Source organism: Carassius carassius, chromosome 9 (assembly GCF_963082965.1).
Source record: "Carassius carassius chromosome 9, fCarCar2.1, whole genome shotgun sequence".
In the NCBI taxonomy this organism is placed as follows: Eukaryota; Metazoa; Chordata; class Actinopteri; order Cypriniformes; family Cyprinidae; genus Carassius; species Carassius carassius.
In genome coordinates this window covers 8,519,523-8,590,943 of record NC_081763.1, presented here as the reverse complement: position 1 = coordinate 8,590,943, position 71,421 = coordinate 8,519,523, and the positions used below count along the sequence as shown (strand labels likewise).

Here is a 71,421-nt window from a genome sequence, read left to right as displayed (position 1 = left end):
GGCAACTGACAGCAGCATGAAGTTGTTATACATTTCCTCAGGTAACACACCCCTAAGAACAAGAGGACCGGTGTACAGAAGGAACTGCCTGAGTTCGGTTGCCTTCCATCTTAGTCTTTCTGCCAGACTCCTTGGCTTCCTAGCAAATTCAACTGGGACAAATGCCTTCAAACTTACCAGCTTTTCAGAGATCTCCTGCATGTCACGACCCGAACGACGACACCGAAGAGGGCCAGCACTGCCAAACCACAAATCTAAGAGCCTCCTCATTACTCCCAAACAAACCAAATGCATATAATCATGAGGAAACTGACTGACCATACCGATACCAGTTTCAAGTAGAGGGGAAACTGCTATGTGATGTTCCTCATCTGTGCCCCTCGCAAATGACTCATCAGTCCTATCAGGAGCACTTACCTCTGGGAATGTCATGCGGTGACTAGCATAAACACCTGGCTGTAAACACTTATCACATCCTGCATAACCTGAATGGCCTTTCACCTGTTTGATAAAGGCTCTAGCAGGAGCATCACAAATGACTGAACTTACCTTCAGAAACAAGGTTTTTGAGCCTATGACAAATCCCTCTCTGAGCATTGTCAATTCTTGAACAAGGGCACCAAGATACTCCTGCAATGAAGTGGGTTTAGTCTCACCACAGAACAAAGCAATTAACAGTGGCCTGCTGGAGACATAATCTTTGTGACGCAACATGCCTAACACTGGCCAGAACTGAGTCGACGAGCTCTTAAACAGCGGCAATCCATCAAAATTAAGCTGCAACATGAAAACATTTCTATCTGGAAATTTGGACAACAAATACTCAAATGTTTTGCGAAACATGTTCAAAATACCAAAATAGAAAAACACCCCACCAGCCAACCTTTCCAGAGTGTACCTGGTTGCCGTTTTTAAAAGGGTTCTCCCATCCTTTGGAAGAAAGGGGTGATGCACTCTAAGGATGCACAGAAGAGCAGACAATGCCACTAATGATACACCATACTCAACAGCCCAGTCAGACAGAGCAGTGGACAAATCTAAAGGAGGAGAAATCTCATCATCCCCCTCATCATCTTCAGAGACCTCATCCTCACTCACCTCAGTGTCCACAACTTCGCCAAAGTCACTACTTACCATCTCACTGGCTCTACGACACCTGTGCAAAGACTTCTTTGTACCTCTAAAATTCTGTCATTTGTCCTTTTTATGGCTCGCTTGCGCATGTTACTCCACTGGGACCGCTCCATTGTGAACTGTGGAAAACCAAACACAGACATTTGTTAATGCTACTGATTTAGAGAAAAAGGAGAAGAAAGCTCTACATGCCTCTCTTAAACAGTGTATGTCCCAAGTAGTCTAGGCTGTACTGTAGGGTAAATCTTAGTCACATAATAAACAACTCCACTGCTCATTTGATTTATCTGTATTGAAATTTGAAATCAAATCTTTCAAATTTCAATAAACATACGCTTATCAAGGCATACAATGTTACACTCGCCAAATAAAACAGCTCCATTCAATAATACTTATAAAAGGTAATGAAAAATATTTCCTGTTGAAGCCTGCAGCTTATTGATAATTTTATTGCATGTAAAAATCTGTCAGGCTCAATTGTGGAATAAGATAGAAACCGTGCAATGAATACGGGAAAGACATTTTTTTTGTTGGATAGGCTAAAAACAAAAACGTCCGGACTTTGACGCAATTGGATAGCACCATGACTGTCATCGGTTTAGCGATCTTATACCACCTATATCAGATACGCCGATGTGATCGGCTCCTGGCATTACAAGTGGCAAAAGAAATGTGCATCATTATTCACTGCCAGAGTGTCTCACAGAGACAATTAAAAGTGCTCTTGTGAGAACTCTGGAGTTTCCAGGGTACAAGAAGGCTGTTGTACATCGATTTTTAAACAACGCAAACTCATAGCTGCCAACTTTTAAGTTTTGCTTGAAGTGAGATATTGTTGTTGGGATATAAAAAAAAAAATCTTGCATCACAATAAGTGTATTGTGATTGTCAAAACATTTTAGTATCTAAACTGAATTTTATTAGGTTTAGTGACAACATCTGGTAAGCTACGTTTTTTATTATTGCTTGAAGCAAATTTAAGCATTTCAGTTAAATTCTTGTGATTTGATTTAATATTGACTAATTTGGATAAATATTAGGTACTCAAGATAGGCATACATTTTTCTCAATAAAAAAACTCACTTAATACTGTAAACATACTGATAGCCTTATCAGCTGGTATCAAAACTAATTCAAATTAGATATAATGCGTTTTTATTATAATAACATTATCTAATGATACAAGTAAAAATATAATAAATGTGTAATATAATAGGCTACACATATTTAGCTAAATACTCTATAGCTCTTTTTTTTTAGCCAACTAACGTACTATGGCCTATATTATGGTCATTAAATTGCTTTCCTGAGGTAGAATAAATGTTATGTGACAATTGTTCTCCAGCTGTTTTATTGACCCTTTCCATAAAATTTACAGAATCTGAGATTTTTTTAATATATATATCATAAGTAAGCTGCTTGGTCTAGTCTGTCGGTCTCCATGTCCTCTTCGCTTCATGATTTTTCTGTGAGTGAGAAAATGGATGTGTAGTGTGAGAGCGTGTGAAAAGTGTTAATAGCGTGTGTCTCACGGTGAATGCGTGAGAGCTCAAGCGTAGACTTCGCCTGATCTCATGCAGGAAAGGTTTTTTTTTAAAGCCCAACACTAATGCTGTGTTCACAGGGGGGCTTCTGCCAGCTGAGTTCACTCAGCATTTTCAACCGCCACTTTATTCGGATAATTTTCTAAATATTACTGTTATCGTGTCATGAAATGTAGTTTTAAAAGTATTTCAGGCGAGAATGTAGTTGTTTTAAACTCAAATATGCGATTTATTTAGAAAGACAGTGTCTATTTAAAAACATGTGTTTCGCCGATTTCGGAGATGAGCTCCATGCCATCAGCGGGAGCTCAGAGCTCAAGTATCCGCCGAGAGTGGCTCTGATGTCTCTTTAGTGGTTCAAGTTAAAATATAATTTGTTTGGGGTAAAACGAAACGTTTCTTATCTTTGGCCTTTATTCAATTAATCTATGTTATATTATATATATATATATATATATATATATATATATATATATATATATATGTGTTATATTAATATGTTATATGTCTTTTTTATTCCTGTCTCTATAGAAAAATGAACTTTTGTAATATAGCTCTGGTTGACTGCTCACTGATAACATCAGTCGTTCCTCCTTGTTGAATGAGTGGAGAAGGGTATTCAGAACTAGACGCGCGAATGAGGCGAATTCGCGTCTTCCGCGCTAAACGCCTCATTCGCGCCGCGAGACCTCCAGACACGCGTAAACGCGCCTTTGCTTTGACTTAACATTTAAATCATTCGCGCCAGACGCTCTATTCGCGTTTGGTGTGAACACAGCATAAGTGGAAAACATGTAAAACTCAAATTTAGAATAAGGCTGGCGCATCCCTCATGTACACTAGTTGGCAGAATGAAGCGGGAAAATGTCTGCCTCCTGCATTCTTTCGGTGACCAACAGACAGAACGACGGCGCCATCTTGACCACGCCATGCGGTGTGATAGACACGAAGTAGTGGCTTTTATACGGATTTTTTCAAACAACCATTGAAAAATCGAAAAATTTGCTATTATAATACAAATAAACTGCCTATCCATACGCCATATGCAATTTTCTCATCAAATTCCTGTCATCTAAAACTGCCATGACAATCTGCCTGGTGCTCACGAGGGCACGTTAACGTTAGGGCGCGAAAAAAAATCTACTTAGCAGATAAAAGACGTTTACATAGCCAATGCAAAAAAAAGCAAAATAGAACAAGAGTTAAAAACATACAGAACACAACTTACCTTACTTTTACTTGGCTCTTGATAGTCACCGGTGAAATCTCTGTCAGAAAATGTACAGGAACATTTGGTTTGGTCAATAGAAACGGGCTCGGTTAGCTCTGACGCTTAGGTCTGGTAACATCACAAATATTCAAAAACCGGGACAGTTATGCTTCTCATATAATAACATATCATACTTAACCTATACAACAGGAAATATAATTAGGTAACTGGCTATTAATGGAATTACTGAAAAATAAATCATAGTTCAGCTTAAGCAACACACTTTACCTCAACGCAGTTCTGTGTCTGAGGATGAGAACTGTCCGACTCCGTTTAAAATGGCGCGACAGCAAGGTCAAAGGGTAAATCATAAATGTGTTAATAAGTTTGTTTTTTCATACTTAAATATCATGTATAAGTTTTTGTTTTATTATATCAAGTTAATTACGGTCATACATTTTACTTTACATACATTTTAAATATGATTTCAGTAAAATTGATTTATTATTAAATTAATAACCGTGTAATTTCATAAAGTTATGACAAACACAACCTTGTATATTAGAGGTTATATATATATATATATATATATATATATATATATATATATAAATAATGATAAAACTGGAGAGGAAATACTTGTTTAAGTCATTTCACAATCACTCCCACAACAGCAACTGAAAAATACGTTGAATCTGGCACGTTTCATATTTGCCAGAAGAGAGCCATAAAATAATGCCCCTCCCTCCACCACCTCAAGCTGCGCCACCACCGATTCCGGGACTCTTCAGGGTTGCCATCCATTTGCCAACAACGTACACAAACCAAACAAATGCCAGAAGAATCCAGAAAAGGCCCGGAAGATTTTGCTATCTGGGCGGGAGAACCGGGACAATTCCCGGTGGCCTGGCAGCCGATTTTGCCCCACTATTTAATATCATTATTGTATAATTGCCTGCCGAATGTACTAAAGCGATCATTTGCGAATCCGCCATTTGATAATTAAATCTCTAATAAGTCAGAACTAGTGTTCAGGGTTTCAGGTCAGTTTCACCTGTAAAGATGCTTTTTTGTCTTTGTTTTTTTATTTATTTAATCAAGCAGCAGCACGTTGCTCATCAGTCATCACTCAAAATACTATATAAGGGAGATCATTATTATCAGTTGTAATGTTACAGTAGGAATTTATCTGAAAAAAATTCCGATTTTTTTTATAGGTTTAGGGGGAGCTACGACAGACAACAACACAACCCTTACGAAAATTTACATTTTAATATTTAACTATAAATCCAGAGAAAATGGTTACTATTGTTTAAATGTGGTAACCAAAAATGTAAAATTATTTTACAAATGTATTTATTTAAAAATAAATACAAATCCATTTGCAAAAAAACAAAAACAAAACAAGGTTATTTTACTTTTATATAGGCTAATAAAAGCAAGGTTAATTTTTGTTAGGGAAAAACATGACTCATGTACAGTATTAGGATTTTTCTATAAAGATATTGTAGTATTGTAGAGTATTGTATTGTAAAGTATAGTTTTGTTCAATCTTGAGTATTAAAGTCACGAGAGAGATGGATAACAGGGCAAAATAAAGAGACTGAAGAGAAAAATGGAAGTGAAGGTGCAGTTCAGGAGAGAACTTTTAATTATTTAGCATGTCCCCAAATTAAAGATTTAAACCTTTTTTATGTCAGGTCCATACAAAAAATAGTTTTGTCCATGAATTTGTTTGTATGAGTTTGAATTTTAAAGAAATGTTTTCCCAGTCCGCCCCTCCTGTAAATATATATGTGTGTATACTGTGTATATTTATCATGTATATATAAAGACACACATACAGCACATATTTTGAAAATATTCACATATGCATATAATATGTAAACATATTAAATATATACACGTAATATATTTTTCTTAAATATATACGTGCATGGCTCATGTCCAGTAGAGGGCAGCACACTACAACATATAAAGGAAAGTTCAACGAGTTTTGGTTCATCTATAATAACACTGCTAAACAACCTTTATATTATATATGCCCCATCGTACTTGATACACTTTACAGTTTATATCAAACACAGCTACATGAAAATAAGGAGCACACTGTGTTTATAAGTCATATTTTATGTAACTTCAGGCCTTTGAGGAAAACAGTTAAAAATGACGATTATTCAAGATTATTTAAAATGAGATTTTTAGTTATAATCAGTTCTAAAATATTTTGTTGATGACTATCAAATGTTTTGTTTGTAATCTGTGAGTGTTCAGTCATGTGGAGGACTAGTTCCTGGAGACCTAGCATGCAACCTGCTGTGCATGTAATTGTGCAGTAAATTGTGCAGTGTGTGTGTGTGTGTGTGTTGCTTCAGCACTCATCAGCTCTGGGACAGTGGCTGTGATCTGTTTTGCCACCCAAGCCCTGTGTTTGCTCATTTACTGCTGAGCCGGTGATCTGCCCTGCTGTGTGTGATAAAAGGAGCTGTGTTGATGTGCTTGTAGGTTCTTGAGTTTGAGTATTTTTGAAAGGATTCATACTTATATATATTTGTAGGCCTACTGATAGACTAAGTGCATAAGCAATGCACAAACAGTCATCCAGCCTTTTACCACTAGTAAAAGAGTATAGATGTTGTATAGATATGTGCAATTTTGTGGCATCTAGAAACTCACTGATTCTTATTGTGAGTTCAACATTTAATATGACATTATTAGAAAGTGCACTTTTTCAAAGTGTGTTTAAGTGTGTCATAATCATGAAAGTGTCTCTCGTTAAGTTGATTCAGTGGCCTTTTATTTCATTATTATCTGCAAGTATAGTTTCATGCTTTTAAGACTGAAATACACTACTCTACAAGTGTGCGTTCAGTATAATTACCTCTATTTAACAAGCTGTACAATTTGAGCATTTATTCATTTTGAATAAGTGTGAGCAATAATAATAGAGATGCATGGCAAACACGACAACAAAAACCATTGAGTGGAACTGTCCAAGCAGAAAACGTATCGCCATGTTCCCCTCCAGGTCAAGAGGAAACACTGGAGCGTCTCAAACACCACCGCCTCACCGTCAGCAGAAAGAGAGACATTTAATTAAAACACACAATTGAGTTCGGTGTCCCGACAGCTTGTTACGCTTTAATAATTCACTGTTGGGTGAGGTCCTGGAGTTGTGAAGAGCCCTGTTAGGTAACGAGAAGATCTGGTGGCCCTAGAGTCGAAATCGAACCCAACAGTGACTCCCGCCTGCAATCAAGCAGAAACTGAAGCGGAGATGGGAAACAGAGCTCGACCAGGTTCAAACAAAAGTATTGCACTGATGATTTGCTGTTGATATCATTGTGAAGTGAGGGGATGTCTGCATTTCAGTGTTTAAAGCCAAACCTGGTTTAGTTGTATGATTAATTCCTGTTACCGAGTACCTTTTACACGGCTACTGTACTTGGAAGTATGTCTATATTCTAATATTCTATATAAGATCAGGGACCATTTAGTTTTTTAACGTTATTATTTACAAAATGGCTGGAAAATCATCAGAAATCTACTCTGAAACACTTAAGTAGTACTTAAGTCCATTTTTATATTTCGACAATTACTTGTTTTTTATGGTTAATGTGTACTGAATGTAGTGACAAGCTTTTATGGTAAACTAAAATACGATTTAATGCCATTTCTATTGAAACTTATGTCAAGGTTTTAAATTTAATTGCAATCACACATTTATAATGAAGTTGTAATTTAGAACAAGTACGTTAGTCAGCACTTTGAAATGAGTTTACCTTTAATTTGACATAAAGTGCACTTAAGTGTGTTTTAAGAGATATATTGGTGAAAGTGTTTTTCTGTAAATTAATTTAAATGTCCATTTATTTCATTCTAATTTTATTTGCTAGTAATACATAATATTAAGTTTTGAAGTACACTACAAGTACACATGCAGAGCACTTCAAGAAGTGCACTTCTTTTTCATAAGGGTAGCTGATGTGAGCAAATTCATTTTGATATCTTTGATATTAAATGTTAATATTTTCTGAAATATTATACATTTTTCTAAATATGACTGAATGTTTCATGGTAACACAAACCATCAAATACTAAAAACATCTCAGAATTCATATAAAACATTACTTACTGATGACTTGCCAGTTTTGCATGTTCATGTTTCGTGTTGGCAACATCAGCTCAAGCCAAAGTAGTAAAGTTATTTGTTTACTTATCAAGAAATCTCTTATGATTTCCGTATTTTGAAATAAGACACACAATGTCCTGAATAAGAAGACTGACCCATATCAGAGCTGTAACCCTGGCAGAGATTTCTCATAAAGCATAAGCGTCAGTATGTCACTCTAATCAGACATTAAAAAATAGCAGCTGACCCGCTGGCCAGAAGCCCATGCTGAATAATGCATGCAGAATCCACCCAACCTTTATCTTCCACAACACTTAAAACTTTTATGACACTCATGCTTTTTCAGAACTCAGGTGAGTCCAAATCAAATCAGATCTGAATAATAACACGGCCTGCAGCAGGTAATCCCCTTCATCCAAATCTGTAATTATTGCTTTTCATACTTCATACGCCATCTATAGCCGAAACAAACACCCTGGAGCTGTGAACTAGCTGTATTATCATGGAGGATGAGGTGCCCATTAAAGATTCAGAGACCTTTAATAAGTAAGACGACCCTGACACTTCTTCCTTGCTATGAGTTTTTGGTGACAAAGAAGCGAGGTGCATCAATTATTGACCAGCCGAGAGACAGCAGGCACAAGACGCTGGAACAGTACGTCTATCTACGGCCGTCACCCCACCAGACCAGTTAATTGCCAGGGCGGGATAAAAGAAATTCAGCCAGCATTACTTATTCACATCATTCTTTTGCTCCCTTGATTAGATATGCTCATCAAATCTCGCTGGGAAGCCCTGGTCGAGTTTCAGATGATAATCCCACCCAGGGTACACTACGGACTCGAATCCAGGGCATCCGATCTCACCCCTTTCTTGAGGTTTCTTCATGGCCCCATGCATGACTGAGATGTCAAGTGCTCGGGCCTCATCTATTGATAAAAAGCATTTGATACTGTTTACCGTAGCTTAAGTTAATTACAAGGGATTATCATTAAATGTGCATTGTAGTCGCAGTGAACCGAGGTTACATAGGTGCAGTGGTGAATAATGCACTAGACTGTGCAAGAATGGAGACAAAAAGCTGTTTAAAATGCAGACATAAGAATGAAAATGAGACAATAAGTGACACATTTATAGTTGAGTATATCACAAGAATATCAAGAACTGTAGTGTTTTCTATAAAATAGTGTTTTAAATATAGGATGTTTGAATAAATGTGCTAGGGGTGTCGAAGACAATTATCTGTGAACATTTCTATCAAGATTCCTTGTGTTATGTTGCGGGTCAAATTTGACCCGAATTGATTTTTGAGATGTCAGAGATACTGGTAAACAGGGTTTGTCTCATTTAGGATCATGAAGATGCATGCAAAGTTTGGATGCTTTGATGTGGAATGTGTTTATTACAATTATGACGTTCACAGGTAAATTTGATCCACATATTTCATAGTTAGATGGCAACTACGTAGAACAAAATTTTTTGTCAATTCCAAGTTGTTCCAAGTTTCGATTTCTCCAATGGTAAGTAGTACAGACCCTCGGATCTCCCATCTGTGGTATCCCAAACAATGATTCACTGTCACACAACTCTGACAGAACAGAAATTCAATGACGTCAAGGCTGTAATGTGATTGGTCATCTTAAGGCACATGTGAACCAAACTGGCTGTTACACTTTCTTTAATGATAGTAGAGACACAGACCCTGGTATTTCACCTTATTAGAAGTCAGTGTACTCTCAGAATGACATTGAAAATTGATATTTTTGCAGGGAATCGAATCCACAGAGCTTCAGCAAAGCACACAGAATAAATGCTTTTCCAAACTCCTTCCAAAAAACAAAACTTATAATACTATTTGTCAAGTCTTAAAAAATCATATGTTCTCATGTTTCGTTTTTACGGAGCCACGCACATTCGTTCCCTCAATGTACCATTGCGTTCCCTTGATTTGCTAAATCGTGCGCACAATTTATAAATCGAGTAAACGAAACAGAAAATCGAGGGAACGCAATAGTAATCGTGTGCACGTTTTAGTATACTGAGGGAACGAATTAGTAAATCTTGCACACGATTTAGCCTACTATTTTTTCCTGCATGTCATGTGCAGGGCTCCGTACGTTTTTTTGTAATGTATGATAACTATTAATGTTGAAGTTTACTGCTTCTACCTGATTTTTTTGGTTTTGCTTTTCATAGTGTGACTTTTATTGAATTATACTGAATCCAGTAAGGAACAGTTAGTCAGTTTAAACCCTCACAATTAAAATCATACTCAAAACTTGAATGTAATATGTACATGAAATAGTTGACAACCTCAGAAAATCTCAGAGTTCTCCACTATTTGATGTCATTTTATAGAAGCTATGTGTTTGGAGCGTAAGGTAATCATGCTGTAAAACACAGTAAGTTCATTATGAGTACTTAGAAACAAGCATGTTGGCTAAACATGCTTAGCAGCAACGGATTCAGTAATTTGTGAAAACCATAAAAAATGGCTTTTCCCCCCCTTCTTTTACTCCCTCTACAGCCTGAGACTGTACAGTAAGCCTAATAATACTGTCCTGCCACAGCTGTCCCGCTCACCCGTCCTCGTCACATGATCCCACTCTGCTGCCCAAAGAGTCAGCTTGGACCTGACATCTCCGATATCCTTCCTGTTTACAAGTCACTGTTTCTGACCATTTAGGGGTCATGATCTATTGTATCCCTGAATAGTGGTATCAATGACTTTCCCAGCCCTATATATCCCAGCAGTGCGGCATGCACCTCATTTACAGCCACTGTAAGTGCATTTTCTGTATTTCTTCATTATTTATTTTCATAATCATTTAAGGCATTTCTTTGACAACAGATTATTAATAATAATCAGTCCTAGCTGAATTAAAAAACAATCAGAAAAAATAATCAGAATTTGCTTATTCATGAACCATAACTGATAAACACATACAGTATAAATATAGTGTATTTCATTTAGCACTTTTACGTTAATAATTGTTTTATTTATAATGTACATAAATAAAATGAATGCAATCTAAAACTTGCCTTTATGTATTTATCATGCTATTTCAACAACAACAACAAAAGAAAAAAACATCAAAAATTTGAAATGTGACGCAGGGAATTCTGGGAATGTCAATTTACGGTAAATTATACCTTCTTTTTCACTTCCAAAAATGGTATACTACTGTAAAATTACATGTAATGTCTAATATTGTTTTTCATTGTATATAGTTGGGGAATTTACCATTAACCATTTAACAGGTTGGTACTGTAGCATTTTTACAGTCTTTTACCGTTAAATTCACAGTCATTTTTTACTGAAAAATGGAAAGATGACTGAATTGTCCCTTTAAACACTGGGACAGCTGATGTAAATTTTAATTAAATCTCCTAAGTGATCCCACATTTTAGTGGTATAAGTTGCATGAAATTGAGAGCCACAATGCAAATCATGTTATTAATAATGCTGTCTCTCATCACAACATTTTATATTACATTTTTAATTATTGTCATTAATCAGATTACAGCTCACAGAAACCAATGCTTTTAGAAAAACAGATAATGCCCTCGCAGAAAAAATTACCAGCACAATTTTCCACTTCCTTAATAGAAAAACACAATTCCTTCATAGTAGCACGGCACATTGGGCAGAATGTTTACAGTTGAAAATATCGACAATTTACCAAATTGTTCGTGAAATCAATGGAGAAAATGTAATTCTCTATCTTAAACATCATTTAGTTGAGTTAAGAAAATAAAAACGACCAAACATATAGCAAAATTAAATACGCTATTTTAATGTAAGAAACATCCGTTACTGTTTCTTGTAAAATCCTTGCAATGGTTCACAGTGCATGAACGTGAAGCTGAACTGCACTCATACACAGGCTGTTAATGTCAGGGTGTGGTGTTTAGGGGTCAACTTGCTCGCTCTAATTCTAGGTCCTGTTGTGTAATTCTCAGCTATTAAAGTCCACAGTGAGCTGACTGTTTGGAAAACATGCATTTGTGTAGAAAATGCTTTCACACAGAGAGGCTGAATTACAGTGTACTGTATGTGCAGCCAGAATTCTCCAACGATTGACAGCAACAGGAAGGACGACCATAACGAACTAAACACGGGTTAGAGGTTACGCAGTCATGTAGCAGACACTTTCAAACTAGCAATTTTAAAACACTGTTAAACTTACAGCAATTAAGGGTCAGTGCTTTAGCGGTTTAACCACTACACCAAATACATCATACATCACCCCAAAAACTGTGTGCGTCTGGACTCCATCAGCTTCAAGGTTTTCATATTTTCTGTGAAGCAGCTCAAACTAATTCCACTTTAGCTTTATGCATTGCTATCATACATTAGTAAATGCATGTTTAAAAGAGACAGTGGAAATCTGTAAACTGTTTTGAACTGTGCGTGCTAACTGATGATTGACAGCAGCTATAGTTCTCCTAATAATATTTGTTATTAATCACACATTGCCTTTGCACATTGTTTGTTCGTGTTGAACAATGCACATATGCTCTAGCTAAGATAAACCCCTGATATTAGCAATGTAAAGCTCCAAGCTTCTAGAAAGGGATTCATTTCATGGGTATATCATTTCACTACAATTTCTGACAGCAGTTATTAATTAATTGTTTTAGTTGATTTATTATTAATACATATAAGATATAATTAGTTAAAAAATATTTTTTCTTTTATTAAATATTTTCAACATTTATTTTTTAAACGAAAGTCTTGTTTGTTCTTGATTAATAATTACTCATTTTATTAATATACAATTTTATTAATACATTGTAATCTTGGATCTTGCAGTCAGAAATGTCAGTAGTTTTGCATGTAATTTTGTGTCACATTTATATTTCATGTCATTTCAGGCCTTTTTTATGTATATTTTGTGAGCTGACACGTCTGTCCAAAGTGACTTCCAGTACTTTAAATCATGTTAACCGACACAAACTCATCTTTATTGTGAAGTGCTACTGTAATTTCAGGTCTTCAGCATCTTATGACCGGAATGGAAATAACACAGACACATTTTAATATTTTGAGCCATTTATTTATTCACTTCAATAATAATTTTCAGGTAGTTTTACATTTGGTCAGTGCCCATGTGCGCCCCTCTACATATTCAAAAATCAAATAAAATCTCTGCAGTGTGTACGCTGTGCGTCTGTCGAGTGTGGACTCTATTGACCAGGGAGTCCCCCGGAGCCAAAAAACCTGAACTGAACTGCTGAATTGAAATGAAATCTGAGTACAAGAGAGGGGAGAGATGTGTACCGATCATTCAGGACAAAACCATCGCCTGGAATTCTGCAAGAGACCACAGACACAATTCACGCACGTGAGCTGAAATTCATTCATATTTTGCTCAAATAAAAGACTTACAATCATATAAAGCTGAAAAATCCACTATAAACGTGATATGCATATTTCAGTTGCGACTAACTTTACATAGACGTGAAGTGACAATCCAATCGAAACTGTCTGTGTTATTATTCTGTTTAATTATAAATGTGATATAAAAGCCACAGTTACCATCCACTCCGATCTTGCCATCGCTGTCATCGTCAGCTGCTGATAAGAAAGCCTTTGTCTCTTTGTCGGTCAGTACACGAGCTCCAGCTGAGAACCGCTGCAAGAAAAACCTGGAACCACATCAGAAAGAGCATCATCTCATGTCCCACGCCAGACAGTGAGGGAAAGACAGGATGCATTCAAAGCAGGAGGATAAAGTGTCTTTCCTAATTAAAAGGCCACGGCCGAATGCATAGAAACAGACTGTTGTCAGGCTAGGTAATCCCTGTCTGTTTCTGAACACTTCATTATTCATGTGCTTGGAGAGCCTAGTAAGATAAAAGGTGGATTGATCCTGTCAGTTAAGTTTAGCTGCTCTTCTAAATGCATGTTAAAGTTCCTACTTGAGCTCTTCCTCCTCGATGAATCCGCTGGCATCGTTGTCCAGGATGTTGAAGACATTCTTCACTTCCTGAGGGCTTTTCTTTGTCAGACCACACAGCTGGAAGAACTTTCTGGGGTTGAAGGAATCAGGAGCTGGAAGAAGACCATGGAACAACCAATTAAAAGGAGCTGCTGAAGTCAGATGTTCACTACTGATGTCAAGCACAAACTTAAGAAATAAATGCATTTTCGGCTTCAATTCGTAATCTACTGATGAGGCACAAACATGCTGATAGAGGAGAGACAGTGTCTTTAAACAAACTCTTGATTTGAAACCGCTGGACTACGTAAAGACTAACGACAAGACGTTTCGGTGTTTTTCCAAACACCATCTTCAGGTGTTAAAACACTCTGGCACACATACACGTAAGTCACATGACCTGCAAACATGTAGAAGTCACATGACTAGCAAGTTGTCCACACAGCATGCTTGTCAGAGCTGCTGGTATTCCCTGTTGTCTCCCTCCTCGTCTTGCAGCGGAGCGCCTTGATCTCTCCATACAGCGCCATGGCATAGTTTCTATAACAGCATTATAGGCATCGAACAGATGATGTCTTAACCCCCCTCCTCTTTTCAGTGAGGGACGCCTCCTCTCTCAAAGCACTGTCTGCTGTATCCTTACCTCATGATCATGTTATGATCACGGTCATGTCTCCTACCTTGACAGTCCTTGAGCGCGCTGTCGATGGCGTCGGCGGAAAGGACAGATGAGAGTGACATGGTCCTGAAGAAGAAGAAGAAGAAGAAGATCAGGTTGAAATACTTCATCGATCTTCACAAGCAGCTGTAGTAGCAACCTCATCATATGTTATAAGATATTACAATATGCCATAATATATTTCAGCTTGCTTGGTTAAACAGAAACGGTGTCCCTGAGAATAATTTCCATCTAAATGAATAAATAAAATCGACTGAAGATACACAGAGACAAAAGGTCAACTAAGGCGCTGGTACTGATAGATAGATAGATAGATAGATAGATAGATAGATAGATAGATAGATAGATAGATAGAGGTACATGCAGAATTTGGTGCAATTGTCATTAATATATGCATGCAATTTGAGTATAATTCTCATAAAAGTAAACCTAAGGAAGTATGCAATATGCTGTAAAGCACAAAAAGAGACTGATTCGCTGGCAAAGAGCTGTCACTCACCTCAGTGATGTTCTCCCGGCAGGCGAGTCAACAGAAGTAAGGCTGAGTGGTGACTGCTGGTCTGTCCAGGTGCGGTTTATATAGATCTGAAGGCGGTGACAATGGCTGATTCTTGAGTTACCTGTCTGTGGATCAAATTCTAGCTGCCAGGCCCTGGCTCAAATTACTTACCTAACTAATTAACCTGTACTATTTATATCTGTTTGACTTGTGTGCGTGTGTGTGTGTGTGTATGGGCCAGCCCTCAGACATCTGTGACGCCCTTGTAAAAGGCAAATTAAGTAATAAATGCTTTGCTGTCTACCTCTTCATCATGTCCCTCCCATCCTATATCAGAATCCACACATCACAAAAGCCCTCGCACTCGTTCACCTCTGTCTCACGTACATCCGATCCTCCTCTCAGGTCCTCCCTCTTTCCCTTCTGCTTTACATGAGGTCATTCTAAATTTCTCATTAGAATATTATATAAGTCTTCTTTTTTTATTGCATTTCTATTTGAAGGTGGTGATGTTCTGGAAGACTTTCCTTGTGTTTGCTTTAATTGATTGCTTCTAGATCCGCTTCTATTACTATATAAATCCCATAATCTGCACTGTATTTTTGAGTTTTTGGATTTTTGACTCCATAATCTGCTTCATATTGTCTTTCTGAACAGATGGGACCCCGTAAGCCACTGATCACCAGATGCAAAACTAATTCATAGGTATAGTTGAGGACGGTCTGTGTTGTCATAGAGAGTTTATCCTCCTCATTTCACCCTTCGCAGGCAGACAAACAGCGAGCTGTCATTTTTCCTCTGCTGATTCAGGGATACAAGGTCACCTTGTGATTGGTGCACAACAGCACGCTGTAATCAATGTTTAAAATGCACCTGCTAGACGCATGTATTATGTAAGAGGGTGCAGTATGTCAGTACTTTACGGTTTCAAGTACAGGAAAAGAAAAGGAAAGAAAAAAAAATGGGCACTGCCTAAATTTTTGTCACCAAAGCCCATGTTACAATTAATTGGAAGTGTTGTTTCCATCAGAGTGATGGGGTTACAGAGAGCGCATCCTTCATATGTGTGTAACTGATACCAGTTTTTCTTGTCTGACAGAGATATAGTTTTTTTTGTTACATTGTCTCATTCTGCAAAGGTTTCAAACAGAAAAAAAATTTAATAAACTGTATTGGTTTATGTGTCAATGCATGCATTAGCTTGCACGTTTGCATCACAACTTCAATTTAGATTTTTCTCCAGTTTCTCCATTTAATACTGCATGCATAAATGGCGAAGATTTAGCAGTTGGTTTTTAGAAGTCAATACTTTTATCCTACAGTGATGCATTAAATTGATCGAAATGGCATTAAAGATATTTATAATGTTAAAATATAGTCAAAATTACTTCTATTGCAAAACTAATTGTTAAACCTTTTTTTCTTTATTTATCAAAGAATCTTGAGAAATGTATCACTATTGTAACTAAAATATAAAGCAGCACAACTGTTTCCAACACTGATAATAATCCGAAATGTTTCTCGAGCATGAAATCGGCATCTTAATATGATTTCTGAAGGATCATGTGACACTGAAGACTGGAGGAATGATGCTGAAAATTCAGCTTTAACACCACAGGAATAAATTAGATATTAAAATAGATCCCAAACAGTTATATTGTAATATTGTTTCTAATGTTGCTGTTTTTACTTGATTTTTTTTTTTTATCAAATAAATCCTTAGTGAGCATAAAATACTTATTTTAATATTTAATTATTTATTTGAACAGGTAAATATTTATTTTCTTTTTTTTTTAATGCATCCTTGCTAAATGAAAGTATTGATTTTTTTATAGTATTGATACCAAACTTTTAAACGGTGGTGTATTTCTTGTCAACAAATAATGTTGATCAGTATTATATAGTACACTTTATCCGAGTAGTTTTAATTTGTTTTAATAAAAAAAAAAACTTTGAATGTAGCCTATCTGTCATTATTATATATTTTATATGAGTCAATGTGGCACTGCTGGCATTAACTTCTATAAGCGCACTCACTGATTGACAGTCCTGATTGAGTGCATCACAAAAGACTGCGTTAATGCACGCTCGCCCAACTATTGAGTTGCATTTAAATTCATTAGGACGAGGTGTTTGCTGTGACATGCTTTGGGACAGTCCATGCATGGGATAACCCAGCGTAATGCTGCAAAAAGAGAAACCCAAGAGGCTGAGGCTGACAGGGACACCGGATCCAGAGGTGCTACTTACCCTGTAACACTGATGTCATGGGCCATGATGATACCGCGCATCCTATACGGTTACCGAGCGAGATTCATTTACCTTTTCTTATATTCTCTGCAAGCACTAAGTTACACTACTCTGACCTCTACTAAGGTATCTTTTTTGGCCACTTTTAGTGTGTCAGAGGCTAACTAGTCTAGCATGCTACTCTTCAGCAACTACACTCGGAAAAAAGTGCAAAATCTGAACTCTTAGGGACACAACAGATATCTTTGTACCTCTTAAAGACACTACTACTACTCTAAAGTACTAATATGCATCTTTTGGGGGGAAAATAAGGTACAAATATGTTCCTTAAAGCGTGCTGCATTTAAAAAAAATATTTAAATACATTGTAAATAAAAAAAGTGTGCAATTATTATTATTTATTTTACATTTAGCAATTTGCTGTATCTTGTGCGTGCACTTATTCAAAAGCTTGCAAAGGATTTAGCATAACAATGTAGCCTATGCTTTTACTACCATTTCTTCTGAAGTTACGCCATCTAGTGGAACAGTTCAGTTAAAACACACGCTCGTGATAGAAGTTTATTAATTTATTTAATCAGATGAATATTGGGTTGTTGGTCAATAATTATAGTCCTTGTAATAGTTTATTAGTATTTTATTATACATTTTTTTGATCAATTAAATTCATCCATTCTGTATACATTTCTTAAAAAATAGAAAACCACTATTTTAAATCGATTAAAATTAATTATTTGAACAGATAAGCTTTGTCTTATTAGTCAAGTCCAGTCACCTTTATTTATATAGCGCTTTAAACAAAATAAATTGCATCAAAGCAACTGAACAACATTCATTAGGAAAACGGTGTGTCAATAATGCAAAAATGACAGTTAAAGGCAGGTCATCTTTGAATTCAGTGATGTCATCTCTGTTCAATTAAATAGTGTCTGTGCATTTATTTGCAATCAAGTCAACGATATCGCTGTAGATGAAGTGACCCCAACTAAGCAAGCCAGAGGCGACAGCGGCAAGAAACCAAAACTCCATCGGTGACAGAATGGAGAAAAAAACCTTGGGAGAAACCAGGCTCAGTTGGGGGGCCAGTTCTCCTCTGACCAGATGAAACCAGCAGTTCAATTCCAGGCTGCAGCTAAGTCAGATTGTGCAGAAGAATCATCTGTTTCCTGTGGCCTTGTCCTGGTGGTCCTCTGAGACAAGGTCTTTACAGGGGATCTGTATCTGGGGCTCTAGTTGTCCTGGTCTCTGCTGTCTTTCAGGGATGTAGAGGTCCTTTCTAGGTGCTGATCCACCATCTGGTCTGGATACGTACTGGATCCGGGTGACTGCAGTGACCCTCTGATCTGGATACAGACTGGATCTGGATGGCCACGGTGACCTCGGAACAAGAGAGAAACAGACTAATATTAGCGTAGATGCCATTCTTCTAATGATGTAGCAAGTACATCGGGTGTTATGGGAAGTGTTCCCGGTTCCGGTTTACCTAATTAATTCGGCCTAAAAATCCTTTAACGGATTTGGATATTAAAAGCATATTAGTATGTTATGTGTAAGCCAGGTTAAAGAGATGGGTCTTTAATCTAGATTTAAACTGCAAGAGTGTGTCTGCCTTCCGAACAATGTTAGGTAGGTTATTCCAGAGTTTTGGCGCCAAATAGGAAAAGGATCTGCTGCCCGCAGTTGATTTTGATATTCTAGGTATTATCAAATTGCCTGAGTTTTGAGAACGTAGCGGACGTAGAGGATTATAATGTAAAAGGAGCTCATTCAAATACTGAGGTGCTAAATCATTCAGGGCTTTATAAGTAATAAGCAAGATTTTTAAATATATACGATATTTGATAGGGAGCCAGTGCAGTGTAGACAGGACCGGGCTAATATGGTCATACTTCCTGGTTCTAGTAAGAACTCTTGCTGCTGCATTTTGGACTAGCTGTAGTTTGTTTACTAAGCGTGCAGAACAACCACCCAATAAAGCATTACAATAATCTAACCTTGAGGTCATAAATGCATGGATTAACATTCCTGCATTTGACATTGAGAGCATAGGCCGTAATTTAGATATATTTTTGAGATGGAAAAATGCAGTTTTACAAATGCTAGAAACGTGGCTTTCTAAGGAAAGATTGCGATCAAGTAGCACACCTAGGTTCCTAACTGATGACGAAGAATTGACAGAGCAACCATCAAGTCTTAAACAGTGTTCTAGGTTATTACATGCAGAGTTTTTAGGTCCTATAATTAACACCTCTGTTTTTTCAGAATTTAGAAGTAAGAAATTACTCGTCATCCAGTTTTTTATATCGACTATACATTCCATTAGTTTTACAAATTGGTGTGTTTCACCGGGCCGTGAAGAAATATAGAGCTGAGTATCATCAGCATAACAGTGAAAGCTAACACCATGTTTCCTGATGATATCTCCCAAGGGTTACATATAAAGCGTGAAGAGTAGTGGCCCTAGTACTGAGCCTTGAGGTACTCCATACTGCACTTGTGATCGATATGATACATCTTCATTCACTGCTACGAACTGATGGTGGTCATATAAGTACGATTTAAACCATGCTAATGCACTTCCATTAATGCCAACAAAATGTTCAAGTCTATGCAAAAGAATGTTGTGGTCAATTGTGTCAAACGCAGCACTAAGATCCAATAAAACTAATAGAGAGATACACCCAGGATCAGATGATAAGAGCAGATCATTTGTAACTCTAAGAAGAGCAGTCTCAGTACTGTGATACAGTCTAAATCCTGACTGGAAATCCTCACATATACCATTTTTCTCTAAGAAGGAATATAATTGTGAGGATACCACCTTTTCTAGTATCTTGGACAGAAAAGGGAGATTTGAGATTGGTCTATAATTAACTAGTTCTTTGGGGTCAAGTTAGTAGTGAGTAATTCTAATCGTTGTCAACCTAAGTATAAGTCTAGGTATTTCACATATGTAGTAAAACTGAATGATAAACGGTTATTATAATAAACAGGCCATTATTAATAAAACTTTTTATTATTTTTGCATTTTCAAGACAGTGATTCCAAATATCCCACTAAATAAATGTCATTTTTATTTTCATTTACTTAACTGGAAATGTGGTGCAGTGTGGTTTGAGAAGAAATCAAAAGAAGTCTGTATTGAAAAAGAATATTTATTCTTTTCTTATCGTCCGTTCCCATGAAAGTGCATCAGGTTTTACAGTAAGCAAAGTTCATATTTAAGACAGGAGACACAACCGCTACATTCACAGTCATCGTTTTGACAGTGTGCTGCATGGGAGGAAAACTTATCATAAGCATCATGTGTAAAAAAAAATTAATAATTATTTATAGTAAGATGAAAATGGGAGGTCTTGGGCAAAGTTGTTCCATCAGAGCAAGAGGTGTTGTTGGTCAGAAGCAATTTATGCCTTAACCAAGACAGTAAACTCTGTCAGAAAGAAACACACACGTGTTAAAATCAATCAAACCTGTTCATGCATGCTACAGAATGCATATTAAGTTGCATTTCGAATATCCACAAGGCAGATGAGTGAATGTGACTGACCATCAACTCCGATCTTGCCATCGCCATCAGAATCTCCAGCCTTCAGGAAAGTCTTGGTCTCGCCGTCAGTCAGTGCCCTGGCATCAGCCTTGAAGTTCTGCAGGAACAGTCTGCGCATGCACAATTCACCAGGGTTCATGAGAACAGAGACTTCATTGAAGGGGTTTAAAAGCTCTTAATCAGATCGTGTTCTTACTTGAGTTCATCCTCCTCAATGAAGCCACTCTTGTCCTGATCAATGATGGCGAAAGCCTTCTTCACGTCGTCAGCAGACTTGCCGCTCAGACCGACCTTGGTGAAGAAAGCCTTGTGGTTGAAGGAGTCAGCAGCTGTGTGGGGAATACAGGAGACTGATAAATGCACGCTTTAATGCAAGACGGCGTGTTAAAGACCTGTTCGCTCATGGTCTCTCACCCTTGCATGCCTCCAGTGCTGCAGCGATGTCAGCGTCCTTCAGGACTCCGGCGAATGCCATCTTTTAGCTAAAAACAGGAAATATTACACACAGCTTTCACTGTTTGATCTGCAAAAGCTTAAATGCATCTAGTCCAGTTTGTCTACTCCATAATAAGGCCATTATTTAACAGTCATACGGTTAATATCTGACATCGTTTATTCTAATACCATTTCATTTTTTTTTTTATGGCATCATTTCAACAATGCATATCCAATAAAAAACAGCATGTCACATGTGGATATGAGTTGCGAGGATGTTAAATCCCAAAGAGCGCGATGTGTGTGTGTGTGACCATGAGATCCTCTTAAAATAAACCAGTAGAAGGCGAAAAAATCCCATAGCTGATTCAGATGAGGAGAAAATTTAGGATGCAAGCTGCTCCGAAACGATTCAGGATGTACCAGTCCAGTTTTTTTTTAGTTTTTTTGTCTTTCTCCATAGATAGACTGGGTCCCCTGTGCAAACTCACCTCTTTTGTCTTTTGGTGCTGAAGGTAGTTTCAGAAGACTCGAGCTGTGAACTGCAGTGATCTCCGGGCCCCCGATCTCCCCCTTATATACCTTCAGCCACTCCAAATATGAACTATAATGTAATAGACACCCGCCGGCTGAGGGGCCAGTTGACATGCGCCCAGCAGCCACACTACTATATTTATCTTCAAAAATGAAGATGCTTAAAAAGGTGCGTTTGAAAAAAATGTCCATCGTATACTTGCATGCTAATAATAAACGCTGCTGATAGTGCATGGACATATTCTTCCTATGGACACATGCTCACCGGGAGACTTATCAAAGGGAGATTTTTGTTTGTGCTCTGGGTATGGACTCTCCGGTTGTGTTTGCTTATATAACCGGTTATATGATTATTAGTTTCATGTCAAATGCATCATTTGTTCATTTAGTTATAGCACTGATAGTTCATTTTGCATGAGATTTTTTGCTGTGTAAAATCTTCCCACATTAAAAATGTTGTCCTGGTTTTCTTTTAATGCTGTTTACTGTATGGGAAAAGGTCAAAAAGAAATTCTATTTTAGTTAACTCCAGCCCTCAGTTATTATATTTCCATGACTTGTTTTCTCCATTAGAGATAATGTCATCTTGAATTTACTATACTAAAATAAAGTTTAAAATTCAATATTTGAGTGAACCTTTTTTAAATGAAATTTTAAAGATTTGATGTGAATTTAGATTTAGATTTTTTTTTTTTTTTTGTGAATGTACAAATTCAATCCGGGGAGTTGTATACAACCTTCAAACAGCAGAGAGCAGCAGAGTTCATCCTGCTTGACTGGTTTTACAATCAAAAACTGCCCTGAAAGCCGAACTGTTTCACTAAAACTTAACTGAAAGTTGTTGTACATTAGACAAGTCCTGTTTTTATCAGACATATCCTGTCCGTGATTTCAAAATGTCCTAAAATGCCCGTGTGCCGGCTTTCCTTTTGTGTTTATACTTTGTGAAGGACATGACTGAAAGGCAGTTTGACCAATAGCGTGCAGGTATTGTACATAATCGACCAATCGTGTGCGAGAAGGCGGGATCTACAGAGAACGGTCAAGCAATGCATATAATGTACTTGAGAACCATACAGAGAATACAAAAACAAGGCCAAAACCCGGACTTTTTAGGCAATTTAGAAATCCTAGCCAGGAAAAAGAGCACATATGGTCACTCTAAATTAGAATTAAGGATAATTATATAAATTGTCTAAGAGCTATACAATTTAAAGGGGTGTAATTAGGAATGTCAACGGTTTTTGCACTATTATGGTTAGTATCACATTATTACAAGAGCATTGCCAGTCGCTCTAATGAAGTTGTGCCCATTGCAGGGTGTTTAATGGGTTTTGGACGACTGAGCTTGGCTGGCACTTTGTTTGAGTGTTTGTTGAGCTATTCTGAGCATTCAGAGAGCTGCCATGGACTCTTAATTGGGCATGTGAAAACTATCCTCTGCAAATCCCTTCCAGTGGATCTCGGCAAATCTCTGGGCCTTCCCTCGGCCAGCCTCGTGCCAAGAGCAGCCTGCAGGACATCCCTGACTATGAGTGCATTGTCATGAGAGCTTCCCGGTAGAACGTCCGACAGCGGAAGGGGAACGTCGATTAGCGACCAAGGCACAAAGCGAAAAGACATGTTACACCAAAACTATATTTATTCCTCGTTTTTCACTCTTCCCCAGAAGTGCATTCAAGATTGTACATGTGCACAAGCCAGTAGGCTTGAAATACAACATCCAACTAACACAAACAATACCCTCATCACAACTGAGCCAACTGTCCAAAGTCAGTCATAAATAAGATCATATATAAAAAAAGTTCAGCTGAGAAAGATGTGAGCTGTCGTGAGTTCTGGTTCCTTGATATTGGAAGGGTCTTGGTCAGATGCAAATTTAAGCCTTTACAAGAGCAGCAAACTCTGTGAGATGAGACAAAGATGAGACACAGATGAGACTAGCGTTAGGCAATTCTGCACACTTCACCAATTTCATTTCCAAATATTGTAAGGGGCCTGATAGTGTTGTTAAACTGTGCTACTTTACAGATTAAATACTTATTATGTGTGGAAAATGTATAATAATGAATACTATTATTATGTACTGTATATGAATAAATATTTGTAAATATTAAGTGTATATGTAAAAAGTGTATATGTTAATTTTTTTATGTTTCATTTGTTGACATCCACATAAAATGGTTGAAAATGTTATTAAAAATATAACATTTCAATAACAAAGAATAAAGAAATTAAAAATAATAAATCTATATGTGTGGAAAACTTTAAATTGGCTGGAAAAGTGAATGCATTTATGTGTATTCATTTACATTTTAAAAAACGTTTCACTCAGGTGCATCCGTAAGAATGGGATGAAAAAAAAGTTATTGCAAATTTTCCATGCAAAGAACTTGAAACTAGATGAAAACAAATAAATAAATACATTTATATGTTTGGAAAATGTGTTAATAATAAACTGTATTTTTTTTAAATGTGCACATGAATAAATGTATATTTAAGTAAATATTGGAATATTTATGTCAAAATGACATCTACAAAGAAATTTGTACATTTTAAGAAAACTTAAAATATTATGAAAAAAAATTATGTGTATGTGTGGCAAATGTATGGCATCGTTTTTTACATTTGCATGTGAATGAATATATATCTAAATATCAAAATATACATGTGAAAATACTAATCTACAGTTACAAATTTACATTTGTAACAGGCCAGTATAAATGTTGGCAGAGTGAGTAAAGAAATGTAAAAAATATCACAAACAATTTCAGGCCATTTTCCTCTGTGATATACTGTAGGCTTTACTCGACTTCTGGAGTATATTCCCAAGCTTTCTCGCCAAAAAAAAACAAAACAAGGCAAGCTACACTACCAAGCTTAAAAAGCACTTATTTTCCTGTTATGTATGCAACTCTTCTTGATCTCATCCGAGATGTTAAATGGGGTCAAGATGCCATTTTTCATGTACCTTCTGCTCCAATCTTGCCATCACCATCACTGTCACCAGCAGAGAGGAAGGCCTTGGTCTCTTTGTCGGTCAGAGCCCTGGCACTGGCCTTGAAGTTCTGCAGGAACAGCCTACAGGAAGAGCACAGGCCTGTTATTAAGCTCTTTTACACTATCTAGTGTGAATGATTGATAAAGAGTCTCACTTCAGCTCCTCCTCCTCAATGAAGCCGCTGTTGTCCTGGTCAATGATGGCGAAAGCCTTCTTGACGTCATCAGCAGACTTGGCGGACAGACCAACCTTGGCGAAGAAGGTCTTGTAGTCGAAGGAGTCAGCAGCTGCGAAAAAGCCAGTATTTCATCTGATCAAAATGTTATAGACAAAACAGACAAAACCCATGCATTCCTTTCAGCATTCACCAGTCAAAGGTTTGCACATGCATGTCTTCCTCTTAATATTTTTGACATTTTAGAATAAAAATAATAAAAAGTACAGAAATATTATATAGGAGTTTATTACACCGCTCTGTGGAATACTTGATTCTGATTGGTCAATCGTGCCGTCCAGTATGTTATTCCCATATAACAACCGCCAGATTGAATAACCACCTCGTGCTGCAATCATTTCAACATATGGTAAAAACAAATATTTTTAGCCGTGTAATAAGCGGGATAATGTACATCCAGCTGGTTGTTATCTCAGAATAAACCCCTTCAGGCTGATACAAGATCACCCTGTCTGGATATCCTTCTTTTATCAAAATGTAGTATACTTTATGTAGCAAGTATACAAATATCAGTGTTCTAGTAGTATACTTGTAAGTGTAACGTTTCAATACTCCTTGGGACTAAATTGGCCCACTTTCTAGTATACGAAAGTATACTTTTAAGTATACAAACTCTGTGTTCACAACTAGTTTACCTCTATGTTTATAGTTTGTACTGCAATTATACTAAAAGTGAACTTATAGCTAACAGTTTACTAATTAATTACTTTGTCCACTTTGAAGTATAGTCTCAGTAAACTACTAATTTAGTAGTTTTATACTGCAGGTATACTCATAAGTTTTCTTTAAGTGAACTTTACATCATATTTTAAGTATACTACTATGTCCCTATTTAGGTTTTAATGTGTATATATTTTGTTATATGAATATCTGAACATACAAAACATCAAAAGAAAGAACAGGTATCTGCTTGTAAACAAAAACATTTTAGTCTAGCTTCATGCATTATTTTTTAAACACTTTAATGTGTTTCATAAAAAATAAAGAAATACCATTTTGAACAAAAAGCTGAAAAAAGACTATGAATTGGATTCAAAATGATAATCAAAACGTAGATGGAGTCGATCAACACCCCGAAGATTGACTGTAATTATTACCTCTTCATCAGTACAGATTTTATTCCATAACATTACAGTTTAGATGCTGTTTCATGTGAGATGATCATGTTAAATTACATCTGTTAGTATCTGGTGTTTCTTTTTTCTTCTTCCCTTGTGTTTTTTATGAAACTCTGTGCAGAAGATGTGTACTAGCGCCCTCTACGGTATAATAATGAAAACACAGATTCTAGGAGTATAGCACAAATATATTTAGACTTTTTTAAAGTATAAGTCAAGTATATTTAAATGTCATTTTAAGTATATTTCTGAGGAGTACATAAAGCCCATTACAAGTACATACAAAATAAACTAAAAGCATATTTTCCTATTTTTAGTTTAAAAGAAGTATACTAATAGCACACTTGAATAAACTTCTTTTTCATAAGGGTTACGTATTGACCAAAAATATTTAACTTAATCAAAATTATCACACACTATGTGGTAACTGGTAACTGTTAACTTAAAGAGCTATTTCAATGTGATTTCCTCTATGAAAGTAGTATATACATTAATAAAGAATTTTATGTTTTTTGGTTGATTTGGCAACATTAAGATTTTTGACCTAGGAAAAAAAAAAGATGTTACCATTTTTAGGTTATTAGTTTTTTTTAAACAGTGTTAAAGGAGTTCCTATGTAATTTAATGTTTAGTCCAGCTCATTTATTAAAAAGTTTCAATTTCAACAATTTAAGCAGAAACCTTTAGATCATGTTTGCATATACCTGAAATATTAGATCATAATATAATATAACATATAAAAGATCTTAGTAAACTTACACTCATTTATATTCCTCACACCTCTTAAGCGTTGTTAGTTTATTTATTAGTCTATATGAATCAATATTGGTTCATGTATATCAAATCTTTAGACTGAATTCGTGTTGTTAGCAGCAGCTAATAGTTAATGAATCTCTTTTAAATCATTAGCAAACACCACTGCGGTTCTTCACAGATCGTTCGGTCAGAAACGGTATTGTTTGATTATCCCGTCTTTGTATTTGAACGTGCACTAACTGCTGATCTGTTAAGCAGTTGTTAATGAGTTCTTAATGGCATTCATTACACCGTGTTTACCCAGTTGTGAATATGAGACGTGATGTCTTACCCTGGCAGGCAGCGAGAGCAGCATCCACATCAGCTGCGGTGAGCATAGCAGCAACGGCCATGTTTCCGGTTCTGATTAAGCTGCAAAACAGCAAAACACTGAATCAGAACAACTCACAGAATGTATGCAATGCAATACACCAATAAACACCTCGGCGTTCCCCCCACGGATTCAAACATGACTCCTACACAGGCATCACGGACGCTCTAAAGTGCAACTCCGATCCTGAATGATCTGAAGTGCCTGATTTTCACAGATGCAACATAAACATTTGCACATATCAACAGAGGCCAAGAGCACTAAAGCACGACCCATGCTCTCTAGCAGTTAACACTAACTGATCTTTATCATCTAGTTATCCTCAGCGTCAAGCCATGGACATTTAGCGTTCAAGGTCTCCGGTCTTCAGCCTCTGCACCCACAGCGGGCTCCTGATGCTCCCCGTTACCAGTACAACATATTCCACAGGCCCTGTCCGCGTGCTGTTTTCTTTGAAAAGCCTGATCCTAAAGCATTAATATGTCACGAGCCTCTGTAGACGAATGCATCCGCTGCATGGACTCACCTTGCGCTTGTCTAAGGCGAGTGAAAAACCGAAGGAGTTAGTCGAGGTGTGACTAACACTTCTGGGGGTCCCTGCTTATATACCCTCAGCCTCCCTATTTACAGGAATTCGATGCTCAGTAACAGATACGGCATGTGGGTCTACGTTTGGAATAGTGTCGAAAAAATGTGTCTAGTAGTCAAGTTGGGCTATTTTTAGTCTCCTAAACCATGTTCAGAACCATGTGTGGGATCCTATAGATCCTGAGGCCCTCCTCCCTCAGCCGGCTCGGGTTTAGCAGACGCTTAAGAAGATGTTTACTTTCAGTCCTCTTTAATTTGATATCCCAGTACAAAAGGGCTGATGAACACATCAAGATATCACTGAACGTTTGTTTGTTTGATTGGGTTGGATCGGGTTTCTCTTCCAGGTTAGAAACTCTGGACGGAGAGCTGCGCTGCAGTAAACGGCATCTCGAGGACGTAAATCATGTCATTGCGTGATAAGAATAATTCATAGCAACACACGGTGGCTTATTATAATCAATACGGAAACTTTAGCAGAAGTGTGTGTTCATGTCACAGGCTGGATACGAGATATTGTTGGTTTCAGTGTTCAGATTGAATTATTAGTGGCCTACACTGGGCAATCTGAGGATGAATGCTTCATGACACGCTTGAGTTTTATTGTAGGCTAAGAAAAGAATTGGTGCTGGAGCTATCTTGAAGCAATTTGTATTCAGAAACTGCTTGTAAATTTCTCAAATAAATACAAAGAAATGGCAAAGTGACACATTGAATAAAAATAAAAAAACCTAGCTATAGGTGAAATAATTACAAAGAAATTTACCACATTGAAATAAACATGAACATTTGACAATATAAAGACTGAAATAGTATTTTCTTGTAAAACACACTTCAATAATCTCAGTTTTTGAACTTTGAAAAATATATATATTTTTTGCAGTGTATCCTTCTATTATTAAATGAATATTATTTAAATTATTTATTTATTGTAGTTATTTTTTTCTTTTATTTATTTTGCAGAGTAAAACAGATTGGTTAATTGCAATTTTTTATTTTTAATAATTGATAAACTTTTAAATTATTCGAGCCATTATTTTTATCCACTGGAAAAAAAATCGTAGAAATAATTTTCACTTAGAAATAACTTATAAATTTCACAAATAATTACAAACTAACATTGAAATAAACATGACATTTTGACATGTAAAGAATGACATAGTATTTTCTTGTAAAACATACTTCAATAATATTTGTTTTATTTATAACTTTGAAACATATATATATATATATATATATATTTTTTTTTTTTTTTTTTTTTTTTTTGCAGTGTATCCTTCTATTATTAAGTGAATATTATTTTAATATCTTTTTTATTTCTTTGTAATCTTTTTTTTTCTATATTGATTTGGAAGTGATTTTCCTTTCCAAAATTAATATTCTATTTTTGTATCTCTAATTTGATTTTATTTGATTTTGTTTGATTTTATTTTTATTTGATTTTATTTATTGTGTTATTGTTTTTATTGTTGTCATGTATTTCATACACTTGAATATAATAAAAGATCGCACGAGGCAAAGCTGGATAAAAGAATTTCCGTATTTGGAGACTTTGATTTTATTGAGCAGTTTCATATTCTATGATCACTATTACAGAAGCAAGTTTTTTATTTGTTCCCAATTTGCACATTTACCACAAAGACTTTGTTACACCCCTGGACTCATTTAGTGTGTTTTTGCCCCTGTGACCCAGTTTCTGTCTCCCGTGTTTGGTTTGATAAGTTCCCAGGTGTGTCTATCTTATTCCCCATGTGTTCCATGTCCCGGTTAAATGTCATTCCATCCACCTGTGTTTCCCCAGTTATCCCATGCATTTAAGCCTTGTCCTTTCAGTTCAGTTTTGTCGGGTCTACAAACCGCTTACGTGTGTCTTCCCATGTGTTCCATGTTGGATATCCCCTGTGTTGGATTTAATAAAGCCTTATTTCGTTTATCCTCGGCTCCGTGTTCCTTCCGGCAGCGTAACGTAACAGAAGACCCGACCTAAAATGTTTAAAATTGCGTGTTGCCCCTCCATTTTGTTTTCCGTTTTTTCACAGTCTTTTCTTTCCGTAGTGTGTCGATGGATCCCCTCTTTCACCCCGAATCCCTCCTCCTCCTGCTGGAGCAGGAGGGGCGTTCTCTTAAGGACCATACCAGACTGTTTCTTCTGCTAGCGAATGCCACCAGCTACCCGGACTACGCGCTCTGCACCTTCTATAATGCCAGCCTGAACTCCAAGTGCAGAGCGTTATCATCCGAAGATGGTCCTCAGGAGGATTTCGCCGCTTTCGTGGAGTGGGTGCTGGAGAAAAATGGATCTGCATGGACCATCAGCACCATTGAAGAGGATATCTCCAGCCCCACTCCCGACCCAGAGACCAGCCAGCCACCTTCAAGCCGCACGGAGCCAGAGCCCACCGCAGAGCCCAAACCATTCACGGACAGTGAGCAGGATCTCAAGAGCGCGACTGACCAGGTGTGTGAGCCGGCAACACTGTGCGTCGTGGGAGTCTTAGTGGAGATCGAGGGTGTGGAGGAAAGCCCTTCCCACACATCCGCGACTGAGGGTGAGCTATATTCGGTCTCGGGAAATATGGAGCAATATGGAGGTAGTTCCTGTATCCCCTGTTTTTCCGATGGTTCCGTCCAGCCCTGATCCCCCTGTATACCCTCTCAGTCTCCCACTCCTACCTCCTCCAGTCAGTTCCTCTGCTCCATTTCCGCTGGTTCCGCCCAGCCCTAAATTTTCTGTGTCTCCGCTGTTTCCGCCCAACTCTGAATCTTCTGTGTCTCCGCTGGTTCCGCCCAGCCCTGAAGTTTTTGTGTCTCCTGTACTCCCTCCCAGCCTCCCTCTCCCACCTTCTCCTAAACCTGCCAGTCCCTCTGCTCCACTTCCGCTGGTTCCGTCCAGCCCTGATTCTCCTGTGTTTCCTCCCATCCTTCCTCTCTCTCCTCCTTCTAGACCAGCCCGTTCATCGACCTCATCTCCGCTGGTACCAGTCAGTCCCATAGCTCACCCTCAGTCCACGCCATCTGGGCGCGATGGTTCGCCGCTGGACTGCCAGTCTCCAGCTCCGCCTTGGCACGTTAAGGCCCTGTCTCCGCCTCCAGCCTCAGAGCCCTGGACTCCTCCTCGGTCCTTCGACCCAGCGGCTCCGCCTTGGCTCTTAGCTCCCTCCTCTCCACCGTGGCCTGACATCCCACCTGCTCCACCGGGCTCCCTCGTCCCTCCGGCTCCACCTTGGTCAGCCGTCGACCATCCGCCGCCTCGGGACTCCACTCCTTCCGGCTCTGTCAGGCTCCTCCTTCCCTCTGGTTCCACCGTCATCTTCCGTCACTCCGGCTCCACAGCGGTCTTCCAGGACTCTGCCTTGGTCGCCAGAGCCTTCTGCTCCACCTAGGCCCTCCGGATCCTCGACGTCACCCTGGCTCTGCAGCTGCGCTGCTCCATCTTGGGCTCCTCACCCACCGGTGCAGTCTCCTCCTGTCGGCCCCCTGGTGTCGTCGGCCGCTTCTCCACCGTGGCTCCTCCCGCCGTCGACTCCACCATGGATCTCCATCCTGGCTGGTCTCTGGTGGACCATCTGGCTCCTCCTGCTCCCGTCTCCTCCCTGGCTCCTTCCTCCGTGGTCCCTGTCTGCTGGCCCCCTCCTGGGAGTCTGTCCTCCATGGGAACCTCCTCCCAAGTTCCCACCCACGCCTCCCTCTGTTGTTTCTATGGTGCGAGGACGCACCTACCGGGAGGGGGGAGTAATGTTACACCCCTGGACTCATTTAGTGTGTTCATGCCCCTGTGACCCAGTTTCTGTCTCCCGTGTTTGGTTTGATAAGTTCCCAGGTGTGTCTATCTTATTCCCCATGTGTTCCATGTCCCGGTTAAATGTCATTCCATCCACCTGTGTTTCCCCAATTATCCCATGCATTTAAGCCTTGTCCTTTCAGTTCAGTTTTGTCGGGTCTACAAACCGCTTACGTGTGTCTTCCTATGTGTTCCATGTTGGATATCCCCTGTGTTGGATTTAATAAAGCCTTATTTCGTTTATCCTCGGCTCCGTGTTCCTTCCAGCAGCGTAACGTATAAGACTTGCTATACATATTTTAATAAGCAACTCACAGGTAATGCATGTAAATAAGAGAGAATCATGAAATGAAGTTCAAGTCAGTGATGATATTCATCACATTTTCATCTCAGCAAGGCGCAGAATTCTGAGAAAAGAAGAAGGAAACAACAAGAAGAAAAACAAGTGAAATGCCATCCAATGCTCTCCTTAACATTTGATACTGTTCAGATATATTTTAAAATCTTTTTAGAAAAATCTGTACACACTGTAAATTTGAAAGTACTCTAAATTAATGCAAACTTTTTGTTTTGGTTTGTTTTGTTTTTCACAGACCAAACTATGTTTGTCAATCTTGCCAGTCAATATTGTTCAATTCATGCATAAAAATGTATTATATTTCTTAAAATTATAATTTTTTTAATTTATATTTTTTTAATTGATATTTTGTATGAACTAATAATAGAAATGTAAGCAGAACTCTTTAGGTTGTGTTTCCAAATACTCCAAATGTTAGATATAATGTAATCTACTATAATATAAATATTTTTAGATTTGTTTTTGTACATTGAAAGTGGGGATACTTCACACATGCAGATATAAGTTCTTTTCTTCACTGACAGAGGCAGAAAAGACCCTGCTGGACTTCCCAGTCTTTTAGGATAATCAGTTCGTCTGTACGTTATAAATTAAGTAGAATAGGTCTTATTCTCATTTGTCCAGCTGATAAGTCCCTCAGACTGAAAGAACAGCCAGACACTGAAGGAGGAGCCCTGGTTTCAATAGGAGTACGGCTCCCAGGGGCCTATTCTGAAAGGCCTAAGCGCTGATTTGGCTTTACCTCCCATCCCAATTTTGCAGTCTCCATCACTGTCCCCAGCTCCCAAGAGAGAGTTGGTCTCGGCCTCCGTGAGCTCTCTGGCCTTTGAGCAGAAGTTCTGGAGGAAGCATCTGGAACAAGCATGCAACAATTATATTACATAGTGCATACTAATAATCCAATTCACAAATAAACAAGTTCTGATTGAGGTTGAAAGAGCACTTTACTTCAGCTCCTCTTTTTTAATAAATCCACTCCTGTCCTGGTCCAGGGCCTTGAACACCTTCTCCCCTTCTGAAGTAGCTTTACCTATCAGCCCCACTTGTTCAAAGAACGTCTGAATGACAAAAATATGCTCAACAAAATGAAAATATTTAGGGTGTTTATGTATTTGAATTTTGTACAAAATGTCCATCCATTTGGACTGAGCACAGTTTTAACATAAACCAACGAATAAACATAATGTGATGCATATTTGTCAGTCATACATGCATGAAATAACCAGGTTTATATACATATGATCTATAAATGCAATTTTTTTTCAATCTCATATAACTGAACTAATATTGCTTGTTACACAGCTAGCCATCGCTGGAGATATTCTCAATGTTTAAACTTCCTAACTGTTTTCACGGTGTACAGATTTATGTTGATTTACAGTATGCTTGAATAAATACATTATAAAATAAGGATTATTTAAATGAAATCAGTAGATGCCAAAAGTTAATGACAAACTACGCCATGATTTTTTCTGATCTGTTTCTAAGATGTTTAATGAATGAGTGACAGATATGCATCAAGTTAAGTTGATTGTTTTATGTTAAAATTGGATGAAATATGCATATACAACTCAAATGAATAGATCTTAAAAGTAGGCCTTTTTCTATAGCTTTTCTGTCAAATTTGAATGTACCAATAAAGTAGAATAAGCATTTACAAAAATGATGCTAGCCTTATATTAGGCATGACCTTGGGAATATGCATGGATGCAAATGCATTGCAATGAAAAAAAAAAAAGTTGTTAAAAATCCTAATTTAAACACCTGACTCCACCAACAGTAACTTGACAGCAGTGGTGTATGTCAAGAAGCAGACACTGACCGTTGTGGAAGTGATGTGTGCTCCTCCTCAGATGTATCCTCAGCAACAATGAAGACACAGAGACCCTCTCCTGCAGTTCTGGGACCTAAAGAGCAGAGAGAGCGTAAAACCCATGCCCTTAAACCCACAAGAGGCCTCAAAACACCTCCCTCCTCATTAGTTAATCCAAGCAGATCAATTCTGATAGCTAATGGTCTGAAAGGATGTTTTTTTCTTTCATTGGCTCTGCTCACTACTGAGATTGCAAAATATTCTGGCAAGGTAAATGGCTTGAACTTGTTCTGTGCTTAAATGCAAAACTAATTTGCAAATTGAAAAATCACAATCATATATAGAAACAAAATATAGAATCAGCACAACAACGTTAAAGGTGTTGAGATGAGGTAACCTTACTAATATATTCATAAAACAAATAAGCTAAAATAAAAGTTGAAAATAAAATAGTAAAATTAGTTAATGCTTTAACTAACATGAGCTAACAATTACACCATTATGTTTTAAGTATTTTCCCACCTATTTAACTTTTTATAATAATTTCGGTCATTTCTACTCAAAGATTTAACCTGATGAGCCGTAAGAAATTAAAGCTGGTTGGAACGGTCTGCTTATACTAAAAGCAGTTAAAAGTTGTAGCTAGATGAAGTGTTTACAGTGTTTTTTCATAGCTTTAGCAACACAAGATCTTTATTTTTTTCTTTGTGTAAAGGGCACAGATAAGAACCTTATACATAAAACTGGAGGAACAAACCCATTTTTGTTGAAAAAAAAGAGAAATACGTTTCTTTTGGTGAAACATTAATTAAATATGGTGAGCACACTGCATAAGGTGGTGAGCTGGAAAAAGGCTTTGGGGAGTGGGTTACTCACGTGATACAGTATAGTGTCCATATAGGAGCAATAGTGAGTGGGCAAAAAGCTTTTTTCACGCCATTTTCATTTCTATTTCATTCATCTCAGGTGTTCTGTAACAGCTCCTTCTTCTGCTGTTATTAAATGAAGCCATGATGCTGTAAGTTGCTTCATCTTTTTGTGGAAACATCATTCACAAGTTGGGGATCAGTAAACTTTTCAATACAACAACAACAACAAAATAAGGAAATTAATACTTCCATTTAGTGAGGATGCATTGAATAGGTCAAAAGTTCACAGTAAAGACATTTATAAGGTTACAATTAAATTGTTTTCTTTTAATAAATGCTGTTATATGAATTTTCCATTCATCATTCATATAAGAATACTGTAAAATTATGATTTCCACAAAAATATTAAGCAGCAAGTTTAAGCAAAAGTTCAATATTGATAGTAAGAAACGTTATTAATAATTCAATACAAATAATAATTTAGCAGCAAATCATCATATCAGAATGATTTCTGAAGGATCGTGACACTGAAGACTGGAGTAAAGATGCTGAAAATTGCACTTAAATTACACTTGAAAATATATTAAAATAGAAAACATTTCTTTTAAATTGTAAAAATATTTTGCAATATTACTGCTTTTTATTGTATTTCTGGTCAAATAAAAGCAGCCTTGGTGAGCATAAGAGACAACAACAACAACAACAAAAACAAACAAACAAAAACAAAACAAAAAAGCTTTAATACTTTTTTACTGGCAACGTTCTTCAATCCACAAATGAAAACAAAAAAGGTGGCCTTTATTTTGAAAAACAAGGCTTTTTACCCCAAATGCCTTATACAACTGTTAATAAAACACAACTGATTCCATTACCTTAAACAAAACAATCAAAACATTTCAGAAGGATTTCAGAGGTTCTCATTATCTTCATACGTCTGCATCATTATTATAAAAAAAAAACATACAAATACAAAACAAATTAATACAAACACGCACACAAAGAGACACGTCTGGTTCACTATCCTTGTACAGACTCGTAGGCGTAACAGTTTTTATACTGTAAAAACTGTATTTTCTATCACCCTTTACACCAACCCTACACCTAACCCTAACCCTCACAGGAAACTTTCTGCATTTTTACAATCTCAAAAAAACTCATGTTGTATGATTTATATACGGTGCCCGTAAAGTGACTTGTTCGGTTTACTTAGTTTTGTTGTGGCCACAAAATAATAACTCATGGGAACGTGATAATTTGTCGTGGCCATGAGATATTAATTTGTGGGAACGTCATATTAACTCGTGGCCACGAGATCATTTTGTTGAGGGAACGACATGTTTTTCTCGTGGCCACGAGTTTAATGCGTAAACAAACCTGCGTGACCATAGCAACCCAGGATTATCAGAGATGGATTCATTAATATTTTATTTTGAATTAAGTAATTATTATATTATTTATACAATTTATATACAATAATCTTTTTATGAATTTACATTTTATGCATTTATGACATTTTATGTTAATGTAGAGCATTTACAGTATGCTATTATTTACAAAACGTATTCATAATGTTAAGTAAAGAGATCGAAATTGAAGCAAAAAAAAAGAATATTAATGAAATAAAAAAAAATAACCAATAATAATAGGCTAATAATAATAATGTACACATATTACGTGGGAAATACTATCAGTTAATGGACTTACAAGACTGTAGGATGGATAAAAAACGTTTTTATATTTTATTATGCACTTTATGTCATATTTATTTATTATAAACTTAATTTGAATGCTGACGATCGCATGTAATACAGCCCGGTAGCCAAAGCATATGGTTAACATAAAAATTACTTAATTCAAAATAAAATATTAATGAATCCATCTCTGATAATCCTGGGTTGCTATGGTCACGCAGGTTTGTTTACGCATTAAACTCGTGGCCACGAGAAAAACATGTCGTTCCCTCAACATAAGAAGTCGTGACCACGAGAAATAGATGTTGTTCCCTCAACAAAATGATCTCGTGGCCACGAGTTAATATGACGTTCCCACAAATTAATATCTCATGGCCACGACATATTATCACGTTCCCACGAGTTATTATTTCGTGGCCACAATAAAATTAAGTAAACTGAACAAGTCACCTTATGGGCACCGTATTTATAAGCTTCTGTACCAAATGGGTCCTCAATTAGTTGGTGTGTATTCAGGTTTAATTCCCCACCACCAGTATAGAAAACATGAACAGTATATATATATATAGTCTGTGTGTGTGTGTGTGTGTGTGTGTAATTATAATTATTCTCCCATATAAATATAAAAAAAACAGTAAAACACACACACACACACACAGTATATATACCCTCAGTATGTGTATGTGTGTGTGTGTGTCTGTATATTAAAGGGTTAGTTCACCCAATTTGCATAATTATGTCATTAATAACTCACCCTCATGTCGTTCCAAACCCGTAAGACCTCCGTTTATCTTCTGAACACAGTTTAAGATATTTTAGATTTAGTCCGAGAGCTCTCAGTCCCTCCATTGAAGCTGTGTGTACGGTCTACTGTCCATGTCCAGAAGGGTAAGAAAAACATCATCAAAGTAGTCCATGTGACATCAGAGGCTCAGTTAGAATATGTTGAAGCATCGGAAATACATTTTGGTCCAAAAATAACAAAAACTATGACTTTATTCAGCATTGTCTTCTCTTCCGTGTCTGTTGTGAAAGAGTTCAAAACAAAGTAGTTTGTGATATCCAGTTCGCGAACGAATCACTCGATGTAACCAGATCTTTTTGAACCAGTTCACCAAATCGAACTGAATCATTTAAAACGGTTCGCGTCTCCAATACGCATTAATCCACAAATGACTTAAACGGTTAACTTTTTTCAATGTGGCTGACACTCCCTCTGAGTTAAAACAAACCAATATCCCGGAGTAATTCATTTACTCAAACAGTACACTGACTGAACTGCTGTGAAGAGAGAATTGAAGATGAACACCGAGCCGAGCCAGATAATGACTTGTTCACGAGTCAAGAACCGTTTCTGTCAGACGCCTCCGATTCGTGAACCGAGGAGCTGATAATACTGCGCATGTGTGATTCAGCGTGAAGCAGACCGACACACAGAGCGTCTGAACCTAACTGATTCTTTTGGTGATTGATTCTGAACTGATTATGTGCTAATGTTATGAGCGCGGGTAAACCGAAGGCTTGAATCAAGGGCAATCATCGCCAATGAAGCCATTACGTCGAGCGTAAAAGAACTGGTGAACCGTTTTCTTCAACCGGTTTATTGAATCGAACTGTCTGGAAGAAGTACTGGTGATCCGGAAACCGATGCAACCGGTTCTTGACTCGTGAACGAGTCATTATCTGGCTCGGCTCGGTGTTCATCTTCAGTTCTCTCGTAAGTCATTTGTGGATTAATGCGTATTGGAGACATGAACCGTTTAAAACGATTCAGTTCGATTTGGTGAACTGGTTCAAAAAGATCCGGTTACATCGAATGATTCGTTCGCGAACTGGATATCACAAACTACTTTGTTTTGAACTCTCTCACAACAGACACGGAAGAGAAGACAATGCTGAATAAAGTCATAGTTTTTGCTATTTTTGGACCAAAATGTATTTTCGATGCTTCAACATATTCTAACTGACCCTCTGATATCACATGGACTACTTTGATGTTTTTCTTACCTTTCTGGACGTCGACAGTATACCGTACACACAGCTTCAATGGAGGGACTGAGAGCTCTCGGACTAAATCTAAAATATTTTAAACTGTGTCCTGAAGATGAACGGAGATCTCACGGGTTTGGAACGACATGAGGGTGAGTTATTAATGACATAATTTTGATTTTTGGGTGAACTATCCCTTTTGGGTGAACACATCACTTCTATAGTTACACAGTATATATATATATATATATATATATATATATATATATATATATATATATATATATATATATATATATATATATATATATATATAGTTACACAGTATATATCAGTATCTATCTATCTATCTATCTATCTATAGATTTACACATGTTATTATAATTATTCTCCCATTATAATTATACTCCTGTGCTCTAACACAAGTCCAGTGGTTGAGCATCAGCAGGATGTTATGTCAGCTCCACGGTTTCCTCATGATGCAGGTTCAGCGTTGCTCGTCCTGATCGAAACCCTTTCTCTTTATAACACGGCCGCTCATATGAACGCTGTCCGTTTCTGTCAGCACCGCGTGGAAAACACTTGTCCTCACATTTAATCGTCTTAGAGAGCTAGTAAACGAACGAGTGGTTTTTAAACGATGAGACATATTCGTGAGTAAGACGCCGGTAGCGGTTAGCATTAGCTTAGCTTCATGAACACCACAGCACTGTCGCGTTAGCTAACGCTCACAACGCGACACATGACTAATATCACACAACATGCGTCTTTGACACGGCGGACATAACGATATAGATGTACATAGACATAGATGAGCCAGCTCAGGCGTCATCTGCGTTATTTATTCAGATGTAATAGCTGTTTCGAGGTAGCTGAGGTAGTGGATTAGCCGCAGTGCTGAGGATGGAGGCTCTTCATGGAGGTGTGTGTTTATTAGGATTTGCCAGTCTCACACAAGCTGCTCCTGTCTCAAATACACACGCAGGTGAGTTGTCAAACACTGCCAGTCACATTATAATGTGTGTCTGCTCATATTTCACTCATGGTTTCCTTTATAATAGTGGTATGCGGCTGCTATGGTAAAACGTTAGTGGGGTTGTGGCTAAAAGGGTTACAGCAAAAACCGGAAGCGAACAATAAACTGAAATTGTTTTGTTAGCGTCTACACCTACCTCAACCCTAAACCTACCCTTTTAAATAATTGCAAAAAATAGTCATTATTGTTTTACATTGTGAGAAAAAATAGGCTTTGTTGAGTAGTTTTTTCTGTATGCCATCTAGCCTAAACCGTACAGTGGTGGTGATACCATATTTACATGGTACTTACAAAATAACAGAGTAACAGAATACTACCATGGGATATGTCCGAATACCATGTTACTATCCTGGAAGGATTTTCTGATAGTGACACCTGACCTGTGTGTAAACAAACCACCCTGACAGTGAGCAAAACTATCAACAAATAAGCACTAATCCAACATCAACATTGGTTTGGAACAGGAAATGCATGCATATGTTGACTGATCATGAGCACTTTAATGAGTCAGTAGTCAGTGTTGTGTAACAGGTAAATCTTAAACCTTTGTGTTGGGCTTCAGAATGAAGTCACTGCAAGCAGATGTGGTGAGTAAGTGATACGGTCATCAAAGGCTTATGGAAAAACACCTGACATCCTCTATGCTTTTTGCAGATGCTTTTATCCAAAGCGACATACATTGCATTAAATGTATAGTTTTATCAGTTCATTCATTCCCAGGGAATCGAACCCATGACACTGATCGTGTTTGATCTAAAGGAACTCTAAACCATTTTGATGTATGGTTTACACTTTTTAGTGGTTTCACTAAAACCGGGTCAGGTGTCCACCTCTTTCATACTCCCCATGATGCCTTGCACGAGTTATGAGAGAAACTGTACTTAAAATGTTACCAATAAGATACGATACTAATTAGTTTGAGCTTAGGGCTGGGTGGGCAGTATGATGATATATATGGGATGGACGAAATTAAAAGTCTATCGATTCATATTGTGCTCTATCGATTATTTCGTGGTGCCGCAAAATACATTGTTGACAGCCGTACGTTTTCATTATTTGAATGACTGCAGTCTTACATGCATTACACGGGCATGTAGGCAGACAAGTGAATAACAGCATGTACGCGCTCACGTCACGTTGCTGTGTGCATGGTCACAAAAACTGAATGTTTGCATGCAGTTTAAAACAACTGATTTTAGGCCGTTGAAACACAAACAACAGAGCTATATATTTATTTATATATATATATATATATATATATATATATATATATATATATATATATATATATATATATATATATATATATGTATATATAGATAGATGGATATAACTTACACAGTGAAGACTAATTCATTAACACAATGTATTTCTTATTTATTGTATTTTTTGGCCTTTGCTTGTAATTAGTTTCTTGCTCTTATTTCACCATTGACTGTTTATGTATCTCCAGTGAGCTTGAGTTTAAAAAAAAAAAAATATATATATATATTTTCTTGTATTATTTTGATATTGACAAGGATTATGAAAATCCTATGGTATCAAATTTTATTATCATAAAAACCTTATTAAAAGAAAAAATAACTATATCAAAATATATATATTGTTATCGAGATATAAAATTTCTCATATCGTGATATAAGATTTTGGTCATACGCCCATCCCTATTTGAGCTATAGCGTTTGTACAATGAGACATTATTTTCTTCACCCTTTAACCATTGAACATCTTAAAGAGAATTAAAATGTCAGAGTATTAACAAATTACTTTCGGCAGACCGTGAATAACCCCAAAAGCTCATATGAGTCCATGTCTTTATTATGTAACATACATGAATGTGTCAATGAAACAAAGTTTATTATCTGGAACATTGATGTATTATTCAAAGTGCTTCTGTCATAAATTGTTGCCATCAATCATAATTGCCCTCTACAAATTTTTTATTTAAGTTTCCATTAAACTCTGTATGTGAAAACAAACTGGGAAAGAGGAACGACAGATGATTTGAGGAGAAAAACAAGTTCATTCCAGTGAATTATTCATGTTCATTAAATTAAGGAGAGTAGACCACAAGAACACAGTATCTGTTGTCTTCTCCAAATATTTACAGCAGGAACATTTTAAAATAAAAATCAGGTGAAACCGAACACAACTAGCAGACTGAAAAGAGCTCTTGTCACAGATACTCTTGTGATACCAATGTCACATTAAAATACCAAGCGTTACATTACTTTGCTTATGGATAGAAATAGAGCATGACGAGAAATACACCTCATTCAGTCAAAAAGACAAATGGGGTTTATTTATAAGCATACCTTTATTATTTGAAATGATTTGTTTCTGTCATCTTGAGTGAAAGTTCCCCAAACTGTATGTGCCACCCATAATGTAAAACACAGTAGACTTGTTTGGACAAAGGTGTTTAGGGCTGCTTCCTTAGAACAGGTGGGATGACTTACAGAAAGCCAACACGTAAACCCAAGCATAGCCCTCTTATCAGTGCTGAATGATTTACATGGTTAGAAGGTCTTTTAGAAAGATGACTTTGTAATTACAAGCACTTTATAATCATGTTTGATCACATGAACCATCTACATGTTTTGAATATTATTTTAAGACCACTTTCTACAAGGCCAATTGGGCCATTTGTCTCTCAGTAAGCAAAGGGTCTGGTTCATTAGTAAGTACTGATGATGATGTAGTGAGGGAAGCAGTCAGCGCAATGTGATGAAGTCTGCTGATTAATAGCGCTGACCCAGATGGAGTCTACTCACTGCTTTGGTTTGGTGATTATATTTGTATTCAGGGTTCAGGCTTGATCGGCAGTCTTTGAAACATCAGGCAGGTGCTGCTGGGGTGTTAATATATTTACCCTGATGGGGATTTGATTCAGATGTGATTCTTTTAACTGATGCAGTGCATTAAGAAATCAGAAATTTGGTCTTAATTCTGTCTGATTCTTCATTCATTTTGACAGTTTTGGTATGACAGTTATGATTAAATATTTAATTTTAAATATAAACTGCAGACACTTTTAGTTCTTACGTTTTAAATAGGCACAATATAAGGCCCCGGTATACTTCAAATGCATTTGAAGAACGAACTGAAATGACGTAACTTAGAACAAAATCAGGATGAAACAAAGTTTGTTTTGAGTTTTTTCGCAGTTCGAAAACAACTTTCTGGGGGAGTTCGCTTTGGCTCCTAAACACCTTTGAGTTTCTATTGGTCCGTGGTGATTACGCAATCGGTGGGTGTGTTTTGAAACTCCACCTTCTTTGACGCTTGATTGTTTTTTTCTTAGTTCGTTCCTCATTCTGTGGAGGTCTTACAGTAGAGCAACATCTCCAGAATACACTGGAGTGTCGAATAGCTGAGCTGCACAGATATATCCACACCTGTACGATCGCTCGCGGACAGACTTTAAAGATTCAGAGAAAGTATTTAATTCCTACAAAAAAAATTGGAATGAAGCTTAGTGTCGACGACCAGGAGCTATGCAAAAATCGACGAAGAGAAACATCCGAAACAAGTTTTCCAAAGCCATGAACAGAATGAAAGAAAGAATAAAGAAATAAGGTGGCAAGTACCAAATACATGAGTTTCAGATAAATGTAACGCCATACTGCTGCTGCTGCTGTTGTTGTAGTTGTTCGCGAATTTAAAGGGTACACAGTAAAATAAATGCCAAACAAATATACAATAATAAACCTTTGTTTTTATAAAAGTAAATCATGACACCACATAAAATATAAAAAGGTGTAACAATTTATCCAGTTTAATAAAATAAATGAACAATAATAAAATAAAGCAACAAACTGACCACATCATGCTAAAGTTCTCAGACTATGAGCCATTCACACTTCCCATAAAGGACTGATTATGGAATGGTTGTTTTGTATTGCAGACATGATTCTTGACTTGGTGTGAGCACCATGACATGTTTACTTTAATCTACACCCCGCCTTCAGCAGCGCAGGGGGGTTGGAAAGTTCATTAACAGTATACCGTCGCTCAGCCTTTACAAACTTCTTTTTGTCCTGAAACAAAGAACGAAAATGAACTTTGTTTGACGTATATTGGGGCCTATCCACATGAACATAATTAAAAATGGACATTACATTTTTATATTTTGTAAATAATGCTTTGAATTTTTATTGTCAGATCTAGGCCTGGGTATGTTTACATACCTAGTCACAGTCAGACTGTCTTTCTATTTTACTGTGCCTTAGCATTTCTTCTCTGGTCCTCTGTGTAGTGTGTGAGTGTGTGTGCCGTCTTTCGTTTCTCACCCCTGCTGCATCTTCACATCGTTCCATGCAGATGAGCTAAATGTGGAAGGAGGGCTATTGATAGTTGTCTTGACTGTGTTTCAGCTTGCCTCTATGACACAATTTCCCAGCACCAGACTTGAAAGTCAGAAGCTGTTTTTTTTTAAAACCCGGTTCCTGCACCTTGTGGGGTGTTGTCAAAAAAATATTATCATTTACAGATAAAGCGTGACATAATCATCATTGTTTATTTTCAGTGCGGTAGTTGCAGTCATGCTGTCATTATTCAATAACATTATAAGAAATCTAGCAACAGTGCTTAAACCAATAAGACAGTCATTTTAGCAAATGAAAACACTTTTGCACAGTGCTAATTCTTTACAGACTGCGTGATTTAAATGTACAGACTAACTAAGTGTTCCTGTGGCTCAGTGGTAGAGATTGCATAAGCAGTGCAAGGTTGTGGGTTCGATTCCCAGGGAATACATGTTAGGTAGAAAATGTTTGCCTGTATGCACTGTAAGTCGATTTGGATAAAAGTGTCTGCTAAATGCATAAATATAATATAATATAAATATTATATAACCCTTGTATGCAAAACTACACAATTTAAAATCAACTGTTCATAAGGTTTGTTGTTAGACAAGGTGAACAAAATTGGTGCTTTGATTGCGGCTTTGTGGCAGAGATTGTGTTTAGAGCCATAATCCTTATAATCTTTCAAATGTTGTATTGTACAAGCTCCTTTTTCCATTTGCTGAAGTTCACCCACACAGCCCTTTATTTTTAGCACACTGACAGTCAGCCAGTATAGACCCATGACGTAGTCTTGAAACACACAATGTAAACCCCAAATCATCAGTATAAAGCTATTAATAAATATAATGATAATTTTGACCACAATATTTAAAACTACATTTATGTAAACATTTTCATATTGTCTTAAAAATTAAAGACCTCGTGACAAGACTTAGGCCCTGTTAACACATGGCATTAATTTTTTTAATTTTATGTTTTGAATGCCAATCAAATTGAATGAAGTGGTCAGCGATGAATACAGGTATAAATTAGGTCTTGTGATTTTGTGTTCTGAGATGGTCTTAAATCAGTTTGACCACATTGCATGTGTAGTTTAAACGCTTCTCTGTCCATGCTCATTGGAAAAACATGTCTCTACTATCTACATTTTTGCAAAACAAAAACGTATTTATACATTAGAAGTGGACCGATTGATCTGTTTTGACGATTAATCAGCTAGTTAGTTGATTGCAGGAACTACTGGCTATCGTTAAAAATCCATATATAATTTTTCTTGGTTTTGTCCGCTGCTGGAGCGGTTGTGAATCATTATGAAGTATGAGAGTGAAATCACTGACACCGCATGCTGTTTGTTTTGACACGTGACACTGTGCGCTGCACAGAGCGGGACACTTCAGATGTGGATTAAACACATCTTTCACATCTTAAGTAAATACACAAAGTATGTCTGTATGGCTGTCTTCATGAATATTCTTCTAAGTTCAGTCAGTTATGTGAATATAAACAGTTCTGCACAGGAGAAACTTGGTGGTTTTCCAAACAAAAATAAATATATACTATCAGTATCGGCATCGGCTATCGGCCAAAATGAGTTGAAAAATATCGGATATCTGCAAAAGTCCAATATTGTGCATCCCTAATTATATTTGTCCCAAATCATAGTTAATGTACATAATGACTTTACCCTAGGCTGTAAAATTGTATATTGTGGATTTATCAGTGAAACATTTGTCTTTCTGTGGCTCTAATAAAGTCTGTATGCTTCATTTATAGAGCCATATAGATTGCAGATTGCTATGGGTTTTTTTAAACACTGAACTTCAAACTCTTCAAATAATGTGCTGACAGAAAATTTCTAAGTAGTAGGCCTATACTTGTTCCTGTTTGCAATAGTGCTATTGTGCTGTAACATGGTACTGGTACAACACTAGTAAAACGACGCTACCCTCTCGTGACGCTATGCTCTGCTCACATGCTCTGAAAATAATAGCTTTGTAGGGTTATACATTATTTGGAAAATTGCAATATTCTTTTTTTTTATTAAATGTAAATTAAATCTGACCCTTTTACTTTGAACTTTATAAAAAATAATAATATATATAAATAATAATATATCTTCTGTCCAATTTTATTGTTTTACTTTCAATAAAAGTGTGGTTACTTTATCGGTTTGCATTTTTTAAATTCAGTATCATTAAAATTATTGAGTTAAAAGAAATTATACAAAATTATTTTATATTATATAATGAAACGGTTTTGGTTTTCGGCCAAGTGCATCCAGAATTTTAGTTTTTTTAACACCCAGAATTTTTATTTCAGTGCGTCTCTATAGTAAAAGCTTATTTTCTTGTGGTTTCTCGCACAATAATACATTATGACCTCATAACGCATTTGCCATTGTGCATGATTTAAAAACTAATACATTTTGACATTTGTACCACATGTCTGGCTCCATATGTAGGCCTGTGTTTTTTTCCTGACATTGTAAACTTGCTCGGTAGCTCACATGGTACAGCGCTGCACTTGTGATGCACTTGGGTATGAATCCAGTGAAAGAGTCAAGGCACTCAATAAAACCGCTCAAGGACTTGTAGAAGTAAACTAAAATAATTTGGCTGCTTTAACAAATGCATTATTATGTTACATTTGCTTTTGGTTAACATTGCCGGTTAAATTTAGGGTAGGGTTTTGTTTTTGGTGGTACTTTTAAACATAATACAGCATTAATCTTTTACTACCATTCACCAGACATTTGCTACATTAACGTCAAATTTCTTTAGCACGAAACATAAACCACACAAGCCATCTCGATAAATATAATGACACGCTATTGAAGATTTGAAAAGACGGACAGTGTCTTAGTACAACCCGAATTCCGGAAAAGTTGGGACGTTTTTTAAATTTTAATAAAATGAAAACTAAAGGAATTTCAAATCACATGAGCCAATATTTTATTCACAATAGAACATAGATAACATAGCAAATGTTTAAACTGAGAAATTTTACACTTTTATCCACTTAATTAGCTCATTTAAAATGTAATGCCTGCTACAGGTCTCAAAAAAGTTGGCACGGGGGCAACAAATGGCTAAAAAAGCAAGCAGTTTTGAAAAGATTCAGCTGGGAGAACATCTAGTGATTAATTAAGTTAATTGATATCAGGTCTGTAACATGATTAGCTATAAAAGCTTTGTCTTAGAGAAGCAGAGTCTCTCAGAAGTAAAGATGGGCAGATGCTCTCCAATCTGTGAAAGACTGCGTAAAAAAATTGTGGAAAACTTTAAAAACAATGTTCCTCAACGTCAAATTGCAAAGGCTTTGCAAATCTCATCATCTACAGTGCATAACATCATCAAAAGATTCAGAGAAACTGGAGAAATCTCTGTGCGTAAGGGACAAGGCCGGAGACCTTTATTGGATGCCCGTGGTCTTCGGGCTCTCAGACGACACTGCATCACTCATCGGCATGATTGTGTCAATGACATTACTAAATGGGCCCAGGAATACTTTCAGAAACCACTGTCGGTAAACACAATCCGCCGTGCCATCAGCAGATGCCAACTAAAGCTCTATCATGCAAAAAGGAAGCCATATGTGAACATGGTCCAGAAGCGCCGTCGTGTCCTGTGGGCCAAGGCTGATTTAAAATGGACTATTTCAAAGTGGAATAGTGTTTTATGGTCAGACGAGTCCAAATTTGACATTCTTGTTGGAAATCACGGACGCCGTGTCCTCCGGGCTAAAGAGGAGGGAGACCTTCCAGCATGTTATCAGCGTTCAGTTCAAAAGCCAGCATCTCTGATGGTATGGGGGTGCATAAGTGCATACGGTATGGGCAGCTTGCATGTTTTGGAAGGCTCTGTGAATGCTGAAAGGTATATAAAGGTTTTAGAGCAACATATGCTTCCCTCCAAACAACGTCTATTTCAGGGAAGGCCTTGTTTATTTCAGCAGGACAATGCAAAACCACATACTGCAGCTATAACAACAGCATGGCTTCGTCGTAGAAGAGTCCGGGTGCTAACCTGGCCTGCCTGCAGTCCAGATCTTTCACCTATAGAGAACATTTGGCGCATCATTAAACGAAAAATACGTTAAATACGAATTCGGGTTGTATATTTCAACATAAACTAAACGCTAGACAGGAATTTAACACATCTAATAAACATTTATAATTAATATTTGGATGAAATGTTGTAAGAACAGAATAATAGTATTTATATAATAATATAATATAAAAATTAGATTGGGTTTATCAGTTGTTTATTAATTAATGTGCTGATGTTCTACTATGTTGTCCGATGATGCTGTATACATAGTCATATCAAAGGAATTCAAGCGATCACTGTCCCAGCGTGCAGTGAGTCAGGAAACCTACCAGTGACTGAATTCGTGTACACGATCTACTGATTCACGAGCTCTGGAACTAGATGTGAATGACCTCAAAGCTAACAGAACCTGCAAAGCTCTAGCTATGTTTTCATGTGGCTTTTAAATCTAAATTCAATAATTGGTTAGTTTGTTGGATGATTAGTGTCTTCGTGTTGCATCCTTACTTGAGACTCCTAAGGCAGTAGCAAGTGGACCGTCTAAATCTCCACCTGAATCTGTCCACACGTATACAAAATCCAGAAAACAACACCCCGTCCAATTGGGTCATCTCCACTTCTGTGTGAGCGGACATCACTTCATTATGCAAGAGAGCTGAAATAAGAGCTGACAGTTTGGTGTTTATTGGCCTGAGAAGCAGCTGAATAATTTGTGCTGCTCGCCAGGTCATGATATAAACTCATGACTCAGATAAGAAGAACAACTGGGGAGGTGATTGTGCTGCTGCCCTCTGCTCATCACTCATCAGAGGATTCAGGGTTCAGTCTGACCGAATAAATGATCAACACATCTCTCAACCCTTCATAACCTATGGTGTTACTGAGCTGGAAGCTTGCCTCCTTTTGCTCTCGCTTGGTCGCAGATGCATTGGCATTGGTGTTCAGAGAACATCATGCAGCATTGTTATAGATTTACTATCAACTTAAAAAAATAAGTAATCTAGTACTCTCACTTGGTATACCATGCTCTTTATGTCTGAAACTGTTGATGTAAACGAGACACCATTTATTATTACTAATTAAACCTCTGACCTCCTTTCTGCAAAGTTGGGTGTTGTGAAATTTTACGTTCACATCTTTCAAGGGCTCATCTAGGGACTGCTGTGCTCTTGATTGACCCCAGGTTGTCCCTGTAGTAACTGTGGCTTAAAGGGGTCATATGATGCAATTAAAATTTTTCCTTTCTCTTTGGAGTGTTACAAGCTCTTGGTGCATGAAGAAGATCTGTAAAGTTTTAGAGACTAAAGTCTCAAATGCAAAGAGATATTCTTTATCAAAGTTAAGACTAGTCCACACCCTCCTAAAATGGCTCATTCAAACACGCCCTCACATATCTACATATATATCTATATATCACTATGTGGAAATATTTGTGTAATGCTGCCCAAATGTTCACACGAAGAAAGAAGGTGTGGTTTCAGTAACTGCAGTTAGCCATGTCAGGGAGATGTTTTCTGACATCACAATGTTATGTACAATGTTTTCTGACCTTAGATGCATTTAATCCTGTTGTAGGGGACTCCAACACAATATTAGGACACTTAAAAATACCATATGACCTGCTCTTTAATCATTATTTGTTTTATTTTTCATAAAATCCATAAAGTTTGGGCTTTCTTGTCATGTTTTGTCATTTGAAGTAAATGATGTTGTGTATTCATTGCACCTGTTTGTAAAATACAATTTCTGGTAACTTGTCACCACTACCAGATTTGCTGTATGTAAATAACTTGATTATCTTGTAAGATCAGGTTTAATAAATCTAAAAATATGTGTGTTAGTTCTGGAAGCAACAGTTACATTCAACATCTTGTTTTTTGGCAGGTGGGTGCTCTTTCTACACAATCAGCTGTCTCTGATTACTTGCTGTTTGTATTATATTGTGCTTACTTGAGTTTATTTCATGTGCCTGGGTCTTGTCTCTTGTGGCTGCCTAGCAATAGGCCTCCTATGCACATCCCAGAGCTTGTTAACGAAGGCGATAATTTTTTTCAGTTTAACGCATTCAAAATATTTAACGTAGGGGCAGGGATGGACACCCACTCACAACTGCTGCTTCTGTCACTTTTTCTCATGACAAGAAGTGAATTTATTCAGTCGCAGAATGACTGAACAGGAGACATTTCAGACACGCGCTCCACTTCACTTTAGCATCAGGTGCTAGTTAAGCGAGCATGGACGGTCCTGCGCTCAAAGCGTCGGTGCGTGCTTCCTTTGTGCGTATCCTTTCATATCAAACCGTGAAATAAACTATGTGCAAGCAGTGTCGTGGTCAGTTAAGTCATGGAATTACCAAAAAGGTGATTAAAGCTGACTTAAGCTGTGTATGCATGTAATATATTTTATACTTCTTACAAAGAATACAGAGAACAGAATAAGTTGCTGTGGGAAAAGTGTGTGATCCTATTATATTAAGTGCTTCAGACAAACTAACACACAAGCACACTGTTTAAAGCGGCCTGTCCCCTTATTAGATGCATTTGTTGTTTAATACGTTTGAGACATTTGTTTAGTGTATATAGCTTGCATCTCAAGGTTGTGTCCTTATCTGTAAATCTTTGAAATTCACAGACGTATTGCCATTTTGCATAAAGGCTCATCTTGACAGCTGTCTGTCTGTAAACTGCGGAGTATTTTGCAGCTGGTTGCAGCAGCATTGACAGATTTTGTTTTTTAAGACTACTTAAAAAAAAAAAAATAATAAAAAGAAGCAAGTTTTGTTTTTCTTTCCCCTGCTATATCAAACTGTTCCTGTGACTTGAAAACCGAGATAAATATAGTTAAAGATGTTTACGGCAAACACTGAAGTTTACATCAGGAGTAAATCTCACACACACTAAGACCTGTGTACTGCAAACCGTCTTTTATAAGTGTTCAAAATAGCTCCGTCTTTGTTACTCATGTTTCATGGTTCTGTGTGTGGCCTGTAGGATTACTGAAGTCACATTTATTACTATTATGGGAGATCATACCAGCCATTGATGAAAGACCTGTCCTAGCATATTATCCATACATACACATCCTTGTCAGCTAATTGTGCAAGACAAACTACTGGGCTAGCAACACGCCAAACACGCATGGACACATGTGAGACTGGCTGCCCAACTCATCTGATCTGAGATCTGTTTTAATGACCTCTACTGCCACCAATTATGCTGCCTGCTGTTCTGAACCACAGAGGGTTGTTTTGTTTTGATGAGAGGAATGGAGAGTGGTGTTAATGGTGCTGTAGCGACAGAACAGGTGCTGAAGCACATCCAGCCTTTCAACACTTGATATCTGAACTGCCGTTAGACCCGTTCAGAGAAAAATGCCCTGCGAATGGTTTGTGTGTAGGCAGCTGAGAGAACAGACTCGTCTATAGATGCTTCATATCTAGTGCAAAACTCCTTTAGTCAAGCAGCTGTCTGCTGAAATGCTCATACCATTGGTCCCTAAGTACAAAGAAAATTTCCACCTTCGGCATAATTTCCATTTTCATTTCGGTGCATTCCTAGTATCTTGTGTGCTAATTTTATCCTCCAAAAATCTTAAACTAAAGATTTTATGTGAAGGCTACTGTAAAGCATCATATGCAGAAGATCAGTGACACAGTAAACATTTCAGTTCAGTACATTTACTTGTTAATTAATATTATCCATTAATTGGATACCCTTTATTGTCATTGTATGGTTGTTTTCTACATCCTTAACGGAACACTCCATTATTTTTGAAAATAGGCCCATTATCCAAATCTCCTGGATTTAAACACTTGAGTTTTACAGTTTATGAATCCATTCAGTCGATCTCCTGGTCTGGCAGTAGCACTTTTAGCTTAGCTTTGCATAGATTATTGAATCGGATTGGACGGTTAGCATCTTGCTCAAATTTATATATTTTTCCTATTTAAAACTTGACTCTTCTGTAGTTACATCATGTACTAAAACTGACAGAAAATTAAAAGTTGCGGCAGGTGCAATGATATTACACAGCACCTGAAAATAGTCCCATGGTACAGCAGCGAAGTTTCTTGATTATTACGCCGGGATGAGAGTATAGTTCTTAGCCATATCGATTTAGAAAATCACAACTTTTCATTTTCCGTCTGTCCTAGTACACAATGTAACTACAGACGAGTCAAGTTTTAAATAGGAAAAATATAGAAACACTTTGGTAATTTTTGAACGAGATGCTAACGGTCTAATCTGATTCAATGATCTATGCTAAGCTAGGATAAAAGTGCTACTGCCAGACCAGGAGATTGGCTTAGTGGATTCGAAAACGGTAAAACACAACTGTTCACCTCTAGGGGAGTTGGAAAATGAACCTATTTTCAAAAATAGTGGAGTGTTCCCATAACACTCAAACGACTTTATCACTATGTAAGTGGCTACTTAATTACCGTATTTTTCGGACTATAAGTCTCATCAGTCCAAAAATATGTCATGATGAGGAAAAAAAAACAATTATAATTTGCACTGGACTATAAGTCGCATTCATTTAGAACCAAGAACCAAGAGAAAACATTACCGTCTACAGCCGCGAGAGGGCGTTCTATGTTGCTCAGTGGTAGACTACTGGAGCACGGATCAGCACAGAGCGCCCTCTCATGGCTGGAGAAGGTAATGTTTTCTCTTGGTTCATTTCTCTCGGTTCATGTCAAATTAATTTTTATAAATAAGTCGCAGGACCAGCCAAACTATGAAAAAAAGTGCGACTTATAGTCCGGAAAATACGGTATAGGGTTTCAGAGCGAACCAGACAAATTAAAGATTCGATCAGGAGCATGGTTAAAACATGAGGAGTCAAATTCCACAGAAAGGCTCAAGACACAGGATACTGTAAATCAAATCCTAGCACCGAGAGTCTGAAGCATGTCCACTAACTAGCAATTTGAACAGCTTTCAACACAAAAGCACAATTATTGACAATTCCAAGTCGAAAGGCGGTTGTCAAATTTGGGGCAAATAACCAAGATTAATGGTCAAGGAGATGCACAGCCTGACCATCACATGTAAATCCATGATAAAAATCATGAGCTACATACTCTCTCGGACTGGTTTCTCCCACTCAGGACAGAGACCAGGCTACTTCTAGAACTTTTGACCTTTTGTTCCTCACAAAGCATACCCTCACATTCACAGAACGACAGAGTGACTGTCTTTTATACATGTAGATGACTAAAAGACTAAAACCATCTTAAAAGGACTTATAAACAAATATCAGTCCATTGCATTACTTCATATAATGTATGTAACCCACATATTTGTCTATAATATTCTAGTCACTCATTGTGTATGTCTTTTTAATAATTATTGAATATCTTAAGTAAGGGTTCATATTAATATAGTATGTATGAGTTAAAAAATTCATGCTTTAAAATTTTCTATCAATCAATAATTTGTCAAATTGATCATATTCTTGTTATAGAAATTATGTCCAAAATTATACTCCGCAAGAGCGGGAAAATTCAGACCGCGTGACTGATAAGATAACATTTGATTTATGAATTGGGAGGATAAATATACAACGCCCTGAGCAAAAACAATATCTAATTGGTTAAGACACCATTTGTGAGGTGTCCCACAACCCGGTTTAAATATTCAGGACACCATCACATTTTTGGCTTTTTGCTTTTAGTCATGTACGGTAGCCTTTTATTGTGGCCAGTTTAAGGCACACCTGTGCAATAATCATGCTGTCTAATCAGCATCTTGATATGCCACACCTGTGAGGTGGATGGATTATCTCGGCAAAGGAGAAGTGCTTACTAACACAGATTTAGACAGATTTGAGAGAAATAGGCCTTTTGTGTACATAGAAAAGTCTTAGATCTTTGAATTCAGCTCTCAAAAAATGGGGGCAAAAACAAAAGTGTTGCGTTTATAATTTTGTTCAGTGTATGATTTAGTTAAATTTACAGTAAATTAGCCTAAGCTGCTCTGAGATATTGAAACGGTGACTCTTAACATGAGCTGCATGAGTGCAAACGAACACAGTGTCAAGCTTAACTTTGAAAACATGTTTATTTACCAGCGAACCACCAAAATAAAAGCTTGATGGCTTAACTGTACACTGTGTACACTGTTTTTACATCAGATGTATGTGGTGTAGTGCAAAAGGCTCCTATTATAATCAGTTCTTGGTGCTAAGTAGGCTTTTAACCTCTCTTGATGGTAACCTGCTGTGTTGCTACGCAGTGTCCTGGAGCACAGGAATGATTAAATGTGGTCTCACTCATTTCAAATAATCCCGCTTTCTACACAAGGGATTCCTTCTAAAAGATTATCGCTTTATCATCATCCATCTGCTGCGTAACACACTGAGCTTAAAGCAGGTGTTTGTGTTCAGCAGAGGCTGCTGGATTTGTGGATTTCTCTCTGACCGTCCCGCTGCTGTTGTCTCTGGCTGTGTCCGTGGCCCTTCTGGTACTGCTGCTCAACTGTGCTTCCTGCTGCAAAGAGCAAGAGATCAACTTTAAGGTGAGTGAAATGCTCTCTCGCATCTTTCTGTGTCTGAAGTCTGTATTGTTTGATGCAGTTTCTGTCTTTTAGAGTATTTCTTGATTGTCGCTAGTTTTCATTTCAAATGTGATTTGTAATGTGTCAGGAGTTTGAAGACCACTTTGAGGATGAGGCTGATTTCACTCCCCCAGCGGAGGACACGCCCTCTATGCAGTCGCCTCCGGAGGTTTACACCCTCGCTGTTCCACCTGTGCCCCTCCCTGGACCCCCTCACCTCCAGATGCCCCGGATAACAGGTCAGAAACATGTGCCTTGCCCTCTCAGCAAATCTGCAAGTGCACTCCTTTGCATTGAGTACTAAGATATTCTGTGTGTGTTATGTGTTTTTTATTTTATATGTGCATATTATTTGACAAACTAAAAGAAAGTCAATCTCTAAAAAGAGATTGCTTTGCATCAACTATTGAAAATTATTTTATGTATAAAACTGGAAAACATTACAGCATTTTAAAAGATTTAGTGTTGTATTCAGAGTAGCTGAAGCATTACAGTGACTCTTTCCCTTTCCTTTCATTTGCCGTTTATTTGGTCGCATTGATCTCAATGTTTGTCTGATGTTTGGCCTTGTAGACGTCTCATCAGGTCCTCACGTGGCACGACACTCCCTCAGTTACATTCAGGAGATCGGGAACGGCTGGTTTGGAAAGGTGAGCTTGTCTTCCTGTGTTTATATTGTACACTGAAAGTGTGAAGGTGTGTTGATAGACTTGAGTCTTGTGACACACGTTGTGTGAAAGCAAAGCAGTAACTTCTGAATCATTTGTCAAGGACAAATATACAATTTCTCCTGAGGATTCAACTTAATCACATCTCGTGATCTTGTTAGTACTTGCTCTCATCTCTATGCTGGGGGCCCTCAGGGGCCAGAGTTTGACGTTTACAAGGGAGCATTATACGGCACTCAAGCTGTCCTCCTGCAGCCTGTGTGTAGATGTGTTTATCGAGATTAAGACTTAAGGGAAAACCTTGTTTCCTGATGGTTTTTCCTGCCTAGCTGAGCCATGGGAACAGGCCTTGTTTGTGGTTCCTTTCTAAACCGCTTGGCAGTGTTGGATTGGTCCATTGTGGTGTTCTTTATCAAAGTTTTTTCTCTGTTTGTCTGGTTCTGACAGGTTCTGCTTAGTGAGATCTATGTGGACCCTGGAGTCGCCCGAACGGTGGTCAAAGAGCTGAAGGCCAACGCCAGCTCCAAAGAGCAGAATGAGTTCCTGCAGCAGGGAGACCCGTACAGGTGAGAGGGCCTTCCATTATTATTCATTTTAGCATTGATTCTTTCAGTAGTTGTGTAGTTTTGATCTACATTTTACTGTAAGCACGTCAACTTTGAAACCAAATACTACAGGGTGGGACTTGAGTTTATCCATTGGGATTTGGTTGGCTTGTGACTGGGTGAATCATGTTTTGCTGTGCTTTTATTAGTGGTGTTTATTAAGGCAAGTTTCGCTATTATTATTGATCATATGTTTCATTCAAACCTCTAACTGTAATTATTAAATGTCATGTGTTACTTGTTTTATTACAGACATAAAAAGTGTCTTAAGATCATGATGATTGGTGAAGAGAGTTCCGAATTGAATTTAGGGAGGCACTCTTACTGTTCTTTCACACCAGACGCGACTTGCACTAATAAATCGCGATATTCGCGCGAGGTTGGACAGACGCGAATTTGCGTCATGGGAGGGGCTTCTGCCAGTTGAGTTCAGGCAGCATTGTGATTTCCACCACCATTTATTCGGATAATTTTCTAAATATTACTGTTATCGTGTCATAAAATGTCATTTTAAAAGTATTTCAGGCAAGAATGTAGTTGTTTTAAACTCAAATATGCGGTTTATTTATGAAGACATCGCTTATTTAGAAATGTTTCGCTGATTTCGGAGACATTCAGCTCCACGCGATCAGCGAGAGCTCAGTGATCATGTATCCGACGGTCATGTATTTGGCCAGTGACATTTGCCGCTGGCTCTGATGTCTCTTTAGTGGTTAAACATAAAATATAATTAGTTTTGGGTAAATCTAACATGTAATCTTTTGTTTTTATTTAATTAATCTATTTCTTCCAAGCAAGATCCTTTTTATTCCTGTTTCTGTAAAAGTATGAAGAAGTATCATACAGCTTCGGGTATCTACATACAATGACGATGACTTTGTCCTCCATTGTTGCTTCGGATTTTCCCTCCGCTCACTAAGTTGTAGTCACGTCTCCTGAGCTCCTGATTGGTTAACGTGGTGCAAAATTTAGCCAAAGTTCAGATTTTTCAACCCTGTCAAAACGCCCAAAATGCTCAAATCACCCCCTTAGGGGCCGTTCACATATCGCGTCTTTTACGCGCTCAAGTTCGTTATTTCAAATGTAGGCGCGTGGTATGCGTGCTCATAATGGAAGCGACGCTCTCATTTTTTTCAGGCGTGTCCGCACCGCATTGAGTTAAAAACATCTCAACTTTTCAGAGAGCCGCAAGCGCACCGCAGGTCATGTGACAAGACCCAACCAATCAGCTTCATCCTTTCCCGTAACAACTTTGAAAGCTCAGCCAAGATGAAGGAACAGCTGACATAGCTATACATGGATTGCCATTTTAAAATAAATTTAGTAGCAGAGCTGCTGCAAGCATTTTTTAGTGCTGCAAATCCATTTATCCATTGCTGAAATTTCCGCGTCTTCATGGAAAGAGCACGTCATGGTTGCTTAGCAAAGGCAGACAGCGATGAAGCGCAACTGCCCGAGCACTTTGTAAAGAAGGAGAAAGCGGCGCGCCTAGCGTTTTCTACGCGTTTTTTGGCGCGATATGTGAACGGCCAATTAGGATGTCTATTCTCGTCTTTGCATTGCCTTAACACGTAAATCTCTCGCTTAATTCGCGTCTGGTGTGAACGCACCATTAGACTGCAAATATCACAGAGATGGTTTCCTTTGACTTGAGGCAGATCATAACCCACCCAACGCTCCAAAAGCAACCATCCTACCCCTTATATTTAGTTTAGAAAATGTGAAAAAAAAGCACTAAGTTACTTGAGCAGAAAATAATTTCTGGTGGAGATTTTTTTTTTTTAATTTATGTTCTGTTATATATGGTCAGATTAATGTTTTTCATTAATCGTGTGTTTACAGGGTTCTTCAGCATCCCAATATACTGCAATGTCTTTGTCAGTGTGTGGAGGCCATCCCATTCCTGCTTGTTTTTGAGTATTGTGAACTGGTAAGTTGATAAGTTGATTTGTGTGATCTGATTTTTATAAAATATACGTATGCAAAGCATCTTCACATGAGCCTTCAGAAATAATTCTGATATGATTTGCATCAATTAAATCTTTAGTGCTTTTAAACATCCTCACTGTGTTTGGTACTCATCATGCATCTTTATTTTGACCAGTCATCTATAAGATACTTGGAAACATCAGTTTTTTATTCTTATTCTTTGGCATCTGTCTAGCTCTTCAGATCATCTTTTCTTGCACTCTTGTAAGCACTGTTGTGGAATCTTGTTTCACAGCCACACGCGGCATCTCAAATTCTTATCGGACAAGTCTGATGAAAGCACAGCGTACCTCACTACTTTATTTGTTCCCAACACTTTAATCAGGCCAGCATCCGTCATAAGTTACACAGCCAGAGTCTGTCAGTGGGCTGCTTCTTGCTCTTTGATTTATTTTCTATTTTGGGTGTGCTGCTTGCGCCTGAGAAGGATATGAGCCACATAACTGCATGCAGTAGGTAGCTCTCCGATTCCCTCATATCCCAATAAAGCAACAGGATTCTTTTACTGACACCATCACTCTCACATCTTGCTGCGTTGGTGCATTTTATCACCTTGCTGCAAAAGATACTAAGAACTAGAATATGATTGTGAAAATTATTTTCCTTTTAACTTTGCTTTAAGCTTTACTTGAAAATATTGTATAACTACTTTTTTTGAACAAATCATTTATCAACAAACAAGCAAAACAGTAAATTGAAATATATTGTTTGAAAGCAATGATCTTATTCTGAGGATGTCTTTACATGTAGTCTCTTTTTTGGTATTAATGAGATAATATTATTTTTACTTTAATATTTTTTGTATTTTAAAGTTTAAATGTCAAATACAGCCTTTATTATTTTTTTGTTGTTGTTTTAGAGTGAAACAAAATGAAAATGTGAAACGTTTCCTTAGGAGCTAGTTGCATTAAAATGTTTTATTTCATTCAGTGTTATTCCAAGCAACAAACAAACTTTTCTGGTTTCAGTTTTAGTTTTAAATAACTACAATATCAAGAACTGTTACTAAAGCTAAAGTTCAGCAATAAAAACACACTGTGTTCTTACAAGTCTCAAATGTGGTAGTGCAACGTGAAACAAACAAAAAACAGATGTCATCATCTAACAAGTTCCTTCCCAGTGGTTTAAAGCACATGGTGATGACAAAGTTGTTACTTTCCTGTCTGTTAACCTGCAGAAGCATAATAATAATAACACTTTATGAGACATACTAGTTCACTGCTCTGTGTTTGCACAAACTAACCAAATCATCTGAGATAATAATTTGTAATTCCTTCAGTTTCTGCTGAGGTTGACTCCGCCCACGTGCTGTAATTAGTTCGCTGTGTGTTTATCCCTCAGCGGTAGTGGTTAGGAACATCCTGCACACCTGACCATTCGTTAGGAACAATGCCTGTGGTCTGGGATCCTCTGGGCGGCTTCGAGCCACACCGCCCGTCTCTAGAGAGACAGAATGAGCTCACTGCAGCCCACTGTTGCGTAATGCAGTCTGGCTCGTTTCCTTAGCTGGCGTTACGGCTCTGGTTTCGACCCAAGCCGTTCCTTCCCAAGTTAGAGCGTCGCTTCACACATAGACCTGCTTGGTTGTACGGTCCTACTTAATCTCATCTAAAAAGAGTAATGGAGAAGCTTGGGCATTTTAAAGACAGCTGTTCAATGCACAGTTCTGGCCTTGAATGCATCCCAGAGATTTAACACTCTGTGTCCCATCACTGTGATTTTCATCTTTTAGCTTCTATTACAATGTTTGCTCGACGTGTCACTCTTCCGAGGTTGAGAGAAGCACATTTGGATGGCTGATTTTCTTTGTGTATCGCTGGTTACCACTGGTAACCCCGACACAGGGCATTTTAGAGAGAAATATAGCTGCAGGCTGCAACTGGAGCTGGTTTGCAGTATGCCAGTTGCTCTCTGATTGAGTGACAGTCTCTCCTGTAAAGGCTTTCTTTAGGGAGCTGCAGTGTATGCATGCGTTTATGTGTTCAAAGGCAGACCAAGCCCCTGGCAAGGTTTACTGAGATCTAAAAGTAATCGTATGTTTCTCAGTGCTGTGCATTTAAAATGACTTAAATATAAAAAACTAGAAAATGTGCGCTTTATCTCTCAAATGTGTCACGAGCATCCTTAAGACATTTATCACCCAAAAACAAAAGAAAGAAATGAGAATACTTGCTTGCCTTTTTTCACATTCAACCCTAAAAATGTATGTATTTTCAGTATTTTAATGGTGATCACCAGTGAGAATAATGGGAATTACAAAGAAACCATATTAAAAATATGCACCAGTTTCACTTGCCAAAATGCACTTTTTCCCTTTTTTCCCCATTCGATTTTCACAAGACGTGCCTCCTTTTGGGTGAATGTTTAGTGGCGCACATTTTATTTAACAGTTTTATCAATAAATCAAATGTGTTTTTTCCATTCACGTCAAGTGTGACTTTTTAAAAGCACCATTAGCAGCATGAAACATACAGGACATTCTGGTTTATTTTTTCAGAAGGATAAAATGCACTTTTCTCCCAGATCTAAACTGGCCTGTAGACCCAACACAGCTGAACAGCCCTGATTTGCCAGCACTGTCTCACTGCTGCATTTTATTTTTAATTTACCGTGACACAGCATATAGTAGTCTTTATTAAACCACCTTTCCCTTATTTGGTGGAGTTACCCGTGCAGCAGTACAGAGAGAGACTACTGCCCCGCTGTGGCTGCCGTCGCAATTTACCTTTCACACACTAGCTGTTATATGTACAGGCTGAAAAAGATTTGATTAGAAGTGCTGTGATATCTACTACTCAAGATGCTTCTGTTCAGCAAACTGTTTGGTTCTGTGGTCGTCAAATGTGATTCATGAATGTCCTGTAACTCTTGCCCTTGTGTTTTGGTGTGCAGGGGGACCTGAAGAGTTACATATCTCAGAACGAGTGGCTGTACAGGAATGGAGAACTGCTACAGCTGCAGAAAATGGCCTGCGAGATCGCTGCTGGGGTCACTCATATGCATAAACACAACTTCCTGCACAGGTTAGCCATGCAAATTTCACCTTCACTTCAATTTACATCACAAAGATGCACATACATTACATTTCCATTTCATTTCTCATTGGTTTGACGATGTTTAACCTTCACACAAGCAACTCGTGGCATCGTTCTGAATGCATCCGTTGCAGCTGCACGTGTGTTTTTGTCCAGCCTTTCGTCCTCTGCTCTGACTGGCCTCTTTTTTTTTCCAAAAAAGGCCACGGCACTGTGAAAGGCAACGTTGCACTTTCATTCTTCCCCTTCTAGTCTTCTGGTGGAAGGCTGAGTTAGCTAGGGTGTCTTGCCATGCCGTGCGTGTCTGTAGCCTCCTGCATGCTCAGAATATGCTGAAAGGTGTCTGATTGCACAGCTCTCCTGGATTATGGGGTGTTGGCTGTCCACCGCTGCTGGGATATGATGATTCTGCGGTTTGAGTGTAAGAGGATCCGCCCAAATGGGGCACAGGGGGTGGGCTGGGTTATCTGGCCTGCAACTCCAAAGGAGGCATGGAGACTCCATGCTGTTGTTGTGGCTATTTTGAAAATACTTGGTCTCCTGGATTTTTGGTTTCAGAGTTGAATCACTGCAGAATGCTGGGTGACACTCCCACGTGAGCTAGTTTAGTTGTCTTGAATGGCACGAACCCCAAAGAGCAGTAGCATGTTGGGAAATGGAGCCTTTTCAGTAGAATGAAATGGGCAAGTGCAGCTTTATTAGATTGCTCATGCGCCTGAAGGCCTGCTGAACCCCTCTTTGCTCAATTTGTGGGGTTTTTGGATAAAATTGTCTTCTTTTTATGATTTTCTGCCCTAAGGCATCAAAACAGTTTATACTCTTGGACCCCAAATCTCACCCTCTACTCAGGCAAGTGCACAGGCACCCACTCAACTCCAGGTAGAACTGAAATAGGAACGTTTCACCAATAACTCTTATTAGCTGGAGCAATACTCCCTCCCACCCCAATTTCCCTGAGTTCTGGTAAATCTCTCAGGCATGGTGTTTTCCATTTCAGTTTTCTGATTTATTTTACAAAATCAATGTTAAATAAACATGAAAAAAAGAAAAGAAAAAAAGGTCAGCGTTGTTGATGCAAAACATTGGGAAACTTTGTGACATTTATATTGTCATTCTGAGCACGCTCACACACCAAAGGTTTCTCACCTTTTCCATTGTGCTTGGATCGTGATCATTTGTGCTTGTGGCAACATATTTAATTGTAATTTTTAATTGTTATGCAGACAGATTTAGATTTTTCTTGATTAAATGCACATTACAGCAGTTTCCGTTGTTTTGCTTGTCTGAAGCACTGTTATTTTAGTGTCAATTTTACAATAGTATCTACTTTATATATCTACTATTATAGTTTCGTTTTTGTCTGTGTTTTGAGTTAGATTTTAACGTTTTTTCGTCAATTTTAGTTAGAGTAATTGGGTTGTGTTTTAAGTATGTCTGTATAGTATTTATTAATGCAAATTTATTGATTTATTTTGTTTTAGTTATTTTAATTCTTAAACTAAATGAAGATTAGATGAATAAAAATAAAATCTATTAAAATGTAAGTAACGGAAATGTTTTTCAATGGTTCTAGCTTTAGTTAAGTATAATAGCCCTGTGAATTTTCCATGTATGGCCAAGAGCACAGCTCAACTTCTCAGTGACCCGCCAACAGTACTGTATTTGCCCCTTTTGCCAAGGCCAGAGTGTAACATTTAAAATATCTGTAATTTATCTTGCGGTGGTTTCAGTGAGCTTGGCAGTAGGCCTGTGCTGTACGAGCACACCACTAGTGTCAGCGGTTTCCCGAGAGAGGGTGTAGAAGAGATACTACTCAGACAAGATGGGCAAAGCTGAAATCAGAGCTGGCATGTTCAAGAGCTCAGTCTGAATCAGACACCATATGTCCTCCTGCCCACTTACAGCCTCAGTGGGCATATTTTCCCCCTCTGGGAACAATATTCTGGTGCTGTGTGAGTAAATCAGGGAAATCTTCAGCATCAGTGTTTTGTTACCCTGCCGAGGGCTCAACAAGTAGCTTGTAGCTCACATTTGTACTTGTTCTGCCAGGGTTTTCACTACAAACACCCCCCACCCAGCCAAACAACAACAACAAAATAAAACTAATGAAGCAACTTCCGCACTTCTGCTTATCTGTTGTTCAGTTACCACACTGCAAAACACTTACTCACTCGCGACTTAATTATGTGTCCACACTGTCAGCATGCACTTATACTAATTGGGCATATAATGGATGATGACATCTTTGCGGTGGTTTGTAGCTGTCATTAGCTCAAACAAGTTAAAAAAAAAAAGATGATGGCTTGCAAATCATTATGGTTAGGAGTTGTAAATAATATTAGAAAACACACACGTCTGGTCAGCTATCCTTGTGGGGAATCTCCATAGGCGTAATGGTTTTTATACTGTACAGACCATATTTTCTATTGCCCTACACCAACCCTACACCTAAACCTAACCCTCACAGGAAACTTTCTGCATTTTTAGATTTTCAAGAACTTCATTCTGTGTAATTTATTAGCTTGTTTACCCGTGGGGACCTCAATTTAGTCCCCACCAGAATAGAAAAACAAGTACACACACACACACAAAAATTGGATCTCAGTCAATTGACATGGCATTTGTTGTATCTTATGGCATTGTGTCCAAATCATTAACTGTACATACTCATGTATTTGTGTTTCATGTAGAAGGCTAATCGTGATTCTGTAAGAGGTTTATAGGAATTGTTTTTCCTAAATTTATAATAAAATTTAGGACCAACTCAAATCACACATAGGTAAAATGTACAGACCTGGATGCCTTAGAAACATGGAAAGTGTAAAGCCAAAACGCCTATTTCCTACATGCATATTATTGATTTTGTGAATGATCCATGCATAAATTTACCTTATAAGTTATTTTTTAAAATAATAATAATAATAATATATATATATATATATATATATATATTACTTGTAATGTAGACCGCATATTTGATAAAGCACACTATGGGAGAACCACTTTTACATGTGAATGTGTTTTTAAAGGCATGCTTCTATCTTCATAGTGATTTGGCTTTGAGGAACTGCTATCTCACAACAGACCTGACGGTCAGAGTAGGAGATTATGGCATTGGCCCTTCCTGTTTTAAGGTAAAGCTTGAAAAGGCATGATTATTATTTTATTATATTTTTTATGTAATATTTTTATTGCAAAAAAAAAATATATATATGTATATAATGTATATATGTATTGTTTCTTTGACATTGCAGGAGGACTACATCACCACAGAGGACGACCAATGTGTGGCACTGCGCTGGCTTGCCCCTGAGCTGATTGGTGAGCTGCATGGGGGTGTGATCACATCAGAACAGACTAAACCAAGCAATGTTTGGTAGGTAATATAAAATGATAGTTACCCTACGTTAAGTTGTTTAACAGGATGTACTTTTCCAGTCTTGTGTCTTTTGAAGTAAAAAAAAAAATGTGAAGAGAAAAGGTAAACAACAGTAGTAATGGTTGTGCCGTCTCACAGCAGTTGACAGATCAGTGCCCTCTGGAAGTGAGCTCCCACTGCACTTGTGCATGGTCGTAAATTTGATCTTTGATCTGTGAATCACTCAGACTGCCCAAATGATGGCTTGAATGTCAACCAGCTCTTTCATGAACCTATTAGGTGGCCTTATTACAGACATAACCATTTTTATGTTGATGTTAATTATAAATATTGGATTTGTATTGAAGTCCTATTTTTTAGACAATTGGCTTAATATGCTATAGATATAAAGCTAATATAATTAAATAGTAGATGTTCATAGCAGAACAAGATTTGTATTATTTTTTTCAGGGGACTGGGTGTGACATTGTGGGAGCTGTTTGAAGGTGCAAAGCAGCCGTATCCTCATCTGTCAGATAGAGAAGTGCTCCACCATGTGCTCAAGGATCAACAAGTCAGACTTCTCAAGCCACAGTTGGACTTACCATACTCAGAAAGATGGTTAGTTCTTCACAGATACTTCTGTTTTTAGAATCAAGATCTAAGATTTTTCTGTTGAAACATTAATGCCATGCTTCGGTCTGTAGGTATGAGGTTCTACAGTTTTGTTGGCTGCCAGCAGACAAGAGGGCCACTGCTGAAGAGGTCCACCGCCTGCTCACTTACCTCCGTATGCAGGGTCAGAAAGATGTGGAGGATGACTTTGAGCAGCGCTGGAGCTCCCTTAAACCCAATCCAACCACTCGTCAAGCCACTGTCAGTCATTCCTCCTTTCCCATCCTCGAGCAGTTTGATGAAGGGCGAGAACCAGACGAGGTGCTCACAGTCACCGAAACGAGTCATGGACTGAGTTTTGAATATGTGTGGGAGGCAGCCAAGCATGACCACTATGACAGCCACAATCGCTCTGCCATGGACACTACTTTGAATTACCACAGTATGTTCTTTCCAGTGCCACGGCAAGATATTCAGGCTCATTTTCCTGACACTGTAGCGCAAGCAGAAAATGGCAGAGTCACGGAAACCTTGCCAGTGTTTGATGCACATAAAGCATCCTCTGGAGATGACTACTTTATTAAGTTGGAGGAGCTAGATGAAAACGATAATGGTATGGGGGAAAGTCATGGTGCTGAAGGTACCTATGCTTCAGAGGAGCATCAGTATGAAGTCTTACAGGACGTCCGATTGGATGAATCCAGTACAGATGCTGATTTCTTCCATCAGAGCATTGACTCAAAAGACTCTTTCCTTCAGGACAGCCACATATGGTCCTCAAGTGAACATGAGAGCCCTTACCAAACTAACATCTTCAGTGAGGGTGATGCAAAACTGGAAGATTCTCATTTATTCACGGGAGGTTTTATGGAGCTCCCAGAGATGTATGTACCAAAGAGGGATTCTGATGGTGCCAATGGGAAAGAGTCAAGTGACAGTTTTCAGAAGTCTTTTTTAGGGATAGGACCAGAAGCCATTCATCTGGAGATCTCTGATCAGGAGAGCTCAGATGTAATTAAGCTTCTTAACACCAAGAAACTGACTGAAAACTTCTTGTTTCTTAAAGATAACAACCTATTGAAGGACGAGTCCCAGTCTGAATCAAAAAATATCCAGGCGACCATGAGCTCCATCATTGAGACTGATGTCTCAGATAGTGTAAACCTCACAGGTGAGTCTTTGAAATCAGCCGGGAATTCTGCGCAGCTTAAGGATGAACTCTTGGACTTATTCAGTCCGATTTTAGATGATTTTCTGTCGCCTTTGAAAGGAAACGAAACAGTGGTGCCTTTTGATATATTAGTAACAGGACAAACCTGTAGCAATCACCTGCCAGACACAAATGGCTCTTTGCGTTCCCCAAAATCTGGGAATTACTCCTCTTCTGATTCTACCTCTGACAGTGTTGAGGTCATTGTTGACAGTCCACCTGAATGTCAAAAGTCCCTTGAAAGTGCCAATACACAGCATATGTGCATAGATGCCAAACCCCCCAGCCTTGAAGAATGCTTTGAAGCCTCAAAGGAGAATGGTCAGTATCGAGGAATCAGCGATGCAGCTGAGCTTAGATTTAGTACTTCACCTGCTGGTGAGTGTACAGAAGGTGGCCTCACTGAAGGTCTAACAAGTAGCAACTCAATAAGTGATATAATGGAGCTGGACAAAAAGACTGTCAATGATATTTCACCATCAGAATCCATCGATCAAGATCAAGAAACTTTATTGGACAACGTTGAAACTCAGGACATGTCCTCACTGTTGGTGTCAGATGTCTGTCTTGACCAAATAAGTCAGGACAGCCTTCTTGATGATAGCACATCTTCCACTATTCAAACCATTGAGAATTCGGCTGAAACGCCAGATTCATTAGATTCTTTGGACATGCATAAGGATGTGGTGCAGGGACAGTCATTGGAAATGCCGGTTGATAAGCTTCAACCCCCATACAAAGCAGCTGACAGTGGGTATGAAACAGAAAACCTGGAGTCACCCGAGTGGAACTGTCAAACAGACTTGAGGGATTCCTCTGAAGAGAATGAGATGGGAAGTGCCGAGGAGCCTGTGGGACTGGTTCCACCAGAAATTATAATTTCTGATGTGGACACTGTACCTGATGATCAGGTGAATGGTGATAGAGTTGATCTCCAACATGATCCTGTTGAAGTTCCCTTAGGTGGAAACTACCGAGACTCTGCTTACTTCTCAGACAGCGAGGAACTAGATAAGAAGTGTGATGACATCAATGGAAGCACTGGAGATGCTTCATTTTGGCTCCAGAATAATCAAGAAGCTGATGAACGTCAAGGAACTGAAGCTATTGAGGAGCATTCAGTGTTCGAGACTTCCCCAGAACCCGGTGATGTCCAGGCTGTTCTTCCTGAGTTGGTTCTAACCACTGAGGAAGATTGGAGCCAGGAAAAATCATTGACTTTTGATGGCTCAGACCAAACTCATCCCCGTGCAGCCCCAGAGCATGCAGCAAAATCCACTACCTCAGTGCAGCCCTCAATGGTTCATGCAAAACTAACAAGAACGTATGCTGGGGAGATAACAAAGAAGAAGGAGCCAGATATGGAGGGGAGATACTTAGGCAAGTTTGATGGATCTTCACTGGAATATGGCAACGAGGATGGGATGGATGCTGATGAAGAAGATGAGAACAGTGATGAGTCAGATGAGGATATGCGTGCCTACCGATTACACAGCTCTAGCTCTGAGTGCAGTGAGGATGATGTTGTGCACCCAGTACCTGTTATCATCTCGGATAACAGCAGTTCCCTCAACCTCAAAGGCCTGCTGAAACCCAGATCTCTTCAGACTGCTGAAACAACATCAGTAGAGGGCAGCAATGGAGATAATAGACGCGGAGTGTCATTCTTTGATGATGTCACCGTCTACCTTTTTGACCAGGTCTGATGTTTTCCTTTTGTTCTTAATAAACTTTTAATACAGCTTGATTTTTTTTTAAGAGGCCTTTTCTATGCTTGATTGCCTATTTTTTCAACCAAATAGGAAACCCCAACAAAGGAACTCGGTGAGAATACTATTGATCCCAGTAGTCAATTGTCTGATTTCAGCAGTCCAGTGGCCTCCTCCAGCTACCTTAATAGATTTACCAACTCTGAGAGTTCCACCGATGAAGAAGGTAATGGCTGTGCTTCAGAAAAGTATCGATGGCATTTTCATATAATTTTTGCCTATGTATAATGTCTGATAATGTAGCGTTTGAGTGCAGCACTGCTTTTTGTATAGCCATTACCAGGGAAACTGTTATATTTCTGCCTTTTCAAAAGCTCCATCTACTGGCAGAGAATGAATGTGCATTTTCAATAAGCCTGTCTGCCATTTTTGTTCAGACAAATGCAAAAATCTAACCATATTTTTAAATTAAAAAACAAAAAGCCACGGCTCATCATAGAGCCACGGCTGACTTTTAAAGCTTCAGGTTGAATGCTACACCATTTTAAACCTTTTGAATTTGTTTTCCAGGTGGTGCATTTGAGTGGGACGATGATTTCCCATACCCAGAGCCCAATTTCCTTTCAAAGGCAGCCAGTGATCATTCTGCCAGTAGGCCTGCTGGGACTTCAGCAGCTTCTAAGTATTTCTCACCACCCCCTGCGAACCGCACCCTGGAGCAGAGCTGGAACAGTCCCTCCAACTACTCGCGCTTCTCCATCTCCCCAGCCAGCATCGCCAACTTCTCCCTCACCCACCTCACAGACTCCGACATGGAGCAAGGGGGTAAGTTCAGCACCAACATCCACATACAAACAAACTTAAAAGAGCGGGACCTCAAGAATCTGAACTTCTTAATCTTGTTTCTCATTTTCTTTCTCAGGAAGCGGTGAAGACGGAGAGAAAGATTAACCAATCCATCAGACTGATAATTACTGGAAATATGTCATGGATGTCTTTGATTGCCTCTAAGGCAGCATTGGTATTTATTTGAGGATATGAAGAGGACTGCAGAGACTGAGCTGATGTCTGGATTTCAATGAACTATGATTTGCTACGTTTTTCATCAGTGCAATTCGGAGGAACCTTGCTTCACATATGCTTTAGAAACGTTCACGTGCTTCCTAAGTGCCATGCCTCACTTATTTTTTTTTTCTCGCTACATGCATTTCTTCATTGTTTCCACATTTTAAACCAGAAGGATGAAGCTGAGGTTTATCACTCAACACTAATGAGCCAATAGAGTCAAACTCAGTTGTGCAATTGAAAGCGTACAATACTTGCCTTTTATTTTAACACTGGATTCTATTTTATTTTTTTATGAAAAATCTAGTGTGAAAAGCTTATTTATATGATCGTGTAATGGATTACATTTCCAATAGAAGCAACATGGGTCTCCACAGATATTTTTGTACAGTGTTTGTACTTCTCGTTCATTGCAACAAACCACTTTCACCCAAGCAACAACTCGCATGGTTTCAGTGACATAATTCCTATTAAAACTATAATGGGCAGCTGAAAGGTTTTGGGCAGTTTTTTATTGAGTACAAATGGGATCTAGAACATATCCAGGTCATATTTCACCCCGAAATCAAAAGAAACAAGAACCTATTAAAGAAAATGAAGCCTATTTTTACAGTCACAATCAAGTTTTTTTCCATAATGGCATTATTTTCATGACAGTTATGCATATTTTGCCCCACAAATTCTTATTACTGTAATGTGAAAATTAGTAATGTCATACTCAAATTGTAAAGTGTTTGTATAATAATGGTAGTTTTTGTTTTACTGAATTGAAATATGAATGATAGAATTGTGGTAATGATGTTAATACTGATATTTTGCTAAATATATTATTTTTATCTCTAGATTTTGGATCGAAATGTGATTCAGATACTTTTTGTGAGATTGATCACCACTGTTGGTGGTTAATTGAACTACATGTTCAGCAAGTAATTATGAAAGCTCTGGTGATTATAGAGGCTAGCTAGCAACTAGCAGATCTTCCAAAGGCAATGGCTGCTTGTAGCATTGAGAAGGAATACTATTCAAAGCAAAACAAAAGAACCTCTTTCAGTTTCTGATTCCCTTGTGTTAACATCAAAGAGCAGCTTTTAAACACTCAAGGGATGGGAAATGATTTAGTTTTTTTTTTTTTTTTTTGGTGCACATGTATTATTCATTGGACCTGAAAGGTAATCGTCATAGGTTGTATGAATCATATTTGCCAATCTTGCTGCTCAAGATGCTTTTTCTTTAGGTTGAGAATGACAGATATAAACTAATGTATATAGTAGAAATCGAGGGGAATCTACACAATCAGCAAGAACATTTTATTGAATATTTTTTCAGTCTGGAAGAATGTTGATTTTGGTATGATATACTCAAGAAGATGTTGCATAAATGGGGTTTCGCTGGAATAATCGGGTGCATAGCTTCTAAATCCTCTTGTAATTCAGTACAGTGATTTGTGTTTTAGACCTGTTGAATATCTGTATTCCCAACACTCGATTTCAGTTTAACTTCACATTTTATGAAAGGAAAGTCTTTGGTTATATTCTACAGTATACTTTGCTTAATATTGCACATCTTTTTAAGTGTAACTTCATGTTGAATTGTTCTCCTGTATATAAGTTTCATTTTGTCTGTAAATCGGGAACGATGCGAGTAGGTATGAGGAATGATTTTGTAATTTAAAGCTAAAATGTCAGGGGAGAAGTTATCGAAAAATACTAATTATTGATTAAATAAATGGGGAAATCCAGGTCATCATGTCCATATGACTTGTAAAAAAAAAAAAAAAAAGGTGTTATTTTTACTTCATATTGATGATGATCATGCCTAGTGTCATTGAAGGAATGGTTTATAATGAATTGCTCGGTTTATTATGGAATTAAATGACAATGAGCTTCTATGTCTTGTTTTAATTCTTTGACGTGTGTTTCACAGATGCCTTTGTTTACAGGTGCAAGCAATGGTGAGAGTTTGAGGAATGTCTAAGAACCGATAAGGTAGGGTTTTGGAAACCTGTTTCTTGTTTATTTTTTGCAGTTCCGCTAGTGGCAAAGAAATATTTTAAATTCACAAATGACAAGCTGATGCTTTATAAAATTTATTGAAAAAATCTTTACTGTAAAAAAACCGGCATGGTAGGATCACAGCAGGGAAGTTGTCAACATTTACAGCACTGTCTCTGACAATGCAAGCAGATTGAAATAAAATCATCAAACCAATAATGTAAAATGGTCGTCTACAGATTACAGAAACAAAAACGGCAACAAGAAAACATAAAATGCTTAAAACAAAGACCTCAGTGGATCAGGGCTCTCATTTATAAACATTGCGTATGCACAAAATGGGAATAGAAATTGCGTACGCATTTTTTTACGCACATATCGGGATTTATAAAAAATAAACTTGCCGTAAATATGTACGCACCGTACTGACATTATAAACCATGCGTTCAAACTCTTTTTCAAGGAGTGAGAAAATTAATGAAATAAACACCGACTTTAAACTCTGTTTTCATGTCGATATACACATTTACATTAAATATTCCACTCGCATTAAAAGAGATCAACACTAAAATTACATAATTTTACAAACAACATAATTGCATAATTTCATTAACAATAAACAATTTTCCTGTGACATGTTATTTTTATTAACCCGAGTAGTGCAATAGGTGCACAATAATTCATCTTTAAACGAAACTACATGTTATAAGAAATATTTTAGCGAGAACGATAATTGGTGA

The 71,421-nt window shown here is 37.8% G+C and overlaps 6 protein-coding genes and 1 long non-coding RNA gene across 8 annotated transcripts in view; 1 reads left to right on the top strand and 6 right to left on the bottom strand.

The window, feature by feature from the left end:
• LOC132148729 (uncharacterized) overlaps positions 1–3,983 on the bottom strand; it is a 4,673-nt gene extending 690 nt beyond the window's left edge. The window contains exons 1-2 of the mRNA XM_059557427.1: positions 3,907–3,983; positions 1–1,253 (exon numbers count right to left, since the gene is read on the bottom strand). The exon at positions 1–1,253 is cut by the window's left edge and continues 690 nt beyond it. Of these exons, the coding sequence (XP_059413410.1) occupies positions 1–1,137 (1,137 nt within the window). The 5' untranslated portion in view covers positions 1,138–1,253; positions 3,907–3,983. The remainder of the gene's footprint in view (positions 1,254–3,906) is intronic.
• A 9,081-nt stretch (positions 3,984–13,064) lies between these two features.
• LOC132148514 (parvalbumin, thymic CPV3-like) lies at positions 13,065–15,283 on the bottom strand. Its single transcript, XM_059557204.1, has 5 exons — positions 15,144–15,283; positions 14,646–14,710; positions 13,946–14,078; positions 13,563–13,672; positions 13,065–13,337 (listed from the first exon to the last, which is right to left on the bottom strand). Exons 2-5 carry the CDS (start codon positions 14,704–14,706, stop codon positions 13,312–13,314), a joined length of 330 nt encoding a protein of 109 aa, XP_059413187.1. The 5' UTR covers positions 14,707–14,710; positions 15,144–15,283; the 3' UTR covers positions 13,065–13,311.
• A 5,247-nt stretch (positions 15,284–20,530) lies between these two features.
• On the bottom strand, positions 20,531–21,987 carry LOC132148853 (parvalbumin beta). The gene is made up of 5 exons (XM_059557595.1): positions 21,870–21,987; positions 21,358–21,425; positions 21,140–21,272; positions 20,944–21,053; positions 20,531–20,826 (listed from the first exon to the last, which is right to left on the bottom strand). Exons 2-5 carry the CDS (start codon positions 21,416–21,418, stop codon positions 20,801–20,803), a joined length of 330 nt encoding a protein of 109 aa, XP_059413578.1. The 5' UTR covers positions 21,419–21,425; positions 21,870–21,987; the 3' UTR covers positions 20,531–20,800.
• Positions 21,988–23,536: 1,549 nt separating this feature from the next.
• LOC132148854 (parvalbumin beta-like) lies at positions 23,537–28,057 on the bottom strand. Its single transcript, XM_059557596.1, has 5 exons — positions 27,919–28,057; positions 27,354–27,433; positions 25,068–25,200; positions 24,884–24,993; positions 23,537–23,817 (listed from the first exon to the last, which is right to left on the bottom strand). Exons 2-5 carry the CDS (start codon positions 27,412–27,414, stop codon positions 23,792–23,794), a joined length of 330 nt encoding a protein of 109 aa, XP_059413579.1. The 5' UTR covers positions 27,415–27,433; positions 27,919–28,057; the 3' UTR covers positions 23,537–23,791.
• Positions 28,058–32,145: 4,088 nt separating this feature from the next.
• Positions 32,146–33,429, bottom strand: LOC132148728 (parvalbumin beta-like). Its single transcript, XM_059557426.1, has 4 exons — positions 33,418–33,429; positions 33,068–33,177; positions 32,862–32,971; positions 32,146–32,168 (listed from the first exon to the last, which is right to left on the bottom strand). Exons 1-4 carry the CDS (start codon positions 33,427–33,429, stop codon positions 32,146–32,148), a joined length of 255 nt encoding a protein of 84 aa, XP_059413409.1.
• A 5,524-nt stretch (positions 33,430–38,953) lies between these two features.
• LOC132148851 (serine/threonine-protein kinase LMTK2-like) lies at positions 38,954–70,576 on the top strand. Of its 2 annotated transcripts, none has more exons than XM_059557594.1 (14): positions 38,954–39,466; positions 54,270–54,397; positions 54,525–54,675; positions 55,010–55,086; positions 55,552–55,670; positions 57,552–57,639; positions 60,591–60,721; positions 63,783–63,867; positions 63,988–64,109; positions 64,563–64,712; positions 64,799–67,616; positions 67,719–67,851; positions 68,196–68,450; positions 68,548–70,576. In XM_059557594.1, exons 1-14 carry the CDS (start codon positions 39,385–39,387, stop codon positions 68,574–68,576), a joined length of 4,368 nt encoding a protein of 1,455 aa, XP_059413577.1. In that variant the 5' UTR covers positions 38,954–39,384; the 3' UTR covers positions 68,577–70,576. The 2 variants fall into 2 exon arrangements, with proteins under 2 accessions (XP_059413577.1, XP_059413575.1); XM_059557592.1 differs by having other exon boundaries at positions 54,267–54,397.
• LOC132148852 (uncharacterized) lies at positions 43,337–44,028 on the bottom strand. The gene is made up of 2 exons (XR_009434971.1): positions 43,708–44,028; positions 43,337–43,557 (listed from the first exon to the last, which is right to left on the bottom strand). It is a non-coding gene; the product is annotated as an uncharacterized LOC132148852 (long non-coding RNA).
• Positions 70,577–71,421: the final 845 nt, after the last annotated feature.

Coding starts and splice junctions, on each gene's coding strand:
- LOC132148853 (XM_059557595.1), bottom strand. CDS start 21,418: ATGGCATTCGCCGGAGTCCTGAAGGACGCTGACATCGCTGCAGCACTG. Junction 21,273..21,357: donor AGCACTGGAGGCATGCAAGG/GTGAGAGACCAT, acceptor TTCCCCACACAG/CTGCTGACTCCTTCAACCAC. Junction 20,827..20,943: donor TGGCAAGATCGGAGTTGATG/GTCAGTCACATT, acceptor TCTTTCTGACAG/AGTTTACTGTCTTGGTTAAG.
- LOC132148854 (XM_059557596.1), bottom strand. CDS start 27,414: ATGGCCGTTGCTGCTATGCTCACCGCAGCTGATGTGGATGCTGCTCTC. Junction 25,201..27,353: donor TGCTCTCGCTGCCTGCCAGG/GTAAGACATCAC, acceptor GCTTTTTCGCAG/CTGCTGACTCCTTCGACTAC. Junction 24,994..25,067: donor ATTGAGGAGGAGGAGCTGAA/GTGAGACTCTTT, acceptor CTCTTCCTGTAG/GCTGTTCCTGCAGAACTTCA.
- LOC132148728 (XM_059557426.1), bottom strand. Junction 32,972..33,067: donor ATTAAAAAAGAGGAGCTGAA/GTAAAGTGCTCT, acceptor TGCTTGTTCCAG/ATGCTTCCTCCAGAACTTCT. Junction 32,169..32,861: donor CTGCAAAATTGGGATGGGAG/GTAAAGCCAAAT, acceptor TTCTTTTCTCAG/AATTCTGCGCCTTGCTGAGA.
- LOC132148851 (XM_059557592.1), top strand. CDS start 39,385: ATGGAGGCTCTTCATGGAGGTGTGTGTTTATTAGGATTTGCCAGTCTC. Junction 63,868..63,987: donor TTGGCCCTTCCTGTTTTAAG/GTAAAGCTTGAA, acceptor TTGACATTGCAG/GAGGACTACATCACCACAGA. Junction 64,110..64,562: donor ACTAAACCAAGCAATGTTTG/GTAGGTAATATA, acceptor TATTTTTTTCAG/GGGACTGGGTGTGACATTGT.
- LOC132148514 (XM_059557204.1), bottom strand. CDS start 14,706: ATGTCACTCTCATCTGTCCTTTCCGCCGACGCCATCGACAGCGCGCTC. Junction 13,673..13,945: donor ATCGAGGAGGAAGAGCTCAA/GTAGGAACTTTA, acceptor ATGTGGTTCCAG/GTTTTTCTTGCAGCGGTTCT. Junction 13,338..13,562: donor TGGCAAGATCGGAGTGGATG/GTAACTGTGGCT, acceptor GGTCTCTTGCAG/AATTCCAGGCGATGGTTTTG.